The sequence below is a fragment of the Triticum urartu genome, chromosome 3A, assembly GCF_056163025.1.
Source record: "Triticum urartu cultivar PI428250 chromosome 3A, HENAU_Tu73, whole genome shotgun sequence".
NCBI classification, from domain to species: domain Eukaryota; kingdom Viridiplantae; phylum Streptophyta; class Magnoliopsida; order Poales; family Poaceae; genus Triticum; species Triticum urartu.
Window position 1 is genome coordinate 44,865,525 of NC_141875.1, and position 71,885 is coordinate 44,937,409.

The window sequence follows — 71,885 nt, forward strand, 5'->3', positions numbered from 1 at the left end:
GCACGGATCTCTGCCCGCTCGGTGATGGGCAGAGCCAGACTGCCCTCGGGGTGCACCGCATCCAGCCGAGCACTCCGACGGGACACAACCACCGGGGAGGAGGCCGACCGGCCTCGGCGCGAGTAGGTGGCGGATCGTGGAGGGGGGGGGGGGGTTGGGCGGCCATGGGGGTGGTTACCCGAGCCTCCCCATCCGTGGTCAGGGCCCCCGCTGGTGAAGCCAGATGAGAGGACATGGAACAGCAGAGGAGGAGCGAAGCCGGGGTCGGAGCCTCGGGGGGGGGGGGGGGGGCTGAGCGGCCGCGGGGGTGAGGGAGTCCTGGATTAGGGGGTGTTCGGGTAACCGGACTATACCTTCAGCCGAACTCCAGGACTATGAAGATACAAGATTGAAGACTACGTCCCGTGTCCGGATGGGACTTTCCTTGGCGTGGAAGGCAAGCTTGGCGATGCGGATATTCAAGATCTCCTACCATTGTAACCGACTCTATGTAACCCTAACCCTATCCGGCGTCTATATAAACCGGAGGGTTTTAGTCCGTAGGACAACTTCATCAACTCCATAGACAACAATCATACCATAGGCTAGCTTCTAGGGTTTAGCCTCCTTGATCTCGTGGTAGATCTACTCTTGTACTGCCCATATCATCAATATTAATCAAGCAGGACGTAGGGTTTTACCTCCATCAAGAGGGCCCGAACCTGGGTAAAACATCGTGTTCCCTGCCTCCTGTTACCATCCGGCCTAGACGCACAGTTCGGGACCCCCTACCCGAGATCCGCCGGTTTTGACACCGACATTGGTGCTTTCATTGAGAGTTCCTCTGTGTCGTCGCCGTTAGGTCCGATGGCTCCTTTGATCATCAACAATGATGCGGTCCAGGGTGAGACTTTTCTCCCCGGACAGATCTTCGTCTTCAGCGGCTTCGCTCTGCGGGCCAATTCTCTTGGCCACTTGGAGCAGATCGAAAGCTACACCCCTGGCCATCAAGCCAGGTTTGGAAGCTTAAACTACACGGCCGACATCCGTGGAGACTTGATCTTTGACGGGTTCGAGCCACCGCCAAGCGCACCACACTATCTCAAGGGGCATGATCTAGCTCTACCTCCGGACAGTGTCCTGGAGGCCGCTCACGCATCGGTTCCGACCTCTAACTCGAAGCCTATTGCGCCAATCGAGGACGAGCGTTTGGACGCCACCTCGGGGGCTGCGATCTCAAAGGCGATCGAGCCAAACGCTAGCCCCGCACTCTGCACAACCCGTGACTCCGAGGATCCGGACTCCTCGCCGGACTCCGAACCCCCCGCGCCCCTGCCAATCGAATCCGATCGGGCGCCGATAATGGAGTTTACCGCCGCAGACATCTTTCAGCACTCGCCTTTCGGCGTCATCCTGAATTCTCTTAAGTCTCTCTCTTTATCAGGAGAGCCCTGGCCGGATTACGGTCAGTAAGGATGGGATACGGACGATGAAGAAATTCAAAGCCCACCCACCACCCACTTGGTAGCCACTGTCGACAATTTAAACGACGTGCTCAACTTCGACTCCGGAGACATCGACAGCATGGATGACAATGCAGGAGATACCGACGAACCAACGCCCATAGGGCATTGGACAGCCACCTCATCTCACGATGTGTACATGGTGGATACCCCTAAAGGAAGCGACAACGAGGAAAAAGGGGACGAAACGGGAGATCGACCCCCTGAAAAGCAATCAAAGCGTCGGCGTAAACACCGACCCAAGCCCCGCCTCGATGAAAACCCAGCCATAGAGCAGGACGAGCAGGCCTTAGAGCAACCGTCCGAACATGGCAATGCGGATGGAGAAACCGAACATCCCTCCTGTGGCAAAAACGGCATTCCGGACGACCTCACGCCGGATAAACCTATGGAGCAGAAGAATCTCCACGAGAGGCTCGTTGCAACTGCACGCAGCCTAAAAAAGCAGAAGCGGAAGCTAAAAACAGCGCAAGATGCACTCCGGATTAGATGGAGCAAAGTAATCAATACCGCAGATAAATACGGCGACAGTCGCCGCACTAAAAGCTATCCGAAAAGAAAGCTACTGCCTGAATTCGACGAAGAGGCCCTAGAGCCATCGCATTCAAAAAATGAGAAAGCCACACGGTTGGATAGACGACCCCATAAAGCGGCAAGCGGCGCCGCACTTAAATCGGCATGCGACCCACTTAAGGATTCGCATCATGGCCCAGTCAGGTCCATTTATGGGCCAAGAAAGCAAGCTCTCGTAAGCAATGCTATGAAGCCATCATCAGAATCCGGCACACCCAAATACAGGGGCGCCACACACCCTCTATGTTTCACCGATGAGGTCCTGGACCATGAATTTCCAGAGGGATTCAAACCCGTAAACATAGAGGCATACGATGGAACAACAGACCCTGGAGTCTGGATAGAGGATTATATCCTCCACATACACATGGCTAGAGGAGATGATCTCCACGACATAAAATATTTACCCCTTAAGCTTAAAGGGCCAGCCCGACATTGGCTTAAAAGCCTTCCCGAAAACACAATTGGAAGCTGGGAAGAGCTCGAGGATGCTTTCCGAGCAAACTTTCAAGGGACCTATGTCCGCCCTCCGGATGCAGACGATCTTAGTCACATAACTCAACAACCCGGAGAATCAGCTCGGCAGTTCTGGAATAGATTCCTCACTAAAAAGAATCAGATAGTCGACTGTCCGGATGCCGAAGCCTTAGCAGCTTTCAGGCATAACGTCCGAGACGAATGGCTCGCCAGACACCTCGGCCAAGAAAAGCCAAGAACAATGGCCGCACTAACAAACCTCATGACCCGCTTTTGTGCTGGGGAGGACAACTGGTTGGCAAGGTGCAGCCATAGCGACCCAAGTACATCCGAAACTAGGGATGGAAATGGAAAACCGTGACGCAAAAAGGACAGTCGCTGGACTAAGGAAAAAAGTCCGAAGAGCACGGCAGTCAATGCCGGATTCAAAGGCTCACGACAAAATCAGGCAAAATCGCCCCCCCAGGATAACAGGGACGATCCATCCAACCTAAATAAAATCCTGGACAGGATATGTCAGATACACAACACTCCCAGGAAGCCTGCTAACCATACCCACAGAAATTGTTGGGTTTTCAAACAATCCGACAGACTCAATGCCGAACACAAGGGGCTCGACATACCAAGCGAAGACGAGGACGAACCCCAAAAGCAGAGTACCAGGAAACAAAAGAACTTCCCACAAGAAGTAAAAACAGTGAACTCACTTCAAATAACAAAACGTGCGGCGCCCGTAAAGGTACGCACCACACGGCCCATCCCCAAAGGGTCCGACCACTGGTTGTCAAAACCGATCATCTTCGATCAGCTAGATTATTCTAGAAATATCAAGAATGCAGGCTGGACTGCCTTGATACTCGATCCAATAATTGGCGGACTACAGTTTTCAAATGTCCTTATTGACGACGGCAGTGGACTAAACCTGATATATCAGGATACAATCCAGCACATGAGGATAAACCCAGCAAGAATCCGCCGCAGCAAAACCTCCTTTCAAGGGGTAATACCTGGTCCGGACACCCGTTGTATGGGTTTTCTCCGGCTCGAAGTCATATTCGGCTCTGCCGATAACTTCCGCTGCGAAAAGCTGACCTTCCATATCGTCCCGCTCTCAAGTCGCTATCAAGCACTACTGGGACGCGAAGCTTTCGCTCGCTTTAACGCAATACCGCATTATGCATCTCTTACGCTTAAGATGCCCGGTCCATGAGGCATCATCTCTTTGAAGGGGAAGCACTAAAGTGCGCCTCCCCAAGCGGAGGACTATGCGGCCGCTTTGACAGCCCCACAGCAAAATGGCCTCACCGGCCAGAAAACTTCGAAATAGGTCATTAAAGACCACGAACGCGGATAGACGAGTTCGGTACAAAATCATCATGCAGGCTTAGTGGCCATATACCCCCGCACTAGGGGCTCCATGCATATACAACAAGAGACAATAAAGCTCAATTTTATATATTTTACTTTAGACTTTGTTTATTTTAAATTTTTTCGGCACGACCCGTTTTCAACTCAGTTCCTCTCGTTTACAGATGAACGTCATGCGGCGCCCGTCCAGGACACGGCACAACGGAGACACATGCGCAGACGTGCAGTAGGGACCCGTCCTAAAGGATTCTTTTTAGATTAAGACCCTGCGTAAACCTTTTTTACTGTCTCTTGTTGCTACACATCCCCTGGTTTTTTCTGATATAACCAAGGAGGAGGCTGGCGTCTTGGCATGTGGCCACGTCAGAATTTTTGCACGTACCTGGACACTAGGGGCTTTTTTTTAATAAAGAGTGTTGTTTCGCCCACACTCATAAAGACCGAATACCTTAGGGAGTGTTCGGCATCGCGAGTTTTGGCATTATATGCATCAGCTCCGAATCATGTCTTTGGTCAAATGTTGGGTTGCCCGGCTCCTGAGTTCGGCTACCTTACGTTCTGCTCTATCGGCTAAGGTAGCACCAGGAGAACTACTGCGATTGTGCCCCGGTTCGGCCGGGCGAGCACCTCAGTAGAGAAAGCCGAAAACTGACTGTCATGATGTAGCGTGAGACTGGTTAGCCACTCGATGACTTAGCGGAATCTATCGGATTCCTCCGCTTTAACGAAGGGCCGCTTCCCGGTCAGGCACATACGCGCCCCGAACTCGGATGAGCGCAGTCGCCACCAAGGAGCTACCTAAATAGTCTCACTGTCAAGCTCCTATGGCTAAGTGAAAGTGTTAAAGTATTATAGTCCGGTTGCCTGGCCCGCTGCGCTATCACCTCCTTTGTAGGACCAAGACGTTGGGTTAAGTGTGAATATGCGTCTTCTGCGAGCACCCCCGCACTATGTGCGTGGGGGCTGAAGCCAACGACTGCCATCTTTCAGATTTTATATATTAAAACGGCCGCACATGAGGTGTTACCAATACTTGAAGGCACAAGTATAAAAAGGCCACTACAATTCATCAAAATATTACTTTATAATTACATGTGCTATCATAACATAGCATCTTTCGAGCACTGTGTCTCTATTAGACGAGCGCCTTGAAGGACTTCCTGAAAATAGTGCTCGGAGGGTACTCGGCTTTTGTCCGAATATCGGGACGCAACAACGGTGGTCTCCATCTCCGCCCAGTATGTCTTAACACGGGTAAGAGCCATCCTTGCGCCCTCTATGCATGCTGACCTCTTCATTGCATTTATACGCGGCACCGCATCAAGGAATTGCTGCACCAAGCTGAAATAACTCTTCGGCTCCGATCTCCCCGGCCACAGATGACCCATGACGTACTTCATGGCAAGCCCGGACAACCTATTCAGTTCGGCCCATTGAGCCAAACGATCATCCACTGCCGGTGGACGCTCTGGATTGTGAAACTGCGACCAGAAAAGCTTTTCCACTTCGTGATCTTTCTGATCTCGAAAGTGTTCGGTCGCATCAGCAGCACTCGCTGCCAAATCCAGATAGGTATCCTCCACACTCCACATCCGGTCCAACGGAGCAAACTTCGGGTCGCAAAATTTCCTTCGCAGCATAAAGGGCTTTCCAGCCGCAATCTGTTCGGCCTGACCCAGCTCCTCCTTCGCAGCTCTCATCGCAGAGCGCGCGTCCTTGGCATTGGCAGCGGCCTTCTCTAAGTCCGTCTGTTTCGCCTGGTCTTCTTCTTCAAGAAGTCTGCAACAGTCCGTAGTGCTTTTTAACTTTTCGGCCATCTTGGCCATCTCTTCCTTGCTTCGGTAATGGGCAGCCTGTTCGGCTGTCAGCTCTTCAAGGGCTTTCTTGGCGGCCGCATCACTTTTTCTGGCTTGCTCTTTAGCTCGGGCAAGTTCTGCCCTAAGACTCTCCACGGCGGCCGCACCATCTGCGTCAAGCACACATATTGTAAGACACATGCATCAAACTGTTCTTACCTCATGCCGCTCGTGGAATTGCATACCTTGAGCCTCCTCAAGCCGCTTGTTGACAAGCGTGATGTCGGCTTCTGCCACGTCCAGTTGCCGCTTTAGTTCGGCAAAATCATCAGTTCGGCTCGATTCCGGACACCCTGCCGCCTACATTCAAAGGCGACATCTTAGACCTGGGATTATGATCCTCCGCGTGCCGTCATTTCTTGACGATGCGCAGAGTCTCAGAGGCTACTATCTACACAGGGCGCATCTTATTCATGCGCAACTGCCAAAAGTGTACATTATCTAATATACCTCGAAACCCGTCAGTAAACTTTTGATGGCCTCATGCAATCCGCTCTCTGCGGATGAAATCCTTTCAATCACCGTGCCCATCAAGGCACGGTGCTCCTCTGAGATGCAAGCTCGCCCCAGCAGAATCTTTAGCTCCTCCGACCGAGCACCAGACGATGCTGGGCTCGTCCCATGACCTCTTTCAAAGTCCAGACGCGGAGAACCTCGGGGGGCCACACTATCTTCTGCTCCCGCCGGATTCGGAGAAACCCTCCGTGAAGACACCTCAGGATCGCCCGCCTCGCTAGGCGGCACGGTAGGAGGAGGCGTCCCGCTCTCCATCATCTCCGGAAGAAGATCCCCCGAAGACGAGCTCTGCTGAGAAGGGCTGAGGTCCGAGCTACAAGGTAAAAGTTTGGTTAATCTTCTCAGACATAAATCAAGGATTTCCCTCATCCCTCAAAAGGAAAATCTTTCTCTACTTACGGCTCGTTGGAGGGCTGATCCCCTTGAGGGCGTAGTCCGGCCGAGGAACTCCCCGACGTCGGACCCTCTGACGAGGATTTTCTCCCCCACTTTGCGGCCATGGTTTCTGGGCCGTCAGAGGCGGCTCTCTTCTTCCCCTTAGGAGAAGAATCGTCAGTACCTCCCTTCGGAGCAGCCTCCGAGGAGGCCATAGCTTCCTTGTCTTCCCCCTCCAAAGGCATTATCTCTAGCATCCTGACTAGCACGGGATCCGTCCTGGTTTCAGGAAGGGGAGCCGGACACCTGATCAGCTTTGCCTTCGCTATCCACTCCTGTTTAAAAGGACGGCTCTTTTAGGGGCAAGTTTATGACAATTATACGGATAGAAGGTCCGGGCACAAGGTTGCTTACTTGAGTATCTGGGCGATTGCGGCTTAGGCCTGCGTCCTCGGTTAAATCCGGACACATCTCTTGTGATCCGAAGAACAGTTTGTACATCTCCGCAGGCGTTGCGCCCATAAAGTTCTAGAGAGCTCGCGGTCCCTCTGGATTAAACTCCCACAGGCGAAGGGGGCATCGTTTGCCGGGCAATATTCGGCGAATCAGCATGACCTGCATCACCTTGACCAAGCTGAGGTCTCCTTCCAAGAGATCCTTAATTCGGCCCTGTAACAAGGGCACGTCTTTGGGCAAACCCCAATTTAACCCTCCGTTGACCCATGACGCTAGCCGTGGCGGGGGACCCGAGCGAAAGGCAGGAGGCGCCACCCATTTGGTGCTCCAGGGAGCAGTGATATAAAACCACTCTCGTTGCCACGAGCCTAGCTCCTCTTGAAAAGAGCCCTTGGGCCATGGAACATCAGCATTTCTGCTTATAACAGCGCCTCCGCACTCTGCGTGCCGTCCCTCGATCATCTTCGGCTCCACTTTGAAGGTCTTGAGCCATAGTCCGAAGTGAGGGGTAACACGGAGGAATGCTTCACACACAACGATAAACGAGGAGATATGGAGGATGGACTCCGGAGCTAAGTCATGGAATTCCAGCCCGTAATAAAATAGCAGTCCCCTCACAAAGGGATCTATCAGGAAGCCTAACCCCCGAAGGAAGTGAGACATGAACACTATGCTCTCACCGGGCTGGGGACTGGGGATAGCCTGTCTTTGAGCAGGCAACCTGTGCGAAATTTCGCCGGTCAGGAACTTAGCCTCTCTCAACTTTAGCACGTCTTCCTCCGTAACGGAGGAAGGCATCCATCGGCCTTGAAGGTCGGAACCGGACATTGTCGAAGGTCCGAGGCGCCCGGAATCTGGAGCCTAGGGTGTTGGAACTCGAGGCGATGGGCGAACTTGTTGAAGAAAAGATAAGGCCCTGGTCTCTTTATAAGAGGCTGAATACCAGGAGCCCTCCCCGTAACCGTTTGGGACTCGCCTTTAATCGAGAAAATATGCTAACGGGCACGATTGGGTTACCCACGTCCGTATTGATGAGAATCCCGTAAAAGGGGGGTACACGATCTCTGCTTTGACAAGACGTGCCAAGGAAACCGCCTCGCAAAACACGCTGAGGTGAAAAAGTAAAAACGATTCGTAAAAGACTTGGCCGCGGTGTGATAGCGCACTGCAGAATACGTCAGCAGATTTGATTTGTGTTAATATTATTCTCTCTATGGCAATATGTGGAAGCTTATTTTGCAGAGCCAGACACTACTCTTGGTGTTTACAATCTTCTATGAAGGACTTGGAGGAGGAACCCGCCTTGCAATGCCGAAGACAATTTGCGCGCCGGACTCGTCGTCATTGAAGCCTGGTTCAAGGGCTACTGAGGAGTCCTGGATTAGGGGGTGTTCGGGTAACCGGACTATACCTTCAGCCGGACTCCAGGACTATGAAGATACAAGATTGAAGACTACGTCCCGTGTCCGGATGGGACTTTCCTTGGCGTGGAAGGCAAGCTTGGCGATGCGGATATTCAAAATCTCCTACCATTGTAACCGACTCTATGTAACCCTAACCCTATCCGGCGTCTATATAAACCGGAGGGTTTTAGTCCGTAGGACAACTTTATCAACTCCATAGACAACAATCATACCATAGGCTAGCTTCTAGGGTTTAGCCTCCTTGATCTCGTGGTAGATCTACTCTTGTACTGCCCATATCATCAATATTAATCAAGCAGGACATAGGGTTTTACCTCCATCAAGAGGGCCCGAACCTGGGTAAAACATCGTGTTCCCTGCCTCCTGTTACCATCCGGCCTAGACGCACAGTTCGGGACCCCCTACCCGAGATCCGCCGGTTTTGACACCGACAGGGGGCGACGCCGAAAGGGGGGCGTCAGCCACCGGGGCTACAGCCACCGCAGGGGAGACCACCTGATCGACCAGGGGCAGACTGGGGACCGGAGTATCCGCCGAGGGGAGGACCAACTCCGCCCCCAGCGCGACGGGAGCAGCCGAGGAGGGAGAGCGCGATGAAGAAATCGGGCAGACGACCAGGCCGACGCTGGAGATGTCGCTCGCCTCGGAGGAGGTCGCCGCAGATGTCGAGGGACCGCCGAAGGCCTGGCTGAGGGCGGCCTGGCGTCCCTTGCCCCGGCGGCAGGAGGAGGGGGGAGGGGGACGGGGAGCGGGAGTCCTCCGAACCCCCCTCCTCATCCGAGCGGTGGGAGCGGCCACGGTGACGTCCGTGGTAGTCCCCATCAGCCCCCGGGTTGCCACCAGGGAGGCCGGCATTGAAGAAGCGGGGGCGACCGACGTGGTTGGGAGGCTCGGGGAGATCCTGAGGTCAAAGCCCTGGTCGTTGCAGAAAATACGAACGGTGGTGCGGAGCTTGGCGGAGTCGAGACACTTGACCTTGACCCGGACCTCCTCCTCTTTGTGCAGAGAGAGCGCATCGACCACCACCACCTTGCCCAAGAGACGGGACATCTGGCGGATGACGAGCTCAGACCGCGCAATATCAGGGAGGCCGGCCACAAGAATCCAAGTGGTGTCAAGAACGGCCACGGCCTGAGCATCAAGGATCGGCTCAGAGATGTCGACAACCAGCTGGTTGAGAGCGAGCGTGATCCGGCCACTGCGCGTCGCATAGCCATAGCTGACGGCGTCGGGGAAGACGACGGTGAAGATGTGGCCAGCGGTGGGGGTGACTGCCCAGTCCCACTAGCGACGGTAGAGGTGGTTGAGCTCGGCCTCAATCATCTTCGGGGAGGCCACCCCGTCGACCACCGTGGCGACCGCCTAGAGGGAGGGGGAGGGAGGCGGCACGTTAGGGACCTCGAGGTGGAAGAAGCCCAGCCACTCGATGTCGTGGCCGTACATCATGAGGTCGGACAACACCGGACGGTCCGGGCACGGAGGGCAGGGTGCCCCGGATCCTTGCAGAGGTAGCAGCACTGGGGGTTGACGCATTTGACTTGCGAGTGGCCCGCCACCCCGCAATTGAAGCACAGAGGGCGGGGAAGGCCGGAGACGAGGCCCGGAGTGGAAGAGGAGCGCGGACCCGGGGGGTAGGGCCGGACTGGGCGCCCCGCCCCGTGCCGCGGCGCTTCTTCTTCTTGGCGGGGCCGGAGCATCCATGGGCAGGGCCCCCGCCAGGAGCAGCAGCCGCGGACGAGGGCGCGGACACCACCGCATGAGGTGGCACGTACTTTCAGGCGGGAGGCGCCGGAGGCTGGGCGGGACCGTGCGGAGAGGTCGGTCGAGAAGACCGAGGCGGAGTGGGAGATCGGGTGCAACGGGGAGCAGGGGAGGGCGAGTGGCGCCGGGAACGCCAGTCACCCGAGGCAGCCGGACGGGGGGAACGGGATCGTCCCCACGAGTCGCGGCGGCTCGGGGAGCGGCGGTCCGCGCGACGTCCCTCCTGGAGGTCACGAAACTCACGACGCAGCTCGTCCTCACGGCGGAGCGCCTCAGGCGACGGCGGAGGCGGGTCGCGCCGGTTGGACCGCTCGTCGGTGCGGCGTTTGTGTCGCACGCCGCCGTCGTCCCACTCCCGGGGCATCGGGGGCCGAGGCGCAGGAGGGGGGCAGGGGTGTTGGGGATCGTAGCAGAAATTTAAAATTTTCTACGCATCACCAAGATCAATCTATGGAGTAATCTAGCAACGAGGGGAAGGAGAGTGCATCTACATACCCTTGTAGATCGCTAAGCGGAAGCGTTGCAAGAACGCGGATGTAGGAGCCGTACTCGTAGCGATTCAGATCACGGTTGATTCCGATCTAAGTGTCGAACAACGGCGCCTCCGCGTTCAACACACGTGCAGCCCGGTGACGTCTCCTACGCCTTGATCCAGCAAGGGGAGAAGGAGAGGTTGGGGAAGACTCCGTCCAGCAGCAGCACGACGGCGTGGTGGTGGTGGAGGAGTGCGGGACTCCAGCAGGGCTTCGCCAAGCACTACGAGAGACGAGGAGGGAGAGGGGTAGGGCTGCGCCAAGAGAGAGATCGAATCGTATGTTGGGCAGCCCCCATACCTCAAGTATACATAGGGGGAGGGGAGGGGGCTGCGCCCCCTCTAGGGTTCCCACCCCAAGGGGTGCGGCAGCCCCAGATCCCATCTAGGGTGGCGGCCACAAGGGGGAGAGGGGGAAGCGCACCTGGGGTGGGCCTTCACTAGTAGAAAAAGGGTCAAACGTGAAGCACATTAGTGCCGGTTTGAATTTGAGCTGGCACTAATGTGTGCATTAGTGTTGGTTCCAACGGCTAGCCGGCCGCTCTCATTAGTACCGGTACGTGGCGAACCTTTAGCACCGGTTCGTGCCACAAACCGGTACTAAAGTGAGTGGTGGCAGGATGTTGTTAGTCCGGGGCCCCTCCAGCACCTTTAGTACCGGGTCGTATCACGAACCGGTACTAAAGGTCGTCCTACATAGACCCTTCGTCCACCCGAGCTCGCTCTGTTCTTCCCCTTTCCCCTCTCCTCTCTGTTCTTTTCCCTCTTCCTCTCAAGCTCATCACACATTTTGCCCAACGTTTGTCAAGATTTGAAGGCCCCCATCCATTCAAATGATCACAAAGGTTAGCAACTTTGTCCTTTCATCTCTCATTGCTAGATTAGCTCGTGCAATGCTTTATATAGTGATTGATTTTTGAGTTTAGTAATTTGGGAGGAATTATATATATGTGCTAGTATTTGATTTATATGCAATTTGAGGTCAAAAATAACACTTAGTTTGCATATGTAGGTGTGGTTTACTTAGTACCTTCTAAATCTCCGTCGTAACCACCGTCGATCGCTCGCAACGTCCCGTCGCCGGCACCACCTTGTGGTGAGCCTCTTGTTCATGAAGTTTTATATAAAAAATTGATGTTTGTGTGATTTGGATATATAGTTACTCATATAATTATCTTACACATACGTTGTTTGTTATACATAGTGCCATGGTTTTCATATCCATCCCCGTCGGCCCTCGTCCGGGTTATGATTCGGATGTGGTATATTCTCTTTTAAAACTATTCATTGCATTTCGTGTTTATGACAAATTATGCCCATCAAGTTGACATAGATATTTGTATGTAGGAGGTAGTTGAACCGGAAATTCCAACTGACCCTATTGTCGAGAGGTTAAATTTAGTTGAAAGAGAAAACGAGGATTTGAAGGAAAAATTGAAAAGAATTGAGGCGGAGAAGATGGAATTGGAGTTGCATGTTGCCGATGTCGTCGATGATCACAAGATTAAGATGGAGAAAATGCGCTTGAAGATTAGAAAGATTAGAAAATATGCCATTCATAGTGAGGCTTGGTATCATTATGCTGTTGGATCAATTGTTACCTTAGTTGCGATCTTGATCGCATTTGTTGTTGCATTTAAATTCTTTAGCTAGAGAGTTATTTGTTTGTTGCATTTAAGTGTTGTATGATCTTTATGTATGAACTTTATGTATTGTATTAATTTGGTGTTTTCGGTGCTGTGTATTGAAGATGAGCCGGCAATGGATGTGCGATGACCGATGCTATCCCGAGTTCATTAATGGCGTGCGTACTTTTCTGCTTGCGGCTGAGGCAAACAAGCGGGCGGATGGTTTTATGCCTTGTCCATGTGCTGGCTGTAAGAATGGTCACAATTACTCTACGTCAAGAACCGTTCATGTCCACCTGTTTGAGTCCGGTTTCATGCCCCACTATAATGTTTGGACCAAGCATGGAGAAAGAGGGGTTATGATGGAAGACAATGAAGAAGAAGAGGACGACGACAGCTATCTTGGCCATGGGTTCCCTGAATACGATGATACAACAATGAGGGAAGAAGCTGAGCCGGTAATGCGGGAAGAAGCTGAAGCAGAGGCATCGGATGAGCCCATTGATGATCTAGGTCGGGCCATTGCCGATGCAAAGAGAAACTGCGCAAGTGATTTGGAGAAGAAGAAGTTGCAGCGCATGTTAGAGGATCACAAAAAATTGTTGTACCTGAATTGCGTAGGTGACAAGAAAAAGCTGGGCACCACACTGGAATTGCTACAATGGAAGGCAGAGAATGGTGTATCTGACAAGGGATTTGGAAAGTTGCTGGTAATGATAAAGAATATGCTTCCAAAGGACAACGAATTGCCCGAGAGTACGTACGAAGCAAAGAAGGCTGTCTGCCCTCTAGGGTTAGAGGTGCAGAAGATACATGCTTGCCCTAATGATTGCATCCTCTACCGCGGTGAGTATGAGGATTTGAACACTTGCCCAGTATGTGGTGCATTGCGCTATAAGATCAGCTGCGATGACCCTGGTGATGTCGAGGGCGAGCACCCCAGGAAGAAGATTCCTGCCAAGGTGATGTGGTATGCTCCTATAATACCACGGTTGAAACGTTTGTTCCAAAACAAAGAGCATGCCAAGGCGATGCGATGGCACAGAGAATACCGTAAGAAAGACTGAAAGTTGAGAGTACCCGCTGATGGGTCATAGTGGAGAAAAATCGAAAGAAAGTACGGAAAGGAATTTGCAGATGACGCAAGGAACGTATGGTTTGGTCTAAGCGCAGATGGCATTAATCCTTTTGGGGAGCAGAGCAACAACCATAGCACCTGGCCTGTGACTCTATGTTTGTATAACCTTCCTCCTTGGTTGTGCATGAAGCGGAAGTTCATTATGATGCCAGTGCTCATCCAAGGTCCTAAGCAACCCGGCAACGACATTGATGTGTACCTAAGGCCATTAGTTGAAGAACTCTTACAACTATGGAATGGAACAGGTGTACGTGCGTGGGATGAGCACATGGGGGAAGAATTTGACCTAAAGGCGTTGCTGTTCGTGACCATCAATGATTGGCCTGCTCTCAGTAACCTTTCAGGATAGACAAACAAGGGATACCATGCATGCACGCACTGTTTGGACAATACCGACAGTGTATATTTGGCTAATTGTAAGAAGAATGTGTACCTAGGACATCATCGATTTCTTCCGAGCAGGCATCCCATAAGAAAGAAAGGCAAGCATTTCAAAGGTGAGGCGGATCACCGGACGAAGCCTCGCCACCATACTGGTGCTGATGTACATGATATGGTCAAGGATTTGAAGGTGGTCTTTGGAAAGGGTCCTGGTGGACAACCTGTTCCGAATGACGCTGACGTACGCGCACCCATGTGGAAGAAGAAATCTATATTTTGGGACCTACCCTATTGGAAAGACCTAGAGGTCCGCTCCGCAGTCGACGTGATGTACGTGACGAAGAATCTTTGTGTGACCCTGCTTGGCTTCTTGGGCGTGTATGGGAAGACAAAAGATACACCTGAGGCACGGGAGGACCAGCAACGTATGCACGGAAAAGACGGCATACATCAGGGTCATGCAAGCTACGCTCTTACCAAAGAAGAGAAGGAAATCTTCTTTGAATGCCTGCTCAGTATTAAGGTACCGTCTGGCTTCTCGTCGAATATAAAGGGAATAATAAACATGGTAGAGAAAAAGTTCCAGAACCTAAAGTCTCATGACTGCCACATGATTATGACGCAACTGCTTCCGGTTGCATTGAGGGGGCTTCTACTGGAAAACGTTCGATTAGCCATTGTGAAGCTATGTGCATTCCTCAATGCAATCTCTCAGAAGGTAATTGATCCAGAAATCATACCAAGGTTAGAGAATGATTTGGTGTAATGTCTTGTCAGTTTCGAGTTGGTGTTCGCACCATCCTTCTTCAACATCATGATGCACGTCCTAATTCACCTATGTGAAGAGATTAACGTTTTGGGTCCTGTATTTCTACACAATATGTTCCCCTTTGAGAGGTTCATGGGAGTCTTAAATAAATATGTTCATGACCGTGCTAGGCCAGAAGGAAGCATCTCCAAGGGCCATGAAAATGAGGAGGTCATTGAGTTTTGTATTGACTTTATTCCTGACCTTAAGCCGATTGGTGTTCCTGAATCGCGGCATAAGGGCAGACTAGATGGAAAAGGCACGCTAGGAGGGGAACAAATAATATGTATGGACGGACATTCTCTCACTGAAGCACATTACACAGTTCTACAGAATTCCGCCTTGGTGGCTCCGTATATGGATGAACACAATAATTTGCTATGCTCCAAACACCCAGAGCGGTCTGATGACTGGATTACACGTGAACAAACCAGGAGTTTCGCCAGCTGGTTGCAGACACGTACCATGCATGACGCCTCTATTGAAGATGACCTGTACTTGCTGTCCCAGTTACCATCTTCGAATATAATGACTTTCAAAGGGTACGAGATAAATGGTAATACATTTTACACGATCGCCCAAGATAAGAAGAGCACCAACCAAAATAGTGGTGTCCGCTTTGATGCAGAAACCAAGACGGGAAAGGAAACATATTATGGTTATATGCAGGACATATGGGAACTTGACTATCGACGTGGTTTGAAGGTCCCTTTGTTTCGGTGCAAATGGGTCAATATGACACGAGGCGGGGTAACGGAAGACCCGCAGTACGGAATGACAACAGTGGATCTCAACAATCTTGCGTATGCAGACGAACCATTCGTCCTAGCCAATGATGTGGCACAGGTTTTCTATGTGAAGGACTTGTCTACCAAGCCGAGAAAAAGAAAAGATAAGGAAGCGAATGCATCGTACGATGAGCCAAAGCGGCACATAGTTCTTTCTGCGAAGAGAAACATTGTGGGAGTGGATGACAAGACAGACATGTCAGGAGATTATGAAAAGTTTGATGAAATTGCTCCATTCACAGTGAATATTGACCCGAGCATCCAGTTAAATGATGAAGATTTTCCATGGCTACGGCGCAAAGGGACACACGCGAAGAAAAAGTTTCACACCCAAAGATCTGGGATGTGATCGGCTTCACTATCATCACTTTCTTCTGTGTTTCACACCCAGGAGGGAATCTCTGTAATAGTTAGGGTAGCTAGTTATGTGTTTTGGCATTTGAAACGCGAAGAAATTTTATGTGCAAGCAAATTCTTTCATGCATTTACTGATTTTTTCCAGCTAAATGACCCTGAAATTGAAAAGCATTTCAAATGAACTCAGAAAAGGTTGAAAGTTGGCATGGTATCATAATTTCACCCACATAGCATGTGCAAAAAAGTAGAGAGGGTTATCGCAAAAACTGGATGCACTTCGTGTACAAAATGGACAATCTCTTTCGAAGTATCAAGGTTTCGGACAAAAACTCATCCGTTACAAAGGCATTTCATTTTTTAAATAACCTAAGCATTACCAAATTGAATATAATGATAAAACATACTAATATTAAACATAATAAAAAAGAATCACTGAAAAATCTATTTTCAAAGTTAAGTTATTCACAAACTAGTGATTCACACAAATTTCAAATAATTCAAAATTTAAACTATTCAAATTTGTAAACTACCGGTACTAACAGAAAGTTTGTAATTTTTTGTACCTAAAGCAAAATATTCACAAACAAACTCTAAATACAGCAAAAAACAACTCTAAAATAAATAAAGCAAAAAAATAAGAAAAAAGCCCACCTACTGGGCCACAGTGGCCTGCATACGACTAGAAACCCAAATTCTAGTTGGGCCAGGATGCAGGCCTGCTAGCCCAGTAGGCCCAACAGGGCATCGCAGAAGAGGTAGGCCCAGAAGGCCTGCTTAAGAAAAGAGCTCGAGACAGCAGCGACGGCGGGGCTTATAAGCAGGTGCGAGTGCCCCTCGGCTAGCGAGGTGGGACTAAACTTTTGCGCCCCCTCACCTGGCAGCGCACACCCTTTAGTACCGGGTCATGGCTCCAACTGGTACTAAAGGGGGGGGGGTCTTTAGTACCGGTTGGAGCCATCACCCGGTACTAAAGGGGTGCCGCTCCCACCGCTTGGCCTGGCCAAAACAGACCTTTAGTACCGGTTGGTGGCTCCAACCGGTACTAAAGGTTGTTCTATATAAGAAAACACTTCAAAAAAAATTGTCAGTTTCTCATCTCTCCTTGCTTCTTTCTCCTCTGCCCCGTCGCCGCCGCCCCTCGTCGCCGCCCCTCATCGCCGCCCTGTCGCCGTCCCCGTCCCCGTCATCCCCGTCGCCGCGCCGCGCCCCGCCCCGTCCTCCCGTCGTCCCCGCCCGGCCCGTCCTCCCGTACGTCGTCCCCGCCCGGCCCATCCTCGTCCCCGTCGTTGCCGCCCCGTCTCCGTCCCCGTCCCCGTCGCCGCCCACCGTCGTCGCGCCTCACCGGTGAGCTGTACCCCAGCTGCCAACCACACACACACACATTGTTATAGAATTGTTAGCAATCTTTCTGTTTTTTAGTTATAGAATTATTAGAAATGTTATTTTTAGTTATAGAAATGTTAGTTATATAGAAATATTAGAAATGTTAGTTATATAGAAATGTTTTTAGTTATAGAAATATTAGAAATGTTAGTTTTAGTTATAGAAATATTAGAAATGTTAGTTTTAGTTATAAAATTTAGAATTTGCATATATGAAATCACAATCCATCATTTAAAAAATGTTACTTTACTTTTGCGGCATATAGTATTTGTTGTCGACGATGCCCGGCCCGCATCCTCGCCGTCGACCCGTTCGCGACGACGTCCTGCTTCAGAGCACCCATGTCCGGGACTGGGCTCCGCCGGGCTGGCACTGGGAGGTGCTACCTTCAGGGTCGCGACGCTTGGTGAGGAACCCGGCCCCGGGTCCCGTCGTCGACCCTCATCTCCTTTGGTGGCGTTCGCATGGGCCACTTTCGGTGCGGAGGGAGCCGGCCCCGCCGGAGGTGGTACGTCGCCGTGTCAGGGAGGAGGACGAGCACGTCCATCGCTACATGGCTGCTATGGACGTCAGGTTCTCCAATACCTGGCAGGTTCTTTTGGGAGATCACCCGAGCTATGATCCAGTGATGGTTCCTTCTCTTTGGGTGTCCACCGCCCGCACCTCAGGAACCGCAAGTGGCCTAGATTACTCTGTAGTATTCGATCTTTATTAGCTTGCTAGCTAGCTAGCTAGTGATGTATTCGATATTATATCTATTATTCGAGACGATGTATTCGAGATTATATCTATTATTCGAGACGATGTATTCGAGATTATATCTATTATTCGAGATGACGTATTCGAGATTATATTCGATGATGCTTATTATGTACTATGATTGATTCAGTTTTTTCCTTATTAATTGATTGCATCCATGCATTGTAATTTGAATATATTTCTTTTGGATTAGTTAAACAAAACCTATGGCGGACAATACCGGCAGAGAGGGAGAAGAGGCCCTTTTCAATATCATACGCAATCCTCGCGGGCCAGATGATGATCAGAATGAAGAAGATTATGACGGCTCCGAATATCTAAACAACACCGGGGAGGGTGATATGATATTCGTTCGCGACGACCGAATTGATGAAGTCATGAACTATGAACATGATGAAGAAAATGTTGATCTTGAAACAACAAAGACCGGCGAGGTATATATATTTATATAAGCAGGCATCTGGTGATCATCACATGTTTTAAATGACTTGAAGATATATTAACGAATCGATCTTTCTTCTTTCAGCCATCCGGATCGAGCAAATCTTCAGGCAACAGGAAACGTGGCCCGAACAAAAGTTGAAGGAGGGCGTAAAGTACAATATCGAGGCCATCAGACCTAATGGCGAACCATTAGCGCCTAAGAAGATTGCGGACAAGTTCATTCGTCAGTGCGGAGTTCTTGTGAAGGACCAACTCCCGATCTCCCTTCAAGAATGGAGAGAGCCAGCAAAGCCACGTCCAGGAGTTACTTTTGTCGACGACAGACAAAAACTTCTGCTTTGGGAAACGCTCATGGAACATTTCACCCTACCAGATCATTTCACAGATGCAGATGTGGAGAAAGTCAAGGAAGCTGCTCTTAGGAAGATGGCGGTTGCATTCAAGAACCACAAGATTCGTGAATGGGCCAAGTACGTCAACGGAGGAAGGAAGACTCCAGTATTCGAGGGAACACTAGAGAAGCAAAGTGCTCATTGGGACGATTTCATGAAATTCAAGGATTCGGAATTATCTAAGGAACGGTCGAGAATAAACAAGGCCAATGCCGCAAAAAAGGATAAGTTCCATAAGCTGGGGCCAGGTGGCTATGCGGTGGGAATGCCTAAGTGGGATAAGTCTGAGAAAGAGATGCTGGATGCAGGTGTCACTCCAGAAACATTGAGCTGGCCCCCCAGGTGCAGGACTTGGTTCTATGCGCATGAGGGGGAGTTGGACCCGAAGACAGGCAAAGTTTCGAAGAAGGCATGTCTGGACGGAGCCGAAGATAAGCTACTTGTTGCAATAGAAGAGGATCGATCAGGGTTGTTTGAGCCCAACAGAGAGAACGACGAGCTTACACGTGCCCTGGGAAATCCTGAACACCCGGGAAGAACACGAGGCATGGGCGCTATTCCGTGGTATGAGGGGTTTTCGGACTGGAACGCCGACTACAGAACCCGTGCGAGAAAGAAGATTGCGGAGGAGAAGAAGAGGAAGATGGAGGAGGAGCAGAGGAAGCTAGACTATGAACGCCTTCAAGGCCTAGAATCAGCGCACGCGGACTTGGCAGTTAAATTCCAGCGGCAGCAGGAGCAGATCGACTCACTTAGCCAGGAAAGGGGGTCTCAGCAGCTAGCGGATGATCCACCATTGGATAGCACCGTCCCATCCATGCCAAGAAGCAGCGTGGGTTCCGCCCCGGGCGACGCATTGCTGCATAGCTACCCAGTGGATGACATCATGGAGAACACTAACTGCGAGCTACACTTCAAAATGAAGAACATATCCATGAAGGTGGCGGACGCCCTTGCTTTTACAAATCCCCCCGAGGCAACCTTCCATTGCAACCCGATTCCAGCGGGCTATGCTCGTGTCTTGGTTGATGAGGTGGTGGACCAATATTCGGGGCTAGAGCTTGACATTCCTGGAGGTGACGATGAGAACACACTAGGAGAGGCCAACCATCGTATCATCCTATGGAGAAAGGATTGCATCATCTTTCGAAGGCCACCGACACCGCGTCATCCGACTCCTCGTCGCAGTCCGCCACCGAGTCAGCAGACCCCTGCTCCTCCAAGTCCACTAACGCGTCAGGCCACTCCTCCTCCAAGTCCGGCACAGCTTCAGGCCACTCCTCCTCCTCCAAGTCCAGCAAAGCGTCAGGCCACTCCTCCTCCAAGTCCGGCACAGCTTTAGGCCACTCCTCCTCCAAGTCCGGCACAACTTCAGGCCACTCCTCCTCCTCCAACTCAGCCACGTCAGCCGTCTTTGCTGCCTCAGCAATCACGGAAGAGAGCCGCCTCAGCTATGGTGCGTAGCGGTACAAGTCGAGGTAGTACTGGAGGTACAGGCGGAGGCAAGCGATTTCAATATGGTCCAAGCCTCGCGCCTCTTCTGCAGAGGCCTTACGACAAGTCCGAGGAGGAAAACGTAGCCATATCGAAGGCCGAGGTGGAAGCCCATTTTGCACCAAAACCGCCACCGCCGCCAAGGGAGAAAGTGCCTCTGGAAAAGATTGACCAGTTCATTCGTATGGCTAGAGCACCAGCTCCCAAGCCTGTTGACACAGACTATGAGCGCCACATCAAGAATTTAAATCGAGCACGTCTACAGAAAGAGGCGAGCTCGGGCAAATCAGCTGGCAAAAGGAGCGGTAAAACCGTTCCCCAGCTGGGAGAACAGGCGGCGCAATCAATCCCCCCGCTTGTTGTGCCAACAACACATGAGAGTAGGCGCGCCCAATATTATTGTGGGCAAACCATTAATGTTCCCGGGGTGAGCGATGTGGTAATAACCGAGGAGCATATTGCGCAGGCTGAATCGATCGGGATCACTGTTGGACAACTCCTCAAAATCGAGCCCATGTCTCCGACTAGAGAGGAGGAAATAAAATGGAAATATGCCCGGGGCCAACCTTTGGTCGAGCTAGAGGAGGTCCATAAGCTCCCAATGAGAATGTATGAATTGCATCAATGGTACATGGACATTACCAAGATTTCCAATCGAGAGTCCCTCATGGTGAATGTCAACAAGGATCATTACTACCATGAGAAAGCTGTGACCGTTGAGTATTCAGAACTATTTCAGCTATACAATCAAGACGCACTCGACAAATCTATCATCAGTTGATATTGTCTGTAAGTGATTTCTTTCTGTAATTTAAGTCTCAAGCTAGCTGTAGTGATCATTTTGATCAATCATTACCTGTAATTATCCTCACTATATTCTTTTCTGTGGTATTATGCAGGATGAAGATTTATGAAATGAAAAAAGGTGGACGCTATGGCATTGGGTTTGTTGACCCAAATACCATAAATGAATACACATGGAAAATAGATCCATATCACGAAAAAAGTGTAGAGGAAAGCATGCTACAGTTCTTCAAGGAACTCAAATACAATGAAGATATACTACTTCCTTACAACTTCCAGTGAGTCACACTGTCTTGTACTACAAATTCTGTTTTTCCCTACTAGCTAGCTACATGTTTTTGCTTACATATGCCCGCTTAATTAAGACATGCAAACGTGTGTGCATGCAGATTTCACTCGATCTTGTTAATCATTAAAGTTGATCAAGGAACAGTTGAAGTACTAGACTCACTACTTAAGAAAGCAAGTGACTACACCATCGTGAAGGGGATAGTCAACAGGTAATTTCAATCATTATTAACTATATCTCGGCCTATTTAATTAGTTTGTCATTTCCTAATAACAACTATTTAATAACCCATTTATTCATTTTCTTTGTCGGCGGGCAGGGCTTGGGCAAAGTTCATCAGGGCCACTCCAGGCGCATGGAAACAAAATCTAAAATGGTATCGACCCAAGGTAAGTAATTAAGTAGTACTAGCTAGCTGCCATCTCTTTAATTATCATGCTTGATTAATTATTATCTGATCAAATTCCATTCTCGTAAAGGCCCTGAAGCAGGCGCCGGGGAATGATCTATGTGCATACTACGTTTGCGAGAACATTTGCATGATGGCGTCTGAAAGGAGCAAATCTCAAAGACAGGAGTGGGTATGATATCGATTGTCAGAATACTATTCACAATTTTTACACCATTATCGATATCTAGTCACACAACTAATACACATGCATATTGATCTCCTTCTTAACAGTTCAAAGAGGTGCGGGACAAGCTCCTAGCACATGACCGCATAGAAGCAATTCAAGAGGAAATAGCGGGATTTTTGCTCGGCCAGGTCATAGATCCCAAAGGAGAATACTATTACCCGCTACCGCCCCCATGAACCACTTCCAATTGTTATCGTGCTCCGAAGGCACCAATTAGCTAGGCTAATGCCACTGGCTCCGAAGGCACCAATTAGGAGAAATTGTGTGTGTGTGTGTGTGTATGTGTGTGTGTATATGTGTGAATTAATTAATGGTGGTTGTGAGACATTCGATGATATATATATATATATATATATTATGATCGATTCTACTAGAAATTCTATTTATATATATGCATAACGTGTACAATATGTAGTATCATAAAATACCAGCAAACGAAAAATAATTAAATGGAAAACACAAAATTAAATAAAAAAGAAATCATAAACCCAAAACCCCCCAACCTTTTAATACCGGTTGGTGACACCAACTGGTACTAAAGGGCTCCCTGCCCCCGAAGCTGGCTCATGCCACGTGGTTGCCCTTTAGCACCGGTTCGTGTTGAACCGGTACTAAAGGGGGGGGGGGGCTTTAGTGCCTACACTTTAGCACCGGTTACCAAACCGGCACTAAAGGGCCTTACGAACCGGTGCTATTGCCCGGTTCTGCACTAGTGCTTAGGGCCCAACTGCCCTAGGGTTTGCCCCCCTCCCCTCTTGGAGGCGCCTTGGGCCTTGGTGGGAGGCGCCCCAGCCCACCTAGGGGCTGGTCCCTTCCCACTATTGGCCCATGTAGGCCTCCGGGGCTGGTGGCCCCACCTGGTACGTTACTGATAGCACCCGAAACTTTTCCGGTGACCAAAACGGGACTTCCCATATATAAATCTTTACCTCCGGACCATTCCGGAACTCCTCGTGACGTCCGGGATCTCATCCGGGACCCCGAACAACATTCGGTAACCGCGTACATACTTTCCCTATAACCCTAGCATCATCGAACCTTAAGTGTGTAGACCCTACGGGCTCGGGAGTCATGCAGACATGGCCGAGACAACTCTCTGATCAATAACCAACAGCGGGATCTGGATACCCATGTTGGCTCCCACCTGCTCCACGATGATCTCATCGGATGAACCACGATGTCAAGGATTCAATCAATCCCGTATACAGTTCCCTTTGTCTATCGGTACGATACTTGCCCGAGATTCGATCGTCGGTATCCCGATACCTTGTTCAATCTCGTTACCGGCAAGTCTCTTTACTCGTTCCGTAACACATCATCCCATGATCAACTCCTTGATCACATTGTGCACATTATGATGATGTCCTACCGAGTGGGCCCAGAGATACCTCTCCGTTTACACGGAGTGACAAATCCCAGTCTCGATTCGTGCCAACCCAACAAACACTTTTAGAGATACCCGTAGTGCACCTTTATAGCCACCCAGTTACGTTGTGACGTTTGGCACACCCAAAGCACTCCTACGGTATCCGGGAGTTTCACAATCTCATGGTCTAAGGAAATGATACTTGACATTAGAAAAGCTTTAGCATACGAACTACACGATCTTGTGCTAGGCTTAGGATTGGGTCTTGTCCATCACATCATTCTCCTAATGATGTGATCCCGTTATCAACGACATCCAATGTCCATGGTCAGGAAACCGTAACCATCCATTGATCAACGAGCTAGTCAACTAGAGGCTTACTAGGGACATGGTGTTGTCTATGTATCCACACATGTATCTGAGTTTCCTATCAATACAATTCTAGCATGGATAATAAACGATTATCATGAACAATGAAATATATAATAATAACTAATTTATTATTGCCTCTAGGGCATATTTCCAACAGTCTCCCACTTGCACTAGAGTCAATAATCTAGTTCACATCGCCATGTGATTAACACTCATAGGTCACATCGCCATGTGACCAACATCCAAAGAGTTTACTAGACTCAATGATCTAGTTCATATCACTATGTGATTAAGACTCAAAGAGTTCTGGGTTTGATCATGTTATGCTTGTGAGAGAGGTTGTAGTCAACGGGTCTTGCCATATTCAGATCCCTATGTATTTCGCAAAACTTTATGTCATATCGTAGATGCTTCTACCACGTTCCACTTGGAGCCATTCCAAAATGTTGCTCCATTATATGTATCCGGTATCTCTACTCAGAGCTATCCAGATAGGTGTTAAGCTTGCATCGACGTAACTCTTTACGTCGAACTCTTCATCACCTCCATATCCGAGAAACATTTCCTTATTCCTCTAAGGATAATTTCGACCGCTATCTGGTGATCCACTCCTAGATCACCTTTGTACCCTCTTGCCAGACATGTGGCAAGGCACACATCTGGGCGGTACTCAGCATGGCATACCGTATAGAGCCTATGACAAAAAGCATAGGGGACGACCTTCGTCCTTCCTCTTTCTTCTGCCGTGGTCAATCTTCGAGTCTTACTCAACTTCACACCTTACAACTCAGGTAAGAACCCCTTCTTTGACTGATCTATTTTGAACTCCTTCAAAAACATGTCAAGGTGTGCGTTCTTTGAAAGTATCATCAGGCGTTTTGATCTATCTCTATAGATCTTGATGCCCAATATGTAAGCAGCTTTATCCAGGTCTTCCTTTTAAAATCACTCTTCAAACAACCGTTTATGCTTTCCAGAAATTCTACATTATTTCGAATCAACAATATGTCATCCACATATACTTATCAGAAATGTTGTCGTGCTCCCACTCACTTTCTTGTAAATACAAGTTTCTAGAAAACATTGTATAAACCTAAAAGATTTGATCACTCCATCAAAGCATATATTCTGACTCCGAGATGCTTGCTCTAGTCCATAGAAGGATCGCTGGAGCCAGCATACCTTTTAGCATCCTTAGGATCGACAAAACTTTGATTGTATCACATACAACCCTTTCTTACGAAAACTGTTAAGAAAACTTGTTTTTGACATCCATCTGTCAGATTTCATAATTGAAAAATACAGCTAATGCTAACATGATTCCGACAGACTTAAGCATCGCTACGGGTGAGAAATTCTCATCGTAGTCAACTCCTTGAACTTGTGAAAAGACTCTTTCCCACAAGTCGAGCTTCATAGACGGTAACATTACCGCCCACGTCCGTCTTCTTCTTAAAGATCCATTTATCTCAATGGCTCGCCGATCATCAGGCAAGTCCACCAAAGTCCATACTTTGTTCTAATACATGGATCCTATCTCGGATTTCATGGCTTCTAACCATTTGTTGGAATACGGGCCCATCATCGCTTCTCCATAGCTCGTAGGTTCATTGTTGTACCACTCTGGAGTAGTACATATCCTTGTCGACCTATGATGTTCGATAGCAACTTGATCCGAAGCTTCATGATCACTATCATTAACTTCCTCTTCAACAGACGTAGGCGCCACAGAAAACATCTTTCTGTGTTGCATCACTCTCTGGTTGAAATAAAGGTTCGACAACCTCATCAAGTTCTATCTTCCTCCCACTCAATTCTTTCGAGAGAAACTCCTTCTCGAGAAAGGACCCGTTCTTAGCGACAAATAATTTGCCCTCGGATCTGAGATAGAAGGTATACCCAACTGTCACCTTTGGGTATCCTATGAAGATGTGTTTATCCGCTTTTGGGTTCGAGCTTCTCTGGCTGAAGCCTTAAGCATCGCAGCCCCAAACATTAAGAAACGACAACTTTGGTTTCTTGCCAAACCATATTCATACGACGTCGTCTCAACGGACTTAGATGGTGTCCTATATAAAGTGAATGCAGCTGTCTCTAATGCATATCCTCAAAATTAAAATGGTAGATCGGTAAGAGACATCATAGATCGCACCATATCTCATAAGGTTCGATTACGACGTCCGGGCACACCATTACCCTGTGGTGTTCCATGTGGCTTCAACTGTGAAACAATTCCACAATGTCTTAAGTGTTTGCCAAACTCATAACTCAGAAATTCTCATTGATCAGATCGTAGGAATTTGATCTTCTTGTTATGATGGTTCTTAACTTCACTCTGAAATCGCTTGAACTTTTCAAATGTTTCAGACTTGTGCTTCATTAAGTAAATATACCTATATCTACTCAAATCATCAGTGAAGATGAGAAAATAGCGATATCCACCGCACGCTTCAATTCTCATTGGATCACACGCATCAGCATGTATGATTTCCAACAAGTCACTTGCCCATTTCATTGTACCTGAAAACAGGATCTTAGTCATCCTGCCCATGAGGCATGGCTCGCATGTGTCAGGCGATTCAAAATCAAGTGACTCTAAACATCCATCAGCATGGAGTTTCTTCATGCATTTTATGCCAAAATGACCTAAGCGGCAGTGCCACAAGAAAGTGGTACTATCATTATTAACTCTACATCTTTTGGTGTGAACATGTGTATTACCACGACCGAGATTCAATGAACCATTCACATAGGGTGCATGACCATGAAAGGCATTATTCATGTAAACAGAATAAACATTATTCTCTAACTTAAATGAATAACCGTATTGCAATGAACATGATCTAATCATATTCATGCTCAACGCAGACACCTGATAACATTTATCTAGGTTCAATACTAATCCCGAAGGCAGATGGAGCATGCGATGGTGATCTCATCAACTTTGGAAACACTTCCAACACACATCGTCACCTCGTCCTTAGCCAGTCTCCGTTTAGTCCGTAGCTTTTGCTTCAAGTCACCAATAATAGTAACTGAACCGGTATCCAATACCCAGGTGCTACCAAGAGTACTAGTGAGGTACACATTAATAACACGTATATACTTTGTTGAAGTTGCCAGCCTTCTTATCTATCATGTATTTGGGGTAGTTCCACTACCAGTGATCGTTCCCCTTACAATAGAAGCACTTAGTCTCGGGTTTGGGTTCAACCTTGGGTTCCTTCACTGGAGTGGCAACTGGTTTGCCATCCATGAAGTTTCCCTTCTAGCCCTTGCCCTTCTTGAAACCAGTGGTCTTGTTAAACCATCAACACTTGATGCTCTTTCTTGATTTCTACCTTTTGCGGTCTTAAGCACCGCGAACAACTCTGTGATCATCTCCATCCCTTGCATGTCATAGTTCATCACGAAGATCTAGTAGCTTAGTGATAGTGACTAGAGAACTCTATCACTCACTATCTTATCTGGAAGTTTAACTCCCACTTGATTCAAGTGATTGTAGCACCCAGACATTCTGAGCACATGCTCACTAGCTGAGCTATTCTCCTCCATCTTGTAGGCAAAGAACTTGTCAGAGGTCTCATACCTCTCAATACGGGCATGAGCCTGAAATCCCAATTTCAGCTCTTGGAACATCTCATATGTTCTATGGTGTTCAAAACGTCATTGGAATCCCGATTCTAAGCCGCAAAGTATGGTGCACTTAACTATCAAGTAGTCATCAGGACGTATCTGTCAGATGTTCATAACATCCACAGACGACGCTGGAGGGGTTGGCACACCGAGCGGTGCATCAAAGACATAAGCCTTCTGTGTAGTAGTGAGGACACTCCTCAGGCAACGGACCTAGTCCGCGTCAATGCTTACAATATCTTTCAACTTAGTCTTTTCTCTAGGAACGTATTAAAACAGGGAGCTAAAGCGTGAGCTATTTATCCACAACATATTTGCAAAGACAATTTAGACTATGTTCATGATAATTAAGTTCATCTAATCAAATTATTTAAAGAACTCCCACTCAGATAGACATCCCTCTAGTCATCTAAGTGAAACATGATCCAAGTCAACTAGGCCGTGTCCGATCATCACGTGAGACGGACTAGTCAACATCGGTGAAGATCTTCATGTTGATCGTATCTTCTATACGACTCATGCTCGACCTTTCGGTCTTCCGTGTTCCGAGGCCATGTCTATACATGCTAGGCTCGTCAAGTCAACCTAAGTGTATTGCATGTGTAAATCTGGCTTACACCCGTTGTATTCGAACGTTAGAATCTATCACACCCGATCATCACGTGGTGCTTCGAAACAACGAACCTTCGCAACGGTGCACAGTTAGGGGGAACACTTTCTTGAAATTATTGCGAGGGATCATCTTATTTAAGCTGCCGTCGTTCTAAGCAAATAAGATGTAAAACATGATAAACATCACATGCAATCAAATAGTGACATGATATGGCCAATATCATTTGCTCCTTTTGATCTCCATCTTCGGGGCTCCATGATCATCGTTGTCACCGGCATGACACCATGATCTCCATCATCGTGTCTTCTTGAAGTTGTCTCGTCATCTATTACTTCTACTACTATGGCTAACGCTTTAGCAATAAAGTAAAGTAATTACATGACGTTTATGTTGACACGCAGGTCATAAATAAATTAAGACAACTCCTATGGCTCCTGCCGGTTGTCATATTCATCGACATGCAAGTCGTGATTCCTATTACAAGAACATGATCAATCTCATACATCACATCCTTTTGGCCATATCACATCACACGGCACATGCTGCAAAAACAAGTTAGACGTCCGCTAATTGTTGTTGCAAGTTTTTACGTGGCTGCTATAGGTTTCTAGCAAGAACGTTTATTACCTACGACATAACCACAACGTGATATGCCAATTTCTATTTACCCTTCATAAGGACCCTTTTCATCGAATCCGATCCGACTAAAGTGGGAGAGAAAGACACCCGCTAGCCACCTTATGCAACTAGTGCATGTCAGTCGGTGGAACCAGTCTCACGTAAGAGTAAGTGTAAGGTCGGTACGGGCCGCTTCATCCCACGATGCCGCCGAATCAAGATAAGACTAGTAACGGCAAGTAAATTGACAAAATCGACGCCCACAACAACTTGTGTTCTACTCGTGCATAGAAACTACGCATAGACCTAGCTCATGATGCCACTGTTGGGGATCGTAGCAGAAATTTAAAATTTTCTACGCATCACCAAGATCAATCTATGAAGTAATCTAGCAACGAGGGGAAGGAGAGTGCATCTACATACCCTTGTAGATCGCTAAGCGGAAGCGTTGCAAGAACGCGGATGAAGGAGTCATACTCGTAGCGATTCAGATCGCGGTTGATTTCGATCTAAGCGCCGAACAACGGCGCCTCCGCGTTCAACACACGTGCAGCCCGGTGACGTCTCCTACGCCTTGATCCAGCAAGGGGAGAAGGAGAGGTTGGGGAAGACTCCGTCCAGCAGCAGCACGACGGCGTGGTGGTGGTGGAGGAGCGCGGGACTCCAGCAGGGCTTCGCCAAGCACTACGATAGACGAGGAGGGAGAGGGGTAGGGCTGCGCCAAGAGAGAGATCGAATCGTATGTTGGGCAGCCCCCATACCTCAAGTATATATAGGGGGAGGGGAGGGGGCTGCGCCCCCTCTAGGGTTCCCACCCCAAGGGGTGCGGCAGCCCCAGATCCCATCTAGGGTGGCGACCACAAGGGGGAGAGGGGGAAGCGCACCTGGGGTGGGCCTTAGGGCCCAACTGCCCTAGGGTTTGCCCCCCTCCCCTCTTGGAGGCGCCCCAGCCCACCTAGGGGCTGGTCCCTTCCCACTATTGGCCCATGTAGGCCTCCGGGGCTGGTGGCCCCACCTGGTGGACCCCCGGGACCCTCCCGGTGGTCCCGGTACGTTATCGATAGCACCCGAAACTTTTCCGGTGACCAAAACGGGACTTCTCATATATAAATCTTTACCTCCAGACCATTCCAGAACTCCTCGTGACGTCCGGGATCTCATCCGGGACTCCGAACAACATTCGGTAACCGCGTACATACTTTCCCTATAACCCTAGCGTCATTGAACCTTAAGTGTGTAGACCCTACGGGCTCGGAAGTCATGCAGACATGGCCGAGACAACTCTCCGGTCAATAACCAATAGCGGGATCTGGATACCCATGTTGGCTCCCACCTGCTCCACGATGATCTCATCGGATGAACCACGATGTCAAGGATTCAATCAATCCCGTATACAATTCCCTTTGTCTATCGATACGATACTTGCCTGAGATTCGATCGTCGGTATCCTGATACCTTGTTCAATCTCGTTACCGGCAAGTCTCTTTACTCGTTCCGTAACACATCATCCCGTGATCAACTCCTTGATCACATTGTGCACATTATGATGATGTCCTACCGAGTGGGCCCAGAGATACCTCTCCGTTTACACGGAGTGACAAATGCCAGTCTCGATTCGTGCCAACCCAACAGACACTTTCAGAGATACCCGTAGTGCACCTTTATAGCCACCCAGTTACGTTGTGACGTTTGGTACACCCAAAGCACTCCTACGGTATCCGGGAGTTGCACAATCTCATGGTCTAAGGAAATGATACTTGACATTAGAAAAGCTTTAGCATACGAACTACACGATCTTGTGCTAGGCTTAGTATTGGGTCTTGTCCATCACATCATTCTCCTAATGATGTGATCCCGTTATCAACGACATCCAATGTCCATGGTCAGGAAACCGTAACCATCCATTGATCAACGAGCTAGTCAACTAGAGGCTTACTAGGGACATGGTGTTGTCTATGTATCCACACATGTATCTGAGTTTCCTATCAATACAAGTCTAGCATGGATAATAAACGATTATCATGAACAATGAAATATATAATAATAACTAATTTATTATTGCCTCTAGGGCATATTTCCAACAGGGGGGCGGGGCGGGGGAGAAGGAGCCGCACCGGACGCCGGCCGGGACGGAGGTGAGCAACAGGGGGGACGCAAGGGGGACTCGGGGGAGCAGAGAGGATCGATCGAGAGAAGGGGGCGGCGGACGATGGGACTGGGGGAATCGGGAGGCCCCTGGGGAGCCAGATCGAGGGCACTAGAGAGCTGGGCCTAGGGCACCCAGGTGGCCCAGCTCCCATGGGCCGATCCAGCTGGGGGAGGCCCAGTCGGCGGGAGCCGAGGGTGGGCCAGGCCGGGGCCCAGCACACCCGGCGCGGAGGGGGCCTGGCCCAACAGGCGGCGTGGGTTGCACGCGCGTAGGGTTTCCCCTCCCGCGGAAGGCGCCGCCGCCACCTCCGGCGCAGTACCGGAGTGAGCCAGCGACCGGCGAGATGGAGCGAGGGAGGGCCGGAAACGGAACGCGGAGGAGCCGAAGGCAGCGATGAACGGCCGGAAGGGCGACAGCCGCCACACCGGGAGCAAGGGCACAGGGCCGCTGCGAGCCGTGGGCGGCGTCGGGGGCGCCACCGGGCCGGCAACGGGCACCGGACGGCACCAGGAGGAGCGGGCGGCGCCCCTTTCGGAGCGGCCGGCCACGCCCCAGGTCCGAGCGTGCCGGCGGCAAGCAGCCCCGGCCCTCAACGCCGCGCCTTGGCAGCCATTGGCCCGAGACTAGCTCAAGGGCAGCGCCTGCACCCACGACGGCCGCGAGCCGATGGCAGAACCCCGCTCCTGGGGGGCTGAGCCACCGGGCCGGCAGGGCCGCGCGGAGCGGCGCGAGGGGGTGGCGGCTGGAGAGGCATGCGGGGGGAAGGGAGGCTCGTCGGCCAGATCCACCCAGCGCAGCCGGGGGGTGTGGGAGGAGGGAGAGGGGGGGACCGGACACGGGGGCCGCGGCAGCCGTCGACAGCGGAGGGGACGGAGCCACGAGGGCCGGGGAGGGACAGGCGACGAGAGCACCGGCGAGGACGCCAGACGTCGCAGCCGGGAGCGCGTCATCCCGGACATCGCCAGGAGAATCGCCGGAAGCCGAAGCCGCCATCTCTTCCTTCCCTATAGGAAGTTACAACCACCGTGCATGGCACCATGCATTTGTGAACACATTTCCTCAAGACTGACTTAAGACCAGTCAAATTGGTTGTCATCAAGACTGACTCATGGCCACCTAATGAAACACGCCTTTCTTGTAATCAAACACGACTTTTTCAACATTTTCTTCCCACCTTCCTCGTTGTAAATTATCAATACTTGTATATAATAAAAAAGGGCAATCTGCAGATTTGCTGATATAAAATATGACCAATGTAGGGATCCCCTTTTTCTTCACTCCATCCCGCTTTCAGACCTGCAAATTGGAAGCTCTTTCTGCCTACGAGGGAGGCTACGACAACCGGCTACAGTCAGCAACCATACGAGTCTACTAGGAGCAAACATATCGTAGGAAAGAATACACGCATGATTCCCTGGGCATTTCATCAAACAGTTGATATGCATCTACTTACTCGTTGCAATAGTGCCAAATATCCAAGAAGATTTCAGCCAAGGAGTATCCAATCATTGTAGTTACTCTACTTACGCCTCGGCCAGGCAACGTAAGACGGTGGAAACAAAAAATTGAGGCTTACCGCAGCCTGTTGCAGGATAAGGGGCTTGCTTACACAGCTTACTGCTTACGTGGTTGAAGCAGCAGCCACCGGCGGCAGACGAACAATGCGGATCTCGCTATTTTTCGCGGTGCCCGCGAACGCTCAAGATCTCGATGAGGTGCACGTAGGGGACGCCGTCCTTGGAACGGGCGGCGGCTGAGGGGCAGGGCACCGCCGGCAGGCCTGTCGTGCGGCATCTCCTTCTCCTGCTGCTGCACGGAAGCGGAGAAGGAGAAGATGATGTGGGATCCGACCATGGCTTAGGCGGCGAGCACGCGAAGACGGGCGGCTTTGCCCTTTCTTTGATGGCGCGCGTGCTGTATCTCTCAAACCCTCTCTCAATTTATCACCCAAATCGCCTTACTAGAGCATGTTGTTTTTTGCGGCTAGTGCGTGTTGTTACAAGAATCATGGGCGCCGTGTAGATTGTGAGGGGACACTTTTAACTTGGTAGAGTGATATTAGTTGCATCTTTCATATGGTGTCTAGCTTGCATTGTTTCTAATTTGTTGAAATGTCTTCTGCTTAATATATATACATTATAGGTGTGAATATGCCAACACCAGTGGGTCTAGCAGACCTTCAGCGTGCACCACATGTGCATGTTGTAGAATCCGTCGTTGTCTTCTTCCGCATCTTCTTCAGGAACAAACAATGTACTGATCTTGGCGGACCCTTCTATCATCGATACCACCACGACGCCGGACAATGCTAGCCTCCTGCACCTTCCGCCAAGACTCATCGTGTCGATACTGTAGATGGCACACCGTTCCATCTCGGTCACTGCACGAGAAGAGAAGCATACGAAGACCTGTGCCTAGCCACCAAGCCAAACAACTGTCCTTCCGTGTTCGGTCTAGACTTGTAGCGCTTGTCAGCAATGTTGCCTATGTCGACCACGTCCGGAGGTCCCCCGAAACGAGGTCCTAGACAACGACTGCAGCTCTACTGCGTTGGTCCTTAAGGGCACGTGCACAAAGACTTGCCCGCTATCATCGGCAAGGTCAAGCCGGCTCCGATAGGGGGGCGGCGACAACGACACATCATTTTGGTGGCGGTGGTGGCCGTTCGGTACTCTTGAAATTTCGATGTAATTTACTTTTGATGAACTTTGATAATAGATCTGGATATATTTCAAAAAAAAAGATGGCGGTGGGCTCGCTCGACCCTGGTCCGGATTCGGCATATCAGCATTAAAAAGGTGCCGTTCCATGCTTAAGCAACATGTTAAGCAGACATCTATCCAACCATAGGTACACCATTATTATTACTCAATCAATCCAGAAATCAATGAACCAAAAGAATATAAAAAAACGATGAAATAGTCCTTCAGAGCACAACTTGCTATAGTAATAAAAATGCAGCAATGACAGTTGGCTATAATCAGCTTCAGGTTTGTCATGCCATTTTTGCTGTCAACCTTATTTATCCTCTGTAGGTAGTCCAAGTGAAATATTCACCACACCAAAACCAAAATGGTAGAAAAAACAACAACATTACAATCTACCATTTGACAAACAGATACCTTCCATTGCCCTGCTCCGATCAAAGAGCTCCATTGCGCTTCAAGGCTTCACAAAATCTTTTAGTATTTTCAGATACCCATCATGTCTTCATTACGCCCCGCTCTTGTACCGTAAGGCTGTAACAAGAGTAATATGTTGAAGGTCTCTTTGGTTTGTATTAATGAAATGAATTTCAGAACAATGCTGCTATGCGCAGGACACATGCTAGCCGATTTATGCACGGCGTTTAAGATCAAGCCGTACATGCATAGGACTAAAGAGTTGACAGCCGCTGGATTGATTTGTCGTGCAAGGATCGGTCCATAATTATCGTGTGTGAAGCAGTTTCGATTTCAGATTAATAAAGCAGTAGAAACAGAGCAAGTTTCTCTTACCTATTAATTTCACTGACCTGTCTAGTTATAGAGGGATTCATCCGGGAAGATATTATGCCCATCTGTCGCAACATGGACTAGGATGCCTTGTTCTTCTTCCGCTAGACAATTCCTAAACACTTGGGCATGCAGGCAGTCAATCATGTACACATGTTTCAGCGAGCACAGGTTCTCTGTGTGATCCAGCATTGGGCAGTCCTGTGCAAACAGGTCCTGCAGCTTACAAAGGTTGGAAATCCTCCTTAAACATGTGTTGTTCTTCACCTTGAGCCACACAACTGCAGGAAGGTCGACAACTTCTTGAAGCTTGTGAGCACCTTCAATGTGGATTCTCTTCAAATTAACAATCATGTACATGTCTTGAGGCAGAGCTCTCAGTTTGGGGCAATCAAAAAGCAGCAGACGCTTAAGGCAAGGCATCAAAGAGAGCTGTTGAGAGTTGTCCTCCATGTCACCGCACATATTTCTTATGTTCAGTGACCATTTTTCCAAATTACCCATGCTAACGAGGCGAAGCAGTTCAAGTTTTGGGAAGAAAGCCGCTGCACTTCTGACACCTTTCCCCAGGAGTTCTGTGCCAATAGTTACAACTTCATCTGCACCTTTAATGTGAAGAACTAGCAATTCTGGCATCTGACCTGCTGGTGGAAGCACTGAACATGATATACACTCATTCAGGTGCATGTGACACAAACTTGGCATATTAAGCTCTGGTTCCGAACATAGCCATTCTGGGAACCTTATGCCCGGGAACCCATCAATATAAATATATACTAGGCTTGGTGAAGGAATAAGCATATCAAAGACTTGCTGAATTCTCTCAACCACACCAGTCTGGTAACGGGTTCTCTCTCCGGTACTGCCCATTGTGCAACCCAGTCTCAGTTCCCTAAGATTATGACTGTTCTTCAGTACAAGTTCACCCACTGGTGCTGCTTTCTCTAGCTGCTGGACCCACAGACGTTGGATATTGGGGAGGCGTCGCAATTCGTCCAATCTGAATCCAGTCCCACTCTCGAAAACTCCTTTTAGGCTATAGAGCTGCTGAAACTTTGCAATTCCTTTTGGAACATGATCAATTGCAGTCCAGTCTAACTGCAAAAAACTTATGTTGGACAGCCTCATGAGACCAGCTGGCAGGCTATCCAATTGACGACAACCAAGCAAAGAAAGGTATTCAAGGCTGATGAGCCTTCCCGTGGACTCCGGAAGTTTGTTAATCTCCGTATAGCTCAGATCTAGCAACCTCAACAACACCAAGTTTCCCACTGAGTCTGGTATGTCCTTGATGCTTGTCCCTCTGAGAACCAAGACACGGATATGCTCAAGCTTTCTGAAAATATCCTTGCGAATTGACTTGAAGTTCTTGTTATTAAAAAGTAGGAGGCTTCTCAAGCACTTGTGCTCTTCTAGAGGGGGGATTTCTTCTATAGCATGGCTGATACCTAAGCGGCGCAGATTCGACATGGAATTGTTACTTTCCGCATTCATGAACAGGGAGTGATCCTTTGTCAGATATTGCCCAAGTGACCTCAATAAATCATGCATCGTTGACTCACCTTTATCTACAAACATAGGTATTGGTTGCAGAAGATTCCTCCTAATTAGTTCAAGGTAATACTCTTCAGCAATTTCATGTATTGAGTAGTCATGCTCTTTCCTCACAAAACCTTCGGCAACCCACCAGTAAGCAACATCATCACGGCCTATAGCAAAATTAGGAGGCAACAAAGCACACCAGAGAAAACACTGCTTGAGTTGAGGGGGTAAGTTGCTGTAACTTAAATACAGGGGACCTCCAAGTTCTTTGGGGAGTCCATGAATGGACCATTTACTCTCTCGGATGCTCTTCCATTCAGCAACTGTTCTTTTGGTAGATAGAACACCTGCAACAACCTTGATGGCCAGAGGGAGACCATCACATTTCTTTACAATGTCATACCCAATATTCTTGAATTCACATATTTGCTCGGATGATTGAAAGGACTTCTTCATAAGAAGTTCTAAGCCATCACCGTAATTCATTTTGTTTACTCGGTGGATATATGTTGCATGCATTTCTGACAAAACATGCAGGTCTCTTGTGGTGACAAGGATATGGAAGTTCAAGGCTCTCATAAAAGGCGATAGAAGAAGATCAATCCAGACATCAGATTTCCACACATCATCCAGCACAAGAAAAACACTCTTTCCTTTGATAGTGTCCATTAAAAGTGGTAGAAGCTCAGTCTTGGTCTCTAATTGATCACACTTTTCTCCAGCCATTCGTATTGCCTGCTTTATCAACCCGGTCTCTGTGTAGCTCTGTGAAATGCACAGCCATATATGAACTTGGAATTTCTCTCTTATCATCTGATCATTATATATCTTCTGAGCTAACGTTGTCTTACCAATGCCTCCCATTCCTTGAATCCCCAGAACACTTGTACTATTCTCATGGCAGCCACTGACAATCATTTGTACTATGTCATCAACTGATTGTTTGATTTCTCTTCCAACAACCTCTAGTTCATCTATAGGAGATGTCTGATTTCTGTCCACAGTTGTTACCTGGAACTGTTGACGAATGGATCTATCCAAGCTGAACATCTCTGTGTTCATTTTAATCTCATCAAGCTTTTCATTTATGTCCTTAATTCTTCTAGCCACCTTGTGATCAAATAAAAGCTTTTCAAAACAAGAGACCATAGGCTGATTGAAACAGAGGGATCTAGCTGGTAGCAAAAATTTCTGTGATTGAACCATAACAAGATCTATGATGACATCAACATCAAACATAACATCACTCATGTTCTTCCACCATGCCTCTATCTGTCTATCTTCCATGGCCAGAGCTTCCGCATCCTCACGAACTGCGCGGAAGTGTTCCAGATTTTTCTTCAGCCTTTTGATGTCCTTTTTCACGCTTAGTGTCATCACAATCTCATCTTCAATAAGCTGACTCAGCCTTGTCAAAAATTTCGAAGTAAGAGCATCCAAAACTGTGCCCATGGTGCCCAAACCAGTGGATTCTGACTTTGATGCAAGTGTGCCTCCTTTGATGTTTCGCAGGCCTTATGCTGTGTGAGTTCTACCCTCCTCCGTTCATCACAGGATCATTGTCCAAACAATGCTCTTCTCTGCATAAGTCAGTCATAATTTATGTCATCACACCAAGCTCAAGAAACACCCCCCCCCCCCCCTCCACCCCCGAAGACAAATTCGTACAAGAAAAACAATGGGGCACACTAGTTCTTTTTGTAGAATAAAATAGCCTCATCACATTAAAAAAAATCCTTTATAGTAATCGACAAAGTGAAACCCATGTGGCAGATTTTTATAAATCAAGAACGAATAAGATTTCAAACTTCGAAAAATCAGGATCTTGAAAGCAGCGACACAGGAGTTTGCAGTGACAGAGAATGAAGGTAAACTTAAGATTGTACCTTTCTCCTCCATTGACAGATGAAAAAAGGAGCTGAGCACGTGATGGCGGCACTTCCTATGATTTTATGGTTGAAGCCATGATCATTTGTGGAGACATCTGGATAAATAAAAGATGGATGGTTGCCCCAAGCCAGGACCATATAAGAGGCCATATGTGCAATTCAGGATTTCAGGCACGGGGGATAAAAGAAGCAATCGTACCACAGTATACATGAGCGGCTTTGACTCCAGCCTAGCTGAGATCTTGCTTGGTTGCACAGACTAGCTTCTTGGATGCTTGCTCCCACCTCATGGCTGCTTCGTTTACATGGAAGGTGGGAAGACTAGCCGGTCTGTCTCTTGTCAAGCTTGTCTTAGGACCGATCCGTCCCTGTCATAGCCACACAATCAAACATGTGTTTCTTTGCATTTTCCTTTCCACCTTCCAACTTGCAAGGTGAAGACCCTTTCAGTATCTATCCTTTCCTTGATTTTACTGAGATTCCAGATCTGCAAGTTCGAAGCTCTTTCTCCTTATGACAACCAGCTACAGGAACCATACGCCAGAGACTTCAACTAGGAGCAAATATATTTGCGAAATACGCACACATGTTTATTTGGGTATTCATCAAACAATTCATAAGCAAAACTAAAGAAAGCGTGGAACCCAGATACAACTCATAAGCAAAACTAAAGAAAGTGACAGAGAATGAAGGTAAACTTAAGATTGTACCTTAATAAGATTGTAATGACAGATGTGAGAAGGAGCCGAGGAAAAGGCAGCTGCGCAGTGGTGGTCTCTTGCTGAGATGAACAGCGAAAGGATTCTTGCAAGCCAGGAGCCCAGGACGATGTAGTATATGAAATTCAGGGTAAGAAAGAAGAACCGGCCATGGTGTAGACAAGCAGCGGCGGCCCTGCTCCAGTTGGGAAGTGGTAGAAGGGGGATCTGTTGCTTAGGTGAGATCAAACAGCTCTTGTTGGATGGTTGCTCATCAGAACGTCAAATGCAGAATCGGTCACCTGATCAATTTCTTACAGTATCTGCATCGGATTCCATTAGTATGAAATTAGCCAGGAAAGGACAATCATTGATGCACTTGAAGTCCTTCAGTCTGTTTAGTTTATTGATCCATAATATAGTATGGTTGTCCTCATCTACTTGCACTGACAAGGCCTGGGTTAGGTGTAGAATCATTATATAGCAAGTGCCAACTTGGCTTGTCTCCTAGTACAAGGTTGCAAGATTTTGATTAGGGTAGCGATTTTTTAACGCAGAAAACACGTAGCGGCGAGTGAGATTAGGAAGCGCACCTGAGCATTTCGTCGAACAGCTCGCATGCATCATGTGACTGAGTTGTTGTCTCAAGCAAATATTCAACGGAATGCTAGCATCCAACTGTTTCCGTTCCTGCTCTCCCTGCGTCTCACGAGTCACCGAAGCAATCAGGGAGGCATCAAAGTTAGTCATAAGAAAACGATGGAAGTAATATGCTAGAAGGGGCTTATACAGTCAGGCTCAGCAACCACCGGGGCGGTGGGCAAGGGCAAGCAAGCCGGCGAGACCGGTCAAGGCTTGGAAAATGCAGCGAATTTCGTTTAAACCAAGAAACAGAGGAGCAGCTGGTGAGATTAGGAAGCGCTAGCGAGCATTTCGTCGAACAGCTCGTGTGCATCCGCTCATCTGTTGTCCCAAACATTTGTATTCAGTGGAATGAATGCTAGAGCAGTAGAGCAGCAACCACCGGGCGGTGGGCAAGCCAGCCGGCGACACCGACCAACAATCACATGGCGGTTGGTCCTCCCATGAACCGAGCAATGAACGAACGAGCAGAGCAGAGCAGCTGGCCCGGAACAATGAGCCGGCAAGTCCGAGGCAGCGAGCTGCTCGTACTAGATCGGGGTGATGCGGCACGAGCAGATGGGAGGCGGCGAGAGCAGTTTGGAGCCGGCCAGCCGGGGACCGGGGATGCCGACGCCGAGAACCCACCACGGCGAGGCTCAACCCTGCCAAAAAAAAAAATTGTGTTGATTAACTAAGCTTGACTAATAACCCTGCCACCGCAATATACTTTCTTGGAGAAACAGTAAAAACTTCTGCTGTGGCAAGAAAACGCTACCGCTATACAAAGTTCTCGCGGATGGCTATATTGGCATATCATTCGTTAGTGAGTGAGTCAAAATCTTCTTATTATTCGGACACGTGTGACATATTAGAGATTCGCCCACACATTCTGTGTGGCATAATCAGGAGGCAGCCCATACAGGTCATGTATAAATGAACATTAGAACTGCCTACATGTGTGGGCGCATCTACTTCGTGCCACACGTCCAATAAGTACTCCCTCCGTTTCAAAATAGATGACCCAACTTTGTATTATTAGTACAAAGTTGAGTCATCTATTTTGGAACGGAAGAAGTACTACTCATCCCTACCCCATGCGTGTGGCACGAAGCAAATATGCACACACGTTCTGGCGCAGCTACGTTAGTTACCGTGGAATGACGCTTTAGTTACCAATGCATCGGCTGAAAAGAAAAAGCACAAATATTTTACCTCTTCGACATTTCATCGACCACTTGGCGGCCACAAACCCGAGCGACGGCACGGGCCGAACGCACTAGATAAGGGGGGGGGGGGGGGGGGGGAGGGGGGAGGGTGGCTAGAGACGGGGTACGAGCAGCCGGACAAGGACGAGGTGTCGGACTCGCCATCTTCTTTGCCTCCGCCCTGGCGAGCACCTTCATGACCACCGTCGGCTTCATCGCCCGCTTGCCATCGACCGGATCAAGGTGATTGCGCCTTGTCGCCACCGGGGCCGTTGTGGCCTTGCCACCGCCCTTGCTTCCGGCCTTGATTGACGATGTGGCGACCCGAAGCAAGTTTTTGCTCCCCAACCTATTCCTTCGTGCGGGCGGCGGCATTGCGCTAGCGGTGGTGGCCGGCAGGGTGGCAGAAGGGTTGTGGAAGGGTCTTGATGTTACATTCCAAAAGGAATCGGGGGCAATGGTGGCGAGAATGGGCGGCCGCGAGAAGTGGTGGTCGGTTAAGTGGGCAGGGAGGCCCGACAATTTTATTTTTTTACTCTGGGAGGCCACCTTAAGTATATTTGAGAGAGTTGGGTTGCTTTTTACGGCCGACTCTTATAATATTTACTCCTTTTAACGGTTTGAGAGGTCGGCTAGGTGCGCTTAACTCCTCAAAGGTTCTTAAGGGATAAGTTAGAGATTCTCTTCATAAACGTTTTTTTAATGAGGGTTTCGTTGTTCCAACAGTACAAATAGGTATTTTTTATACAAAGGATTTTTATAGAAATATTTGAAGGATTGGACCATTTTTGGATTTTTTATGTTAGTTGTTTAATTTGTACGACTGTGTCATGTAGGAAATTTTCGTAAGTTTTCTAAGACTATATTTCATAGGAAAACTTTGAATCTCTTGAAAAATAATACTTTTGAAATGTACTCTTTCCGTCCGCGAATAAATGTACTTCTAGCTTTTGTCTTAAGTCAAAGTTTTAAAATTTTGACCAACTATATACAAAAGAATAGTAACATATATGACATCAAATTGATATATTATGAAAGCACAATTCAAAACGAACCTAGTGATAGTAATTTAGTGCCATAAATGTTGCTACTTTTTCCTATAAAGTTGGTCAAAGTTTTAAAACTTTGACTTAGACAAAAGCTAAAAGTACACTTATTCGTGGATGGAGGGAGTAGTGCCAATAAATCTGGAGACCTTTTTTTTCCAAGGTTCATTCCAACAGATCAAACAACCAAAATGATTTATTTTCTTCTTCTTAGAATTCCTATACGATCTTTTGAATCAAAGAGGTCTAAGTAGCTACAAAGCCAAAAATACTATTATTACTAGCAGTTTGGATCGCCTTAATTTTTCACTCCCAAGATAAGAAACACAACTCCAAACATATTCCAGATGAGTGCCTGCCTAATTCCATGCACATATTGACAAGCATAACAAAGGTGCAGCTCCATGCTTAAGCAGTTAAGCTAAGCAGGCATCTGTTTAACTTTCCCTGATACCAGATAGTCACGTTCCTCAAAGTGATAGTACAAAAGCCATTTGAAAATCAACCATAGGTACGCCATTATCATTATTCAATCAATCCAAAAACTAATGAGCTTCTGACGCCGTTTTTGTAGGCAGCCCAGGTGAAATACTCACCTGAACTCCACAAGAACACACTAAAAGAACAAATGTTACAGAGAAAAAGCAACAGCATTTCACTCCAGAACTCAACAAACAGGGACCTCCCATCGTCCGCCTCCAATCGAAGAGCTCCATAGCACTTCAAGGCTCGAAGATATGATGAAGGATTCTGAGGAATCCCCGAGCAGCAGCTCCCTGCAAAAGGCCATATCCGTAACCAATCTGATATTTTGAGCGGCCATGTAAAACAGAGAAAAGGCAACAACACTGCACTCCAGCATTCGACACTCCCATTGCCTGTCATCAAAGAGCTCCTTGCACTTCAAGGCTTCACAAAATTTTGAGTATTCACAACTAACCATCATGTCTTCAATACGAACCGATCTTGTAAGCCTGTAAGAAGGAAAATAATTAAAATAATTTCAAGTGAGTGTCCACAGTTTCAGAACCAAAAAATTAGAATAATAAAGTAGTAGAACTAGAGCAAGTTTTTCTTAGCCCGCTATTCCACTCACCTATCTAATTATAGAGAGATTCATCCGGGAAGATATTACGTCCATCTGCTGCAACATGGACTAGGATGCCTTGCTCTTCTTCCGCGAGACAATTCCTGAACTCTTGGACGTGTGGGCAGTCAATCATGTACACCCTATTCAGTGAGCACAGGTTCTCTGCCTGATCCAGCATTGGGCAGTCCTGTACAAACAGGTGCTGCAACTTACAGAGGTTAGAAATCCTCCTCAAACATGCGTTGTTCTTCACCTTGAGCCACAGAACGGCAGGAAGATTGACAACTTCTTGAAGCTTGTGAGCACCTTCAATGTGGATTCTCTTCAAATTAACAATCATGGACATGTCTTGAGGCAGAGCTCTCAGTTTGGGGCAATCAAGAAGCAGCAGACGCTTAAGGCAGGGCATCAGAGTGAACTGCTGAGAGTTGTCTTCCATGTCATCAAGCTTATTTCTTATGTTCAGTGACCATTTTTCCAAACTACACATGCTAATGATGTGAAGCAGTTCAAGTTTTGGGAAGAAAGCCGCTGCACTTCTGACACCTTTCCCCAGGAGTTCTGTGTCAATAGTTACAATTTCATCTGCACCTTTAATCTGAAGAACTAGCAATTCTGGCATCTGACCTGCTGGTGGAAGCTCTGAACATGATACGCACTCATTGAGGTGCATATGACACAAACTTGGCATATTAAGCTCCGGTTCTGAGAGTAGCCATTCCGGGAATCTTATACCCAGGAACCCTTCCAGAAAAATATATACAAGGCTTGGTGATGGAATAAGCATATCATAGACTTGCTGAATTCTCTCAACCTCATCAGTCTGGTAACGAGTTCTCTCTTGCGTACTGGCCACTGTGCAGCGCAGTCCCAGTTCTCTAAGATTATGACTGTTCTTCAGTACAAGTTCTGCCCCTGGTGCCGCTGTCTCTAGCTTCTCAACCCAAAGACGTTGGATATTGGGGAGGCGTCTCAATTCATCTAATCTGAATCCAGTACCACTCTCAAAAACTCCTCTTAGGTTGTAGAGCTGCTGAAACTTTGCAATCCCTTTTGGAACATGATCAACTGCAGTCTGTTCTAATTGCAAAAAACTTATGTTGGACAGTCTCATGAGACCAGCTGGCAGGCTATCCAGATGATGGCAACCAAGCAAAGAGAGGTATTCAAGGCTGATGAGGCTTCCTGTGGACTCTGGAAGCATGTTAATTTCAGTATAGCTCAGATCTAGCAACCTCAATAGCACCAAGTTCCCCAGTGACTCTGGTATATTTTGGATGCTTGTTCCGCTGAGAACTAAAATACGGATATGCTCGAGCTTTCTGAAAATTTCCTTGTGAATCGACTTGAAGTTCTTGTTATTAAACAGTAGGAGGCTCCTCAAACACTTATGCTCTTCTAGAGCGGGTATTTTTTCTACAGCATGGCTGATGCCTATGCGGCGCAGATTCGACATGGCATTGTTATTTTCCGCATTCATGAATAGGGAGTGATCCTTTGTCAGATATTGTCCAAGTGACCTCAATAGATCATGCATTGTTGACACAGCCTTGTCTACATACTTTGGTATTGGTTGAATAAGATTCCTCCGAACTAGCTCAAGATAATACTCTTCAGCAATTTCATGTACTGAGAACTCATGCTCTTTCCTCACAAAACCTTCGGCAACCCACCAGTAAGCTACAGCATCACGGTGGATTTCAAAATTAGGAGGCAATAAAGCACACCAGAGAAAGCACTGCTTGAGTCGAGGGGGTAAATTGTTGTAACTTAAATACAGTGGGCCTCCAAGTTCTTTCGGGAGTCCATGAATGGACCATTTGCTATCTCGGATGCTCTTCCATTCGGCAACTGTTTTTTGGTAGATAGGACACCTGCAACGACCTTTATGGCAAGAGGAAGGCCATCACATTTCTTTACAATTTCATACCCCATATTCTTGAATTCACTTATTTGCTCGGACGACTGAAAGGACTTCTTCATAAGCAGTTCTAAGCCATCATTGTAATTCATTTTGTTTACTTGGTGGGTATATATTGCATGCATTTCTGACAAAACATCCAGGTCTCTTGTGGTGACAAGGACATGGAAATTAAAGGCTCTCATGAAAGGCGATAGAAGAAGATCAATCCAGACATCAGATTTCCACACATCATCCAGGACAAGAAAAACACTCTTTCCTTTGATAGTGTCCACTAAAAGTGGAAGAAGCTCAGTCTTGGTCTCTAGTTGATCACACTTTTCTCCAGCCATTCGTATTGCCTGCTTTATCAACCCGGTCTCTGTGTAGCTCTGCGAAACGCACAACCATATATGAACTTGGAATTTCTCTCTTATCATCTGCTCATTATATATCTTCTGGGCTAACGTTGTCTTACCAATGCCTCCCATTCCTTGAATCCCCAGAACACTTCTACTATTCTCATGGCAGCCACTGACAATCATTTGTACTATGTTACCAACAGATTGTTTGATCTCTCTTCCAACAACCTCTAGTTCATCAATAGGGGATGTCTGATTTCTATCCACGGTTGTTACCTGGAATTGTTGACGAATGGTTCTATCCAATCTGAACATCTGTGTGTTCGTTTTAATCTCATCAAGCTTTTCATTTATGTCCTTAATTCTTCTAGCCACCTTATGATCAAATGAAAGCTTTCCAAAACAAGAAACCATAGACTGATTGCAACATACCGATCTAGGTGGTAGCAGAAGCTTCTGTGAATGAACCATAACAAGATCTATGATGACATCAACATCAAACATAACATCAGTCATGCTCTTCCACCATGCCTTTATCCGTCTATCTTTCATGGCCAGAGCTTCCATGTCCTCACGAACAGCGCTGAACTATTCCAGATTTTTCTTCAGCCTCTTGATATCCTTTTTCACGCTTAGTGTCATCACAACCTCATCTTCGATAAGCTGACCCAACTTCGTCAAAAATTTCGAAGTGAGAGCATCCAAAATTGTGCCCATAGTGGGCAAACTAATGGACTCTGACTTCGATGCAAGTGCGCCTGCCTTGATGTTTTGTGGGCCTTGTGCTGTGCAAATTGTCCACACAATGCTCTTCTCTGCATAAGTGAGTGATAATTTATTTTTATTTCATTACAACAAGCTCAAGAACCTTCGAGACTTAAATTCCTACAGGAAAAACTGTGGGATACTCTTTACTTTTTTTATGAATAAAATACCCTGGTCACATTCCAAACAAATCCTGTGTAATCTACAAAGTGAAACTTATGTTTCCAGACCACTAGTAAATAAGATATCAAATTTGAAAAAGTCAGGATCTTAGAGCAGCAACACATGAGCCTGCAGTGACAGAGAATGACACGTAACTAAAGGATGTACCTTTCTACTCTTTGATAATGAAAGAAGGAGTCAAGGACGTGGCGGCAGCACTGTCTAGGATTTAGTGGTTGAAGCCATGATCAGTGAATGCTGAGACATCTGCATCAATAACTGATGAATGGTTACCCAATGCCAGGATCATATAACTATAAGAGGCCATATGTGCAATTCAAGCACGGGGGATAGAAGAAGCAGCCATACCACTGTATAGACGAGCGGCTTTCGCCATACTCCTGTGCTCCAGAAGGAAAATCTCCTGCCTAGGTGAGATTTAGCTTGGCCACACAAACTAGCCTGTTGGATGCTTGCTCACACCTCATGGTTACTTCATTACATGGAAGGAGGAAGACCAGCTGACTGTTTTCTTGTCAAGCCATAGGACCTGTCCGTCCCTGTCACAGCCACACAATCAAGCACACCTTTCTTGTCATCAAACACGTCCTTGTTCGCATTTTTCTTCCCACCTTCCTCATTGTAAATTCCCACTAATGATGAAATAAAAAATGGACAAGTGTTGTTGCAGAATTACAAGGTGAAGGCCCTTTCAGTAATTATCTTTTTCCATACATCCACTTGCTAGTAAAATATATGAAAAATGATGCCCCTTTTCTTGATCCTAGTCAGATTCCAGACATGCAAGTTCGAAGCACTTTCTTCTTACGACAACCAGCTACAGGAACCACATGCCATAGACTTTAACTAGGAGCATATATATTGTAAAAAGTGGACAGATGATTATTTGGGCATTTCATCAAACAATTCATAAGCAAAACTAAAGAGCATGGAACCAAGATATGATACTCAATTTTAAAGGAATAACGCCATACCTTTCGATTTTAACGGCAGATGCGAGAAGTAGTAGAGACAAAGGCGGTGGTCCAGTGGTGGTCATTCTCCGCAAGCCAGAAGCCCAAAATGTAGCATATGCAATTCAGGCTCGCGAGAAAGAAAAACCGGCTGACAAGAAAGGAATTGGTCACCATGCCTCGGTGTAGACGAGCAGCGGTGAGCCTGCTCCTGCTGGGAGGTGGTAGAAGAGGAATCTCTTGCTTAGGTGAGATCAAACTACCTCTTGTTGGATGGTTGCTCATAGAGTCACACGCTAAGCCACTCCTGCCTACACAGTCAATTCGTCAACCCAGCAGCTGGAAGAAGAGAACCTACCAATCCCCCAAAGTCAAATGCAGAATGGCTACCTAATCAATTTCTTATAATATTTGCATCAGATTCGTTTAACATGAAATTATCCAGAAAAGGACAGTCATTGATGCACTTGAAGTCTTTCGGTCCTTCTATCTTAATCAGCCAATAACATTTCAGCCATAATATACTAGTATGGTTGTCCACTTGTCCTCATCTACTTGCGGCAAGACCTCGGTTCGGTGCAGAATCATTACATAGCAAGTGCCAGCTTGGCTTGCCTCCTGCGAAGTTGCAAGATTTTGATTAGGATAGCGAATTTTTCAACCCAGAAACAGAGGAGAGGTTAGGAAGCGCGCATGAGCATTTCGTCGAACAGCTCGTATGCATCCACTGATTTCCAAACAAATATTTCAATGGAACTCCTGCCATTTTCGATGATGCTCTCTCCTTGTGCCTCAAGGCTGACGAGTCGCCAAAGCAATCAGGGAGGCGGTCTATGTTAGTCAACACAAAACGATGGGAGTGATACGAGAACGGGGCTTACAGTCAGGAACCACCGGGCGGTGGGCAAACCAGCCGGCGAGAACGATCAACTTCAAGGAGGGAGGTCGCGATTTGCAAATCCGCTTCCGCCGCCGCTTGACTCCCACAATCGCATGGCAGTTGGTCCTTCTCCCTTGAACCGGACGCCGAACGAGCGAGCAGAGCAGAGCAGCTGGCCCGGAACAATGAGCCAGCTAGTCGAGGCAGCGAGCTGCTCGTACTCGATAGGATTGATGCGGCACCGGGAGATGGGCGGCGACGAGAGCAGTTTGGGGCGCGGGGCCTGGGACGCCGACGTCCAGCATCCACCGCGGCGACATGCCGCGCTTGGCGGGGGTCGGCGGCCTGTGTCGTCCTGCAACTCTGATTGCAAACACGAGTCATGTTCTATTGTATTTTTTTTTAACATCAGTACAGACACAAATGCTCATATATACGCGCATACACTCATCCTAGAAACGCACATCCTACCCCTATAAGCATGTCTTGTAGTCGACAGAAACGTCTCCTCTCACTCAGAGCGTATCGCCGAAAATCCTGAAATAATTCAGAATAAAAATAAATGCGAGCTGCAGCCTGCAGGACTTGAACCCTGATGGGCTGAAGATACCAATGTTCACCTAACAATCCAACCACAGGTTGGTTTGCATGTTCTACTGCATCTGTCTCTAATGATATCTGATGGGGTAAACTCACGCATTCAGATGCACCCTTTCACATTACCTCACGTAAGGAGTATTTCACATCTTACATAAGTGATATATTGGCCAAGTGAAGATAGAAAGTAGTGGTTCATCAACTACTGTTGGCAAGAGCTCATATATGCACTAGAAACTCAGTGACTATAACTTGATCCATGTTTAATAGTATGGATGTGTGCGCCATGTGATGCAGAGGCTAGCGTAACCCCTTTTTAGAAAATGCATTGAGACAAACACAAGTTGTAGATTAGTACTTGATGATGTGAGGCGTGTTTTCAACATAAGATTGAATTTATCGTCATGAGCAAGTTTGATGATACCAAGTAACCTAGTTACTTCGGCAAAATAAAGTGAAAGATCACCAAAGACTTTTTGATCATGGCTCGAATAAGTAGGCAAGGTTTTCTCTATGTGACTAATCATGCGATGAAGTGTCGAAACATTGCTGAGAAAGAGCATTCAACTGACTTTGTGGCACAAGATCCTTGGGCATATGAGTGAGAAAGGCATGCATGCTCTTGCTCACATTGAATACCTTCCTAAGTTGAAAGTTATATCTTTGAAACCATGTGCACGTTATTTTTGTTATGTCGACACGAATGAGAACTGCGGACCATGAAAACAGTGCAGGATTGTCGGAGTCTGCCGAGTCAGGATTTTGGAGATCCTATGACCTTACTCAATCTCTGTCACAGTGTGTGATGACGACCTTCGCTGTTGGGATCCTTTGGTGGCAACTGACTGTGGCCGTGACTCAACGACCAGCTTGTAACAGGATCTTGACTTGCTTGGCATTCCACATCCAGACCATGTTATGCACGCAACATCTGGAATCGTGGAAAGTGATGGCGACAATACATGATGACTTCAATTTGATGGTGCTTCTTCAATACTTGAAAATTCAAGGTCTGGCCCTATTTGATTATACCTCATGCCGTCCGTCGAGACCCCCATCAACGCCAGCATGCTCATCCATGTGCTCCTTGCACCCCGCAGACGCCGCGTGAGAGTAGAGGAGTACGAGCGAGAGGAATTGGAAGGTCAATTTACGGTTCTTCTTTGCCACATCAACATGGACCGGTCAAAATCGGGGTGAGGCAGCACCAAAACCGATCAAAACAAGAGGGGGAACTTGTCCGGTTTGAAGAGTTGGGGATGTAAGTTGTCTAGTTTTATAATTGGGGACCAAATCTATACTTCGACAAGAGTTGAGAACAAAAAGTATACTTTTCTCTTAATAAAATCTATAAAAGAATATATATATATATATATTCCATTTGAGTTTTTTTTCTTTCGGCAGGTAGAAAAAAATGCAGTCATAAATACTTTTTGGTGGAAACAGAAGAAATAAAATCGACAAGCTATGCATTAACTACTCTTCATCTTGGCGATCCCGCACGGTGATCATGAAGCGTCTCCGCGATGTCGGCGGCCATGGCAGACATCCAGTCGCTAGCATTGTTCCCATCCGACACCGGGTCCTTGGGGGTCGAGTTCCCCTCCATCAGCGCCAGCTCGCAGTAACCCGGCTGGTACGAGGCGTCCTTGAGCGCCAGCCACGCCGCCTCGACGCGGCCCGCGCGGAGGTCGTCGACCGCGCCAACGACCCATCCGTTCATGTCCCTGTACATGTCCAGGCACTGCTGGATGCTGCCAACGAGGTCTCTGAGGGCGCGCACCGTCGACGTGACGTTGGCGGCGGTGAGGCTGGCCGCGACGACCGCGAGCCCCCGTGCGTCGGCGGCGAAGGTGGCCCTTGGATCGGCCGAGAGCATGTGCACGCAATAGTGGTATAAGGTTTTCCAGGTGTACTTGGTGGCCGCGGCGCACGTTAATTTGATGAGGGGGGACGCGCGGCGGGGCGCAAGGCCTGACACCCCGGCCGCCCCGAGGAGAAGGAGAAGGGGTATGTGCTGATGGATAGCCATGGCTTCTTCACCGATCACTTGTGCGGAGTGTGGATTTTTAGAACATCTGCACCCGGGCCTGCTATCTTGACTGTATAATATTGCTTTAAGATATGTGCAACACAACTAACTTTTTATATGAAATTTTCTCTTTTTTGTTTCTCTTACATAGAACATGTCTTGAAGTTCAAACCTTTGCGGCGTACAAAACATTCTATCTAGAATCTAGGATGATCAGAAAGATTTATCCTAGATTCTAGATAGAAAACTTTGCCACGCTGCAAAAATTTAAACTTTAAAACATGTTTTATGCAAGAGAAAAAAAATTGTATTTGCACGAATTGCGATGTGTAGAATGGATGGCTAGATAGGGAGGATCTGGGTGCAGGTGTTCTATTTTATGTTTTCGCACTTGTGCGTTGTGTGCCACAACTCCCACCGACTGGAGGGGTTGTTGAGAGAAGCACGCACGGGGATCTTTGGGATGAAATCAGTCTTGTTTGTGTGGCATTCCGTTTCTTTCTCCCGTGCGTGCGGCCGAGCCCTCCGCTCGCGGCCCGTTTGCTTAGTCTCCTCGCATGCATCCTAAGTTCCTAACTGACGGAGCCAACATAACTCGCGCACACAAAGTAGAGAGCCAGAATCAAATATTGTGTTGTACCCAGGAATTGAAGTTTGGGCTGATGTGTTTAGCTCTTTTATATGGATAACGAGAGTAAGATCCTATTTGGGGCAATAAGTCATCTGTGCCTCCTAGGGGGCTTCCATTCTTGAAAATCAGTCCATTAATTTATTTGTTTTGACCCTTCAAATATTCCAACATTCCATGATTATGATATCCATGCTGAAAGGTCGAGCAATTTCTTAAAATTTGAGATGCCACTGAGAGGATAGGAAGGTAGGAGGATTTCCTATGTAGCAAGCTCCTAGTATTTATCCTGTCGTGCAACATGCATTTTTGTCAAAAAGAAGGTTGAAACTCCGGCCTCTGCATCTAAGGATGCACACGGCCATCATGCAACATGCATGAGCCAGCAAAATATTCGGTGTCTTAACTGGCAGGCACTTTTTTAGATCCAATTGAAATGACCTGGAGCATATCCATCTCTCATAAGAGCCTTACGCTTTGTTTGGTTGAGATGAATTTGAAGAAGGTGAGGGGGATTAAAACCCCTAGAAGCCAAAATCCACTCCAATCCCCTTTGAAGGAATGGTCCGAGGACAGTCGATCTCCCATTGCATCATTGCCCCATGAGGAGGAAAACAACAGCAACTCCAAGCATGCTCCCCTGGACGTGCGCCGCGTAGGTTTCCTTGTCGTTTGTTCTAACTTCTTGACCGTAACAATGCACGGCCATGATTTCATAGCCTTTTCACATGTAAGTATATTTTGTAATCAGATATGGCTGCCTTGTCTAGGAACATGAACTCATCTAATGCGCAATCAAGGAGTTATGGCTTCCCTTACCCTGGCCAACGCCCGGGCTTGCCTTCTGCTGCCATGGAAGCCCTGTGAAAGCTCTAGGACACGCGGTAACGCGGGCTCTTGGGGGATAGAGGTGGCCAAATGTCAGAGCTGGCAGGCCTCTATGGTAATTTTTTTAATTGATCCAGATGAAATATGAGGACGTGGCGCGCATCTGTGTGTTAAGTACAAGTGCAGTGTTGTTGTTGTTGCCTTTTGTAAGCGACTTCCTCCGTTCCAAAATGTAAGGTGTATTAGTATGTCAAAAAGTCAAACTTCTTAACTTTGATAAGATTTATAGAGAAATATACCATTATTCATAATATCAAATCAATATCATAAGATTCACCATCAAATGTATTTTCATATTTTATTTATTTAATATGATAGATGTTGATATTTTTTGCTATAAACTTGGTCAAAGTTAAAGAACTTTGACTTTTTAGAAAACTATAACTACTTATAGTTTGGACCGGAGGGAGTATGATTTTTTATTAGCTTTGTTGCGTGAATAGTGCAAAAAGGGCAGGGAACTCCTAGGAATTGGATTTGACTATCTCTATCCCATTTTTCCTCTATTCTTCTTGCCACCGAGTGCACATTAGCTTCCGCCTATCGAAGAATCTCTTCTTTTCTCTACCACCTAAAAGAAACGGAGTGTTTCGTCTCTCATCTTACGTTTCATCGAACCTCTTTGGCCCATCCTGACGTACGATGGTTTCCCACCTCTCTACGGTCTTTGTTTTTTCATTGATTTGTTTGTGTAACTAGAACAATGTTCATGCGTTGCAACGGGATATAAATATTCTACTACATTAGCTTGTGATTTACCTATCAATAATAATGCGATTGTGTAAATAAATGTTCATCAAATTCCGGCCATGAATTTCCTTATATTTTGATTAGAAGTTTGGTAAGTAAATTAAAGTGGAATTGGTTCAGAAGATAAGTAAATTAAGATGATTGATTATCATATACATAGAAGGGTGGACGAAGGGGTGGTGCGAAAAAAGATGAAATGGAAACCTTGCATTCTTTTTAAGTAAGTAGAGATAATTGCTCTTCTTGTTTTTTCGTTCCTTCCCCACGTCGCACTCCTAGGGCTGCGTAGCCGCCTCCTCCTCCATCTGAAATAGAAGGCTCCTCCAGATCCCATCCCCCTCATCCTCAACCCACTACCGTACGCCGACGTACTCGTCCTCAGCCAGCGAGCCGAGGATTGACATGCCATTAGACTAACCACAATGAAGAGTAACATAGACTAGTAACATACACATATCATTAGACTATGTTATTACCTTCATAGTGGGTAGTAACTTAAGTTTGGTAACATGCAAAGATTCATTTATTAGGTTATAGGCTCATATTGCATTGGGACATGTGATGTTACAGTAACTAGCTAAGTTACTACAACTACCTCTCTCCTCATTAACTCATTGCCACATAAGCAAATTTGCTGAGTTGGACTCGATATTACTACTGAAATTACTCCTACTGTGGCTAGTCTTAGGCAAGTATGACCCTCCAACCCTCTGGATTACAGCAAAATAAAATTAGTATTGTCAACTGTCACGGAGACGCCGAACTTTTTTTTAGAACGAAGACGCACGATGCGTCCGGCTTTAAATTAATAAAGCCCACCACAGGCAGCATCCAACAAGTTCAACATAGAACGACAACAGAAAGTAAGTGGCCGAAGCCAATAGTACGAAACATGCAACCGGCCTCAGCCTGATAGGGAAAGACAGCAACAAAAGAACACAAGCAGCCAGTCCAAAATAGCGCCACGAGCAGCATCTTAGTGACAAGCTTCAAACTGAATCGTGCAGATCCGCTCCATGGCCTCCATCATCCGATCTGCATCACGCCGTTTCCCCAACGGTGTCCATGTCTGGAGAAACAAGTGGCATTTGAAAATAATATCAGCAGGATGAATAGGGAACTTGTGTTCGATAGTCATCTTATTACGGGTGGTCCATAATGACCAGCACAACGCCCCTACGCATCGCCACAGCACGCGCCCGAAGCTACCCCTCTGAGCGAGAAGGATCCCACGTAGGTCCGAAGCCGTATGGGGATTCCAGTTCTGCGCAAACGCCTCACGAACGGCACTCCAAGCAAAACGAGCTAGGTGGCAATTGAAGAAAATGTGGTTCGCATCTTCATGCGCTCCACATAACGCGCAAGTCCCATCCGAAGGGCCATGTCTAATGGCAATGTTGTTAGAAGAAGGAAGGCGGTCACAGAATAATTGCCAAAGAAAAACTTTGATCTTCAGGGGAATAGACGCTTTCCATAGCCCCCTAGCTATGTCAAGAGTCGGTCCCTCGGTCAGCTTATTGTAAAGCGACTGGACCGTGAACTTTTCGGAGCTCGAGAGGGACCACGAAACCGTGTCGGCCTCAGGGCATAGAGAAACACCCTGCAAGGCAGTTAGGAGCCCATCCCAACTTGCCCGTTCCTGGGCGAGGAGTGGTCTTTTGAACGATATGGCTGGTGGGTTAGTTTTGAGCGCGTCAGCCACCAAAATGTCAACGTTAGTGGCAAGTTGGTAGATGATAAAGTGGCTACGCCAAAGAGGTTCCGACCCAAGCCAATGATTGAGCCAGAACCTCGTGGAGTTCCCGTTCTTAACGCAGAACTTGGCCCCTAACGTGAAGGCAGGCTTAACAGCCTGAATCCCGTTCCAGAAAGGCGATCCCTTCGCCTTTGAGGTGAGGAAATTCCCATCGGGGAAATATTTGGCGCGAAGGATTTCGGCCAAAGCCCTTGTTCGTTCTGGGAAAGTTTTCAGATCCACTTGACAAGGAGCGCTACATTCATGAGTTTGGAGTTGAGGATCCCAAGGCCACCGAATTTCTTGGGGCGGCAAAGCGCCGCCCACTTGACCAGGTGGTATTTCTTTTTTGTCCCAGTCCCTTCCCAAACGAACTTAGACCTAGGGGTGTCGAGCTTGGCGTGGACTCCATCGGCCAGCAGGAACATGCCCATAGTAAACAGGGGCAGGGAGGACAAATTAGAGTTTGTCAGAATCAGCCTAGCCGCAGAAGATAAAAACCTGCCACGCCAGGGGCTAACCCGGTTCGCCACCTTACCGTATAAGGGTTCCCATTCGAGAATCGAGATGTGTTTGTCCGAAATGGGAAGGCCTAGGTACTTAAATGGAAAACTCCCTAGTTTGTAGTTAAGTAGGTTGGCAATGCGGGAGGCACGGGGATTGTCCATCCCAATGGCAATCACCTCACTCTTCATAAAGTTTATCTTCAGGCCAGAAATGATCTCGAAAGCGAGGAGGATGAGCTTAATCGAGGCTATACTATGGTCCTCGGGCTCGAAGAGCAGCAAAGTGTCGTCCGCATATTGTAAGTGGGTGATCCCTCCGGGGCAAAGGTGTGGCACCACACCTCGAATGTGACCGGCGTTCTTGGCCTTGTTCACCATGGCCGAGAGGGCATCAACAACAAAGTTGAAAATCAAAGGCGAGGAGGGATCTCCTTGTCTGAGACCTCGTTTGTTGTGGAAGAAGTTCCCCACTTCTCCGTTAATCGACACCGCAGTCTGTCCCCCCGAGACAAGTTGCATGATGCGATGAATGAAACCCGACTCGAATCCCTTGCGAGTCAGCACCTTGCAAATGAACTCCCAGTTCACTCGGTCGTAGGCTTTCTCGAAGTCAAGCTTAAAGAGCACGGCGGCTGACGCATGCGCTTAAGCTCGTGAACGATCTCTTGCAATACTACCAGACCTTCTAGGATGTTACGGCCTTTGAGGAAACCCGACTGGCTACGGTCGATTACACGCTGTGCAACCGGGGCAAGTCTCTTAGTGTAAGCCTTGGAGCATAATTTGAAAGGCACGTTAATAAGGGTGATTGGGCGGTATTGCTTAATCGAGTCAGCCCCCTTAACTTTAGGGATGAGGCTGATGACGCCGAAGTTGAGGCACGAGATGTCTACTGTGCCAAGCGCAAACCCGTTGATAATATCGTAGAAAATGTCTTTGAGCGCCGGAAAAAACCGCCGGAAGGACACCGGCCAGCCATCCGGCCCTGGAGCGGTATCGATCTTCATCAAGCCAAGCGCATCGTCGATCTCCCCTGTGGAGCAGGACAAGGCCAGGCCATCATTCTCAACTTGTGACACCCGTGATTCTTCCCCCCAAAAGTCCTCACGGAGGCGTAGGGGCTTCTCTTCCGCTGCTCCGTAGGGGCTTCTCTTCCGCTGTTCCCAACAGGTTAAGGAAGAAATCGTAAATGTGCCACGATATTTCGGCTTGGCTGACCAGTAACCCGTGGTCTGATTGCAATCTCAAGATCGAACATTTCCTTTTTCGGCCGTTGGCGAAGGCGTGAAAATAGCCCGTATTTGCGTCCCCCTTGGTAATCCACTTGACACCACCCCTCCGGCGCCAATATTCCTCCTCTTCCCTGAGGATGGCCAGCACTTGGTTTTCGAGGGCATAACGGTTAGCCCACTCCGCTTCCGAAAAGGATCTAGAGTCAGCTTGGACGTCAAGGGCTTTAATTTCCTCGATAAGAGCTTCCCTAGCTCGTTTAGCGTCACTTCCGTGGTTTGCACCCCACCCTCGGAGGAAACCACGCAGGGCCCCGCCGCCGAAACCCAAGTGTCAAGAGGACCCCTGGAGCGACCAGCCGCAGCCCTAGCTTGCTCCCAACGCGCGAGGAGCAAAGGAATGAACCCCTCTACCTCGAACCACCCTGTTTCGAAGTAGAAACGTGGACTACACTTGATCCTATCCTCCCCAGAGGCCAGGATCAACGGAACATGGTCAGAACCGATGCGTGTTTCAGCAACCAGCGTGCACATGGGGAAGATCACCTCCCAGTCAGCCGTAACGAAAACACGGTCCAGTACGCTCCGAACCGGAGTGAGTTGCTTGTTAGTCCACGTGTATCTAGCCCCTGTCCTAGCAATCTCCCGCAATGCGCAAGCCGCAATGGCATTGTTAAAAAGGGAGACCCTAGGCCAGTCTATGTTGCCATTATTTTTGTCCACGCCCGAGCGAATGAGGTTAAAATCGCCCCCAAGAACAATGCGTATGTTAGTGGCTTGCTTGGCCCCGACCAAGACTTGGATTTCTCCCAGGAAATCAGCCGCGCACGAGTGATCGGCCGAGCCGTAAACACAAACAATCGCCCAGGAAGCGAGAGAGACTCTATGCTTAACCGTGACAGAAATGAAAAATGAACCCACGTCCCAAGTTACAACATCACAAACATCAGAGTTACATCCCAGAAGAAGACCGCCCGAATGGCCAATGGAAGGGACCCAGCCCCACACGAAGCGGTGGAGAGGGTCATAGGCCGCAAGATCACGATACAAAAAGTCCGCTTTGATTGTTTCTTGGAGAGCCACAACGTCAATCCTTTCGCGCGCGATATACTCCCTAGGTTGCGTGTGACGACCCGAGTGCCCGCAACCCCGAATGTTCCAAAAGATGTAACGCATCAAATAATACGGTTGCGAAGGCGAACCCCTCTGGAGGTCACCGGTTTTGCCACACGCTTCTTAGCCTGGGCTCGGCTCGTCGATGGCGCTGCGTCAACCTCCCTGGTTGCGGCAGCCCCCTCCGACAGGACTAGCATGGTGGGAATACCCGCAGTCTCTAGGTCAGCAGAGACCGCCAACGCCGTGGAATCGGCCTCCCTGGCCTTGGTCGCAGCGGCGGCCTCTGCCAAAGCCGCTTGGGCCTCCTCGCGAGCACGGATAAGGGACACAAGCTCCCCACGATCCGCTCCTAATTCGAAACCGCTGTCGTCTAAGATAGAAGCTAGCTGCGGGTCTGTAAACGCGTTCAGAATCTTAAAGGAGGGGGTGGGTTACCTGAAATCTCCAGGTTCTTGTCCGCCAGTCGAAGCTGCTGAAGGAAATATGCCCTAGATGCAATAATAAAGTTATTATATATTTCCTTATATCATGATAAATGTTTATTATTCATGCTAGAATTGTATTAACCGGAAACATAATACATGTGTGAATACATAGACAAACAGAGTGTCACTAGTATGCCTCTACTTGACTAGCTCGTTGATTAAAGATGGTTATGTTTCCTAACCATAGACATGAGTTGTCATTTGATTAACGGGATCACATCATTAGGAGAATGATGTGATTGACTTGACCCATTCCGTTAGCATAGCACTTGATCGTTTAGTTTGTTGCTATTGCTTTCTTCATGACTTATACATGTTCCTATGACTATGAGATTATGCAACTCCCGTTTATCAAAGGAACACTTTGTGTGATACCAAATGTCACAACGTAACTGGGTGATTATAAAGGTGTCTACATGTGTCTCCGAAGTTACTTGTTGGGTTGGCGTATTTCGAGATTAGGATTTGTCACTCCAATTGTCGGAGAGGTATCTCTGGGCCCTCTCGGTAATGCACATCACCTAAAGCCTTGCAAGCATTGCAACTAATGAGTTAGTTGCGAGATGATATATTACGGAACGAGTAAAGATACTTGCCGGTAACGAGATTGAACTAGGTATTGAGATACCGACGAACGAATCTCGGGCAAGTAACATACCGATGACAAAGGGAACAACGTATGTTGTTATGCGGTTTGACCGATAAAGATCTTCGTAGAATATGTAGGAGCCAATATGAGCATCCAGGTTCCGCTATTGGTTATTGACCGGAGACGTGTCTCGGTCATGTCTACATTATTCTCGAAGCCGTAGGGTCCGCACGCTTAAGGTTTCGATGACAGTTATATTATGAGTTTATGATTTTTGATGTACAGAAGGAGTTCGGAGTCCCGGATGAGATCGGGGACATGACAAGGAGTCTCGAAATGGTCGAGACGTAAAGATCGATATATTGGACGACTATATTCGGACTTCGGAAAGGTTCCGAGTGATTCGGGTATTTTCGGGAGTACCGGGGAGTTACGGGAATTCGTATTGGGCCTTAATAGGCCATACAGGAAAGGAGAGAAAGGCCTCAAAGGGTGGCCGCACCCCTCCCCATGGGCTGGTCCGAATTGGACTAGGGAGGGGGGGGGGGCTTCCTTCCTTCTCCTTTTCCCTTCCCTTCCCTTCCCTTCTACTCCTACTACTTGGAAGGGCTCCTAGTTCTACTAGGAAAGGGGAAATCCTACTCCCGGTGGGAGTAGGACTCCCCTAGGGCGCGCCATAGAGAGGGCCGGCTCTCCCCCTCCTCCACTCCTTTATATACGGGGGTAGGGGGCACCCCAAAGACATAACAATTGATTTCTTGATCTCTTAGCCGTGTGCGGTGCCCCTCTCCATCATAATCCACCTCGATCATATCATAGCGGTGCTTAGGCGAAGCCCTGCGTCGGTAGAACATCATCATCGTCACCATGCCGTCATGCTGACGAAACTCTCCCTCAACACTCGGCTGGATCGGTGTTCGAGGGACGTCATCGAGTTGAATGTGTGCAGAACTCGGAGGTGTCGTACGTTCGGTACTTGATCGGTCGGATCGTGAAGACGTACGACTACATCAACCGCGTTGTGCTAACGCTTCCGCTTTCGGTCTACGAGGGTACGTAGAAAACACTCTCCCCTCTTGTTGCTATACATCACCATGATCTTGCATGTGCGTAGGAATTTTTTTGAAATTACTACGTTCCCCAACAGCTGCGCACTCTCCAAGGAAGACAGATCGCCCAGCGCGGCCTTGGCCCAAGCACTTGGAGCGCGCTGAGGGCCCGGAGATGCCCGAGAGCGCCGCGCCTTGGTCGCCGTGCCCGCAGAGCCCAGCGCGGCCTGAAGATCCACACACGCGGGCGCCACAGGCGAAGGGAGCGCCAGCGCATCTTGCTTGACAGGAGGCTTCCGCCCGGCCATCTTCTTAGGGGCATGCCCGGATCCCCCCGAGATGCAATGGCTAGACAACGGGGTGCGAATGGATGGCTCATTGGGCACCACACCCGAGTCCGAGCCGAGCAAACTGGGGGAGGCTGGGGCGACAGCCGCAGCGGCGCGACCAGCAGCATCGGCGCGACCAGCAGCAGGCAGCGACGCCGAGCCCACCAGATTGAAAGCCCCCACCAGCGCGTGGGACGGAGGCGGACTGCTCCCAGCCATGTCCGAGATCGCCAGCGCCCCAGGCACCACGTTCTCCTTCCCTTTGTCGAGCGCAAGTTCTTTGTTACCCAATTGATCCCAGGTCTCCGTGTCAATTGACGTGTCTGGCATGCTATCCTCAGGTTCATCCTCACGCCCGCCATGTCCACATCCATAGCGCGACCCTCGTTACCAGTGTGTTGCCCGCCCTGGGCCCCTGGGTCTATCTGCTGCTGCCCAGCTGTCCCTCCGCTCCCCGGACCAGGCGGTCCAGCACTCTTGTCACCCGGGTGAGAGGGTGTGTTGTTAGGACCAGGCGCCGCCGGCCCGTCTCCAGGGCGCTTTGGGAGCCGCTCCACCTCGACCCGAATGTCGTAACCCTCTTGATTAAACCAAACTTGCACAAAACCATTCATCTTGTCAGGGGCTCTGCAACCAAACTTCATCCTCACCGGTCCCACCCGGATGAGGGATAGCTCGTCCACCACGATAGGTCTGCCCAGCATCTTGAGCCCCTCCATCAGACGGTCAACACGCCGGTGCTTCTTGGGGATGCCATGAAGGCGGAGCCACACCTCTGGCATGGAGAGGGGCACAATCGTCTCATGGATCGAGTCACGAACCAGCACCGTAATGTCGTTGATGGAAAGGAAAAGCTTGCCACTTGACTTGGCCATATGCAATAGATCTGCAGAGGGGAAGACCACCGCAAAGTCGTTGTCGCCAACCTGCGCAATCTGCCAGTCCCAGTCTCCAGCCACCATGTGCTTCAGCTCCTGCTTGAGCGTACGCAACGAAAGCCTCACCGGCTCTGCTGACAGAATGGCACCATTGGCAACTTTACGGTCGTCGCCCTCCGCCATCTCTTCTTCTTCGAACTCCATGCAGAAAAATCCTCGCCCGGAATGGCACTGCCCATGATCTGGAGGTGCGGCTGCTTGCCCCGTGAAGGGCAATAAGCCGAGGCGTGGCCCTCCAGCTTGCAGATCACACAAAGGGGGGGGGAGGTGCATTTGGCCTGGTAGTGCCCGGTCCGGCCGCACTTGAAGCATTCCCCGCCCTCCTCCTCGACTGGGATGGGGGCGTCCGCCGAGCCCCGCGGCGCATCGGGCGCGACCACCACAAGCGGTGCAGCCGAAGCCCGTGGCTTTTTTGCCAGCGGGTCCCCATGGCCACCGCCGCAAAAGGGGTGCTCCTGCGGCTTACGCTCCAGCTCGCGGCGCCGCGACCCATGCTTGCGCTTCATCTTCTTCTCTTGCTGGCCCCACCAGGGTGGAGGAGGACCCCAATCCCCCTCGCGCCCGTGGAAACCAGATCCGGAGTCATGGCCCTGGTAGCCACCGTAGCCACGGCCAGATCCGCCGTCATGGCCATGCTCAAAATTGCCTCCGCCGTCCGCACGCCTAGCTGCCTTGGCCTGCTGGCCACGCTTCGCCTGCACCCGTAGGGCCTTCTCACGCCGCCATTCCTCCTCAGAGAGCGGAGGCTCCATCGGGCGCTTGTCTGCGCGCTTGTCGCCCATGGCCGTCGCCGCGACAAAGGACAGAGTGAGAGGGGGAGGAGGGGGGATGGGAACGAGAGATCTGACGGAGAGACGATGGCGCCGCACCTCACTGGGGCGAGCAGGAAACCCTAGCGAGGGGTCGCGGAGGCCCCTGCGCAGCCATATATAGCGCTGGCAAGCGGGCTTACGGGCCCCTCCCAGGGCAGGCTGACCGCGTGGGCTGTCAGGGCCAGGCCCAGGCCCAGCACATGAACCCGAAGGCCCCCCCGCAGATGCCAAGGGCCCCACACCCGGAGGCCCGACGACCAGAGGACATAGCGGGGCCGGCCCAGGCCCAAAGGCCCCCGGCAGGCCCAAGGTAGGGGCAGACGACGCCAACCCTAGCGCGTCAGCCACCTCAGCCACCCGCTCCGCCGCCGCCGCCATCAACGCCGTCGAGGGGAGGGCAGGGAGAGCAGGCCACTCCTCGGGCGTCACCGGAGCCACTGCGGGCACAGAACGCCAGGGAGATAGCGGGGACGCCAGCCGTGCCCCCCGAGCGCCCGAGTCCATTTGCGCCTCTGGCCTCCAGCATCGCACCGCCGTCGCCCGCGAACCGCCTCCACCCGGCGCAAAACGGCGGCTCCGGTCTCCCCAACCAGCCCCGCCTTGTGTCGCCGCCAGCACGAAATCGCCCAGCGTCACCCCCGTCGGAGAAGGAGCCAGCCACGGTGAGGCAATCTCATCCTCCTCGTCGGACGCATCCTCCGACAAAGCCCAGAACCGGCCACCCCGCACGACCCGCCCCAGGGGAGCGCGCCGGGGCAGGGGACGTCGGGGCGCCACAGGGACCCCGCCGCACCAGCACCCACGACGTCGCCGCGGCAGCACCGCCGGGGGGAGCGGGATCGCCGCCCGCGTCGCCCCGCGCCGCCTCCAACGGCTCGCGCGTTTCAAAACCCATCGCACCAATACCTAGCTTTCTTAATCACAGAACATTGCAAAACCTTAAGAAAACTCATGACCTGTTCGCGAATCCTGGCTCCATAGTGCCGTCCGTGCCGTCGTGCCGCTACTCCGGCCGCAGGCGGCCAGTGAGACGACGTCCTACTCCTCCCCGTCCAGGTCGGCAAAGTTGCCGGCGTCGGGCCGCCCCTCCGGTGAGCTCTCAGAGGAGAGCAACCCGCCATGGCTGTCGGGGCACCGGCGTGCGTATCTGTGATATTCCCTGGCGGCCAAAAGAAGACGGGCTATGCAGTGAGGCGACTGAAGACAGTGGCCGCAAGTTTCAGTGCACACTGCAAGAGCTGTTCGATGACAACGACATGATCGTTATGTATCCGCCGAAGTCAGCGTACGTCTCTTGTTTGCGGTCGGTAGTTTCACGTGATGGCCGAGTGTGATGGAAAACTGCGAATCTTGCACAGCATCCAGCTGATGATCCAGGAACTACATGCATGCATGTGATAGACAAACATGTGTTATCGATTGAGAAACCAACCGTTCGTGAGTCGATTCCTCCATTTAAGCGTGAATTAATAATTAACATAGGCAGTGGATGATGAAATCAGTGTACTTTTTTTACGGGTGAAAATCAGTGTACTTTTATGCAAACGATTATGAGCTAGGGATGATGCTTCTGTGGTGCTTTTGAATTTGCTAATTGTTCTGTTCATACCTAGGTACACCATGGGATGTCTTCGTGATAACTGTTCTCCACATGCTTCTTTCAAGGAAGCACTTCTCAATGTGTCTCCGAAGGCTTGCTTCTTTGATTAATGGTCTGGATGGATGACTGGGTGCAACCAAAACATTGTCATGTCTCATGTGTACATAGCAGGTACTCTGTCCGAAATTTTAGAGCAATTGTATTTTGGGTTAAACTTTTATCATAAATTTCCAATTGTATATATTTTGTTACATATTAATGATATTTTATTAATTAAATATAGTATTATTATTTTCAAAAGTTTAACTTGTGCATTTTTTATCATGTTCTTAGAAAAAAATTAATATCTATAATACCAAATTTGTATCATTGGATCCATCGTAAAAAGTATTTCCATATTTTATTAAAAATTTATTGCACATGTAGACATTTTATTCTACAACCTTTTGACTTTTATGAAAATTGATGTGCCTTATATTCTGGAATAGAGGAATTATTACACATGATGCATTTTAATTATGTATGCAGTCTATGGTTTTCACAACAATTGCCGAGATAAACTACTCTTCCCCGCACACGTAGTAACTTTGTAAATCATTGTTTTCTTTATTGCATCTTCTAACTAATCCATGTCTGGTTCTCTTTATGTTAACAAAACGAGATAGTTACATGTTTCCAAGTCAAAATATGTGTGGGTGCCAGTCGGATGCGCCATTGACAGAGGTGACAATTTAGGATCAGGGAGGCGAAGGTTGTCGGTAGAGGATCCTAACGGCAAGAAGAAGAAGAAGAAGAAGAAGAAGAAGAAGAAGAAGGAGGAGGAGGAGGAGGAGGAGGAGAAGATAGAGAGTGGTTTATAACAATAAAAAAAGGGATCCCATAAAAAAAGTTGAAATGCTGCCCTAAATATATATGTTAGGCACTTTCTGTATATACTCCCGCTGCAACGCACGGGCAATTAGCTAGTGACTATATATGTCTTATGTATTTTTTCCATGCACCTTCCACACACCAAATAAGCCATCTCCAACCGGAAATAGGGGAAGGTTTATATCCCAAATGGGCTCAATTAATGCATGTGAACAAACCTTTCTTTTAAACCACTATTTTCATGGCGCATTACATATATAACATACTTTCTGCAAATGTTAGTACCTTGTCTCTCTTTTTTTGCGGGGAAATGTTAGTACCTTGTCACAGTCAGGCTAGATACATGAGATAAAATCTAGTACCAATCGACAGCTTATTCAGGTTTCTTTCCATTTTGAAATTCCATAGACAACTAAAAAGACAACCCACTGTAGAAATATGTACATATGACATTTTTGAAAAAGCGACAAGTTTTTTTTTAGAAAAGGAGGATGACTCCCGGCCTCTGCATTTGGGCGATGCGTATGACCACTTTATTAATTATTCTCACAAGACTTTACAAAGTCAAACAACAGCAAGACTAAAGCCACCGTCTACACAACAACTGTTGCTACACCTATCCAATTGATGAAGGGGTGCAGATAGTCTGGGCCTAATACCAAACAGACATTGCAGCCAAACCTAAACATCTAAGACCCGAGGTCCCAACCAGGACGCCTGTCTGGTATGGGGCACCTACCAGTCCGGTGCACTCCTCAACCAAGACGCCTGCTGGGTATGAGGCCACCACAGCCACCTGCCACCACTCCATCTTCAGAACTGTACTGTTGCATGTACCATGCCAGGTCTCTCTACCATCGACGCCACCACGACGCCCGACACTGTCGTCCTCCTGCGCGATGGATCCCACAGTGAACTCCGAATCTGCACTGCGCCACGCCGTCAAGATCCGTCGCCATCAGTGTGTAGGATGAATCACCGCTCCACCAAAGAATCCGTCCTCTGGTCCCTCGATCATGTGTGTACCTCCAAGAATGACGCCCCCAAGGGAGAAACAACACTAGAGTGCCGCCGTCATCCGATCATTCGATCTAGGGTTTCCCCCGGAGGTGGCAGAGAGTGGCATTGAACTTCTCCACGGCGATGCCTTCAAGAAGGGAACGACGCAGATAGCGCCGCCACCGCCGGCCTTAGTAGACGCCGAAGGCAAGTTTTCACCCAGATCAGTTCAAAGGGATCCAACTCTCGTGCACGGGCCGCCGTCACCACCAGCACCACCAGGCAGAACCATGGAGCACTGGCAGATCAGCGAGCCGCCGGCACCACCGCATCCAGATCGCCGGCCACGCCGGGCCGCCGCCATCCCCGCGCCGTCCGGGTCAGAGTCGGAGCCGCCGACAGCGCACAGGGACCACCGCCGCCTGCACACGCCGGAGCGCTGCCGAGAGCCCAGCGCCCGCCACCGCTTGCCGAGGGCCGCCGCCGCGCGCCCCGGGAGGACTCCCACGCACATCAGGAGAAATCACGAGCGTGAGCCCTGCCGTCGCCCCCAAGCCCGCGCCGGCGCGCCCCGCCTCCAGCGCGCCGCCAACAACCACCTTGATCCGCCCACGCCAGATCCAGCTAGTCGTGGGAGAAGAGATCCCGCCGCCGCCGCCGCCGACCTGGCTTTGCCCGGCGGCGCGCCCCGGCGGCGGCGAGGAGGAGAGGTCGGGGGAGGAACGAGGACGGGGCAGCGCTAGGGTTCCCACCGGTCGCCGCGCAGGGCGACACGGGAGGAGTTGGGGCGTGAAAATATATGGAAGGCGTTGGGAGAAGTGACATAAAGGAGTACTATAGACAGCTGCAGTCTAGACTTTCGTACATGTCCTTGTGTTCCTCAAGCAATGGAGATGGTGGCTGTGGTGGTTCATCTGAAGCTACAATCAACTTGGCATCAAGGGGTACAGTTGATTCGCTGGAGGCTGAGAGCCTGAGACTACCTGTGAGAAACAAGTTAAAAACACGAAGGGTTTAGAAATGAGATAGGCAGCTAAACCAGAAAGTTGATGCTTATATTTTGACATTGAGTAAGCTCACCTCAGAAACTGTTTCTCCCGTCTCTTTTGCACTTAACTGTGGGACACCAGATGCCTTCAGATTGCCCGTACCAGAAAGTGTATTAAGAGTCTCAAGTGACAAATCCTCCGTGGGTTCTTCTGAGTGGCAAGGTGCTAGTAGTTGTGCATCAAAAACAACATCCAAATTTACCTCATCAACCACGTTGTCCCTCTCTTTAACAAACATGTCTTTAGTTATGTCACTAGATATAAGAACATCATCCACTTTGGTGCTTCGCACGACAAAGACGCCGGGGTGCTGGAAATCTCTTGGAGAATTGTCCTGTTGTTCCAATGTTACATTGATACTACACTTGGATCGTGGTGACACGATGCCTCTTTCTGGCTGTGTGCAGTATGGCAGGAGACTAAATGTCTCGATGTTGAATGCCATATGAGCATTTGTCTCGTTTCTTAGCTCGAGTGAGCATGATACCTTCTTGTTAAGCTCATATGGAAATCGTAGCTCGAGCGGCTCAACCCCAAGCATGTCATCTTTTGAGTAAGGGTTTATCATCTATAAAATAAAGATCGAGATGCATGATCACCAAGACATATAAAGCCCACATGCCATTTCATATGTTATGGCCAAAGTTGAATGTATCCTCACAATGACACCTTTTCTAAAAAAAAAATCCTCACAATGACAATTTCTTTACAAATCTTTCTATTTTGTAAGTAAACTGTTTGTTTGTGCTGCCATGAGAAGGCTTAAGTGTATTCTTTCATATGACCACATTTTGCTGATTTCAGCATACTATGTACAATAATACTGTTGTGGTGAAATTCCTTGCAAATTTTTTTTGCGGGTGAAAATTCCTTACAAAAATTGATTGTGCAATTGAGAGGAGATAAGAAAGATAACAATAGTTGGACGTTGTACATTGTACAGTTTGACTACGTAGCTAGCTAGCAAAGCTAGGCGTATCGAGTTGCCGTCTACCGGAAATTCCTAGGCTTGAGTGCACGACGACTTCCCAGAGTGGTCGAGCCCGTGCATTACAACGGGGAAAACAAATCCTTATATGTGCATAGTAGCCCGTCCATATTGTCACTTCTCTTCATCACCATCGTCGATGGTTGTTAGTCATCCACCAATTAACGACGACCATGATCAATCTCAAGATGAGCTTGGTCATCACACTTTAACACGCTGTTTTTGCCAGCCCCTCCCTTTGTCACATTGTCAACCAATTCAAGATGAATGTGGTCAATTCCATGGTGATGAGTTTGGTCATCACACTGTAGCATGTCGTTCCCGCGAGCACCTCGCTATACTAACTTATAATTTCATGGACAATGATGGTGTTCGCTGTGGTCAGGAGAGTAATAGAGGACAGGTGGAGGCTGCGCCATGCGTGCATCGGTAGAAGCACATGGACCACATATCCAAACCAATGCTAGATGCAAATGCGCTTGTATATTTCACTTAACATACAATCTTTCCCTAATAATAAACATATTTGAAAGTCTAGGCCCTACGGAATACAAAAACACAAAAATCATAAAGAAGAAACGTTACTCCCTTTAATTAATTCTCAGCACATTATTTTTGCGTCCCTGCCTGTCTTCATCGGTTGTGGGCTGCCGTTTGTGAGGCTGCCATGAAGGAATAAATCCCGGGGCCATCCATGTGGGCTGCCGTTTGTGAGGCTGCCAGCAAGGTCTACGATGGGGCTGAGGCCCGGGCGAGTCACAAAGATCGTTTTAAGGAATTTTAGCGAAACTTTTAGTGTGCACGTACAATTAGAATTATATTTTAGTACCACCTCACGTATATGTTTTATATTCAATCTGAAAGCGTAAATTCACGGAAAGAAGCGTATTGTGACGATGAATTCATAAAGTCAATCCGTACTTTATTATTAGGAAAAGATATATATATATATATATATATAATTAATTAATTTAGCTTACATGGCCGAGCTAAGATTCACTAGCGCCGTCGATTATCTCATTCACACTTTCCATTTTCTTGATATCTTCCATTATTTCCCATATAAAAGGTCTGCCGTAGGGGTTTTTTGACCGGCAAAGTAGACCTATATCAATGCACTTATTTACTTGTTGGTAACACAAAGCTGATCCCTTCATTGATTTACTCCATCTATGCCTTCATCTCCTAAGTACCTGCCATTTCACAAAGACAACTACGATGATGCCAACATATATGCATGTCCTCAAATCTATGTATTTTCTAGAAAGAGCATGCTCAGTGCTTAAGTAACTCAGTAAACGTCTATGAACCGCTTGCCTACCTACAATTAACGTGGTGCTATGCTGAGAGGAATCTCCATGGCACTACAATTTGCAGGCTAATTAAGGAAGGAGGTCCTATCTGACCGCCACACATATTCACATAGTTTGTTGTTTAGTGAGGATGCCAATCTATGATGTATAGCCTGTATTGGAAGCTCGTGACATGGAGTCTGAGTTGAACACTACACATGTTTGTATTCTTGGTTTGACTTGTAGAGGAGGATACAATCGAACGTAGATAAAACGATCAGATTGTGTCCTCTACAAGCCAAGCCAAGAATACTCGATGTGATAAAGTAGGAATGCAATTTTTCTACAACTAGTTGATTCCCACCCAATGGGGCACATGGAGTTTCCGAGTTTTAAAAAAAATCTAGAAAATGCATGCATTGAATTTTATGATAGAACATAATTTATGCGCATGGATTTTTTATTTAGTAATAGTTACAGTTATAATTTTTCATCTAAAAGAATATGGTTGTAATTTTTGACACTATATGGGTTTCTATTTCTTGATCCAATTGTTGGTGTTTTCTTCTATCAATGACAATGGGGGAAGAGACACAAATACTGAGAAGCGTCCACACATCTACGGTATCTTTTTTTGTTGTTATGCCTCCTCTTAGCTCTGCTCGTAGTGTTCTTGTGACCAACTGGTATACAAATACTGTGATTATCTAACTCTTCAACAATCTGAGTAATATCCTCATTCTCTGAATCAGAGCTTACATTGATGTCAGTTTAGCAAACTGAAAGGAGTATTATTTAAATATGACATGCCTTCATTTATTCATACTATAGTATGCATAATAATAAAACATAGAAAAGATAATGACAAGCAAATGCAGAACCGTGACATAAATATTTCTAAAAGGGACCATATCCATGTTGAGAGAAAACACTTACATCATTTTTATTATCGGGAATGCCCTTTTGTCCGGTCACTAGTTCGATAATAATAACGCCCAAACTGTACATGTCCGACTTCAATGACATCTTGCCATCAAATTGGTATTCCGGGGCACAGTATCCTCTGCATAATAGTACAAAAAATTGTTTCTAATTTAAGCAAGTAGAAGCCAGGGAAAGGAATTGGCTTGCTTGATGCAGAGCTTACGTACAGTAATAAGAAGCGGTGTGTACTCATGGTTTGTGAGTTTTCCTCAAGTCTTGAAAGGCCGAAATCGGAAATTTTTGGTACCATTTGATCATCTAGTAGTATATTGGCCGGTTTAAGATCCATATGAATTATACCATTTTCCTTGTGAAGGTGATGCAATCCTTCACAGATTCCTTTAATTATGTCATACCGTATGTTCCATTCAAGTCCCCTCAATTCATCTGCAGAATAAAACTTCCAACATTCGATTTGAGCCTGATAAAAATTATGCGCCAAAACACAATATTTTTATTGGTCCAGTCTAGTTGCCACATGCTAATACTTGAAATGTTGAAGCGGAACATATGTATGAACTAAGAAATAAGAAGGATAAGATTTACATAATACATAGTATTGTCTTACCCGTAATATATTTATCAAGGCTTCCATTGTTGATATACTCAAAACAGAGCAATCGTTGTCTTAACTCAGCAAAAATATATTCTGCTGATCCGCTAATTTGTATGGCTTTATGCTCCGTATTAGAACAGAACCCAAGAAACCGTACTGCATTTTTATGGTTAACCTTCATCAAGCTGGTAACCTCGCGACGAAATAGCTTCTCGTCAATTGTGTGAGTGTTCATAATTTTCTTTACAGCGACATTCCCATTTCCAAGCACACCCTGTTGGGTTAACGTTTGAAGGCCCAGTAAATTATTGAGGAAATAATTCACAGCCCACTCAGATTTGCAGAAATACTTTATGCAACTTTAGATATCATGCCATAATTTTTCTCTAAACAGTAAATTTTACCTTGTAAACCATTCCAAACCCACCCTCGCCTATTTGCCGCTCTTTGGAGAAATTGTCTGTGATGTTCTCTAAAAGTGCTAAGCGTAGATCCGTTGGCTTCATGTTTCCGTCGAGTATTTCCTTCAGGACATTAGGTTGCATATGTCTAGCGTCCATTCTAAATACAAAGTACCTTCTCGAAGTTAAGAGGGGGAAAAGTTATTTTGCATGGGGCAATTAACAAGTGTCTTGGGCATATATTTGAAGTTCATACCTTTTGAAGGCAGAGCACGACCCAAAAGTGATATGAGGTGCAAAATGAAGTGATCAAAACCTGCATTAATTTGGACGTGGAAATTTTCTTAAGAGGTAGACTAAACATATAGAGGAAACAAATATGCTTGTAAAATTAAGACGACCGTCGAAAAAAAAAGGCTGACTACATATGAAGCAAAACACTTATGTGGAGTTAAACAATATGAAGGTTGCATCTTTGGTTGTGTGCATCACAATGATGCAGAGGCAAGGGCTTTTAACCTCCTTTCCGGAAAAAAGAAATGAAGATCACATCCTTCTTTTTATGCGAGGGAATATAAAGGCCATAATCACATATACTAAGGTGATATTCCATAGATCCGGAGAAGCAAACCAGAATGATATTAGGCTCATAGGCCAAAGCAAAAGTACATTGACATACCAGTTAGCTAGCCAAGGAGAGCCTGTGGCTGGGAACGGATGGAGTGGAGCTTCGAGGAACGGAATGAAACAAACTCTCAAGTCCGACTTCCTTCTTTATATATGTTCTTGGTGGTTGGGATCGAAGACCTGCAAAGTCTACTCTGCACCCCCACGTTATATTGGATTACTTTGATGACAACAAACCGGTTTGCGTGTAGCAAAGACTTCCATTTTCTTGATCCAGCTGCCAGCTCACTGCCTGCCATATACAAAAAGACGTCCAACATTCTTTATCAGACAACCTATGCAACTCCCATTGATAAAAATGTGGTAGATGGCTTTCATTATCATCCGCAACACTTACACGGAAGATGGCCTGGTGAAAAAAAATTGGCATTTCCGTCATATATTTTTCAGACGCGCTATAGCTTAGATATATTTGGAATGTTGCTCAATGAGCGTTTGATTTGTCTATGGCGCCTACCAGTTTAGGTGTTGAGATACTAGCTTGCTTTTCCGGAATGCGGAAAAGGCTTGTTGCAGCTGACATTGCTGGTACTGTTTGGACGATCAGGAAAGCATACTCAACAATGCATGCTTTCAGAGGGGGTCTTTCCTGGCGATCCCACTTCTTTGATTTACTTAACTTGTCATTTAAATTTATTGATGAATGTGCTGGTTTGCAGAAGGAAAATGAGCTGAAGCTTCTGCGACACCGATCTAGAAGACTCGCCGCGGTAGCCACCAGGGTGTTCAATAGATCAGAAGATGGATGCTAGCTGGGTACACGTATGATTTATTTATTGCTTGGAGAAAATTGTACGTGTAGCTAATATTCTGCGTCGCTGGTGGACATGTTTGTTGGCATAACAGAAGTGTGTGCAGTGTCCTGCTAAGACATGTTTATGCTGTTGTTATGTTTGTAATCTTGGAGACATAATTTTGTCTTTCCATTTTGCTTTGCTATTTTGAGACCTTCCCTTGTAAGCGGAAATTGGCAATGGCTCCTAGGTGCATATGCACCCATTGTCTAAATACACATTTTGAGAAGTTGGAAAATTCCGAACAAAAATCCTGCATGTATATCCGGACATTCTATGTGTGTGCACAAAGTTTTCGGTGAAAAATGAGGTTTTTTATGGCTTGTCTAAAAAAGACAATTTCTGATGCTTCATTACAACTATTCATTTTGCATTTCTTTATCTTTTTTAAGCAAGCCACAAAAAATGTTGTTTTTCACCGAAACTTTGTGCATGCACATAGAATGTCCGGATA

At 48.0% G+C, this 71,885-nt stretch overlaps 4 protein-coding genes and 1 pseudogene across 7 annotated transcripts; all 5 read right to left on the reverse strand.

The window, feature by feature from the left end:
• Positions 1-33,785: 33,785 nt before the first annotated feature.
• Positions 33,786-39,877, reverse strand: LOC125551593 (putative disease resistance protein RGA3). Of its 4 annotated transcripts, none has more exons than XM_087546240.1 (6): positions 39,114-39,877; positions 38,533-39,027; positions 38,022-38,190; positions 37,820-37,917; positions 34,395-37,513; positions 33,786-34,136 (listed from the first exon to the last, which is right to left on the reverse strand). In XM_087546240.1, exon 5 carries the CDS (start codon positions 37,383-37,385, stop codon positions 34,416-34,418), a length of 2,970 nt encoding a protein of 989 aa, XP_087402366.1. In that variant the 5' UTR covers positions 37,386-37,513; positions 37,820-37,917; positions 38,022-38,190; positions 38,533-39,027; positions 39,114-39,877; the 3' UTR covers positions 33,786-34,136; positions 34,395-34,415. The 4 variants fall into 4 exon arrangements, with proteins under 4 accessions (XP_087402366.1, XP_048570804.2, XP_048570803.2 ...); XM_048714847.2 differs by having other exon boundaries at positions 38,022-38,346; XM_048714846.2 differs by having other exon boundaries at positions 34,412-37,513; positions 38,022-38,375.
• A 1,934-nt stretch (positions 39,878-41,811) lies between these two features.
• LOC125542655 (putative disease resistance protein RGA3) lies at positions 41,812-47,930 on the reverse strand. The gene is given in 6 exon segments (XM_048705776.2): positions 41,812-42,369; positions 42,492-44,342; positions 44,345-45,562; positions 45,843-45,941; positions 46,044-47,266; positions 47,530-47,930. Coding segments are annotated over 2 exon segments (2,967 nt in total). The 5' UTR covers positions 45,465-45,562; positions 45,843-45,941; positions 46,044-47,266; positions 47,530-47,930; the 3' UTR covers positions 41,812-42,369; positions 42,492-42,495.
• Positions 47,931-49,576: 1,646 nt separating this feature from the next.
• LOC147978364 (uncharacterized) lies at positions 49,577-50,157 on the reverse strand. Its single transcript, XM_087546241.1, has one exon. It carries the CDS (start codon positions 50,155-50,157, stop codon positions 49,609-49,611), a length of 549 nt encoding a protein of 182 aa, XP_087402367.1. The 3' UTR covers positions 49,577-49,608.
• A 15,449-nt stretch (positions 50,158-65,606) lies between these two features.
• LOC147978365 (vesicle-associated protein 3-1-like) lies at positions 65,607-66,270 on the reverse strand. Its single transcript, XM_087514725.1, has 2 exons — positions 65,761-66,270; positions 65,607-65,663 (listed from the first exon to the last, which is right to left on the reverse strand). The coding sequence occupies exons 1-2, from the start codon at positions 66,268-66,270 to the stop codon at positions 65,607-65,609; spliced, it is 567 nt and encodes a 188-aa protein (XP_087370851.1).
• Positions 66,271-67,706: 1,436 nt separating this feature from the next.
• LOC125546604 (cysteine-rich receptor-like protein kinase 28) lies at positions 67,707-70,109 on the reverse strand (annotated as a pseudogene).
• Between the last annotated feature and the right edge of the window lie 1,776 nt (positions 70,110-71,885).

Coding starts and splice junctions, on each gene's coding strand:
- LOC125551593 (XM_087546240.1), bottom strand. CDS start 37,385: ATGGGCACAGTTTTGGATGCTCTTACTTCGAAATTTTTGACAAGGCTG.
- LOC147978364 (XM_087546241.1), bottom strand. CDS start 50,157: ATGGCTATCCATCAGCACATACCCCTTCTCCTTCTCCTCGGGGCGGCC.
- LOC147978365 (XM_087514725.1), bottom strand. CDS start 66,270: ATGCTTGGGGTTGAGCCGCTCGAGCTACGATTTCCATATGAGCTTAAC. Junction 65,664..65,760: donor CGGGAGAAACAGTTTCTGAG/GTGAGCTTACTC, acceptor TGTTTCTCACAG/GTAGTCTCAGGCTCTCAGCC.